The sequence below is a fragment of the Physcomitrium patens genome, chromosome 17 (assembly GCF_059467195.1).
Source record: "Physcomitrium patens ecotype Gransden chromosome 17, ASM5946719v1, whole genome shotgun sequence".
Lineage (NCBI taxonomy): Eukaryota > Viridiplantae > Streptophyta > Bryopsida > Funariales > Funariaceae > Physcomitrium > Physcomitrium patens.
Genome location: NC_143426.1, coordinates 15,338,047 through 15,410,135, shown reverse-complemented (window position 1 = coordinate 15,410,135; position 72,089 = coordinate 15,338,047). Strand labels below are relative to the sequence as shown.

General features: G+C 29.3%; 4 protein-coding genes across 9 annotated transcripts; 2 read left to right on the top strand and 2 right to left on the bottom strand.

Moving 5' to 3' along the window:
• The first annotated feature begins 32,567 nt into the window (after positions 1–32,567).
• On the top strand, positions 32,568–35,873 carry LOC112294606 (transcription factor bHLH62). 2 transcript variants are annotated; one of them, XM_024545257.3, is made up of 4 exons: positions 32,568–33,919; positions 34,040–34,185; positions 34,415–34,777; positions 34,913–35,873. In XM_024545257.3, exons 1-4 carry the CDS (start codon positions 33,202–33,204, stop codon positions 35,321–35,323), a joined length of 1,638 nt encoding a protein of 545 aa, XP_024401025.1. In that variant the 5' UTR covers positions 32,568–33,201; the 3' UTR covers positions 35,324–35,873. The 2 variants fall into 2 exon arrangements, with proteins under 2 accessions (XP_024401025.1, XP_024401024.1); XM_024545256.3 differs by having other exon boundaries at positions 32,568–34,185.
• An 8,176-nt stretch (positions 35,874–44,049) lies between these two features.
• LOC112294834 (derlin-2) lies at positions 44,050–48,040 on the bottom strand. Its single transcript, XM_024545727.3, has 6 exons — positions 47,155–48,040; positions 46,214–46,313; positions 45,635–45,846; positions 45,304–45,387; positions 45,063–45,116; positions 44,050–44,770 (listed from the first exon to the last, which is right to left on the bottom strand). Exons 1-6 carry the CDS (start codon positions 47,251–47,253, stop codon positions 44,609–44,611), a joined length of 711 nt encoding a protein of 236 aa, XP_024401495.1. The 5' UTR covers positions 47,254–48,040; the 3' UTR covers positions 44,050–44,608.
• Positions 48,041–51,835: 3,795 nt separating this feature from the next.
• Positions 51,836–53,572, top strand: LOC112294072 (uncharacterized). Of its 5 annotated transcripts, none has more exons than XM_073540449.2 (4): positions 51,836–51,956; positions 52,318–52,480; positions 52,818–52,923; positions 53,127–53,572. In XM_073540449.2, exons 2-4 carry the CDS (start codon positions 52,360–52,362, stop codon positions 53,203–53,205), a joined length of 306 nt encoding a protein of 101 aa, XP_073396550.1. In that variant the 5' UTR covers positions 51,836–51,956; positions 52,318–52,359; the 3' UTR covers positions 53,206–53,572. The 5 variants fall into 5 exon arrangements, with proteins under 5 accessions (XP_073396550.1, XP_024399976.1, XP_024399975.1 ...); XM_024544208.3 differs by lacking the exon at positions 51,836–51,956 and adding an exon at positions 51,987–52,096; XM_024544207.3 differs by lacking the exon at positions 51,836–51,956 and adding an exon at positions 51,987–52,100.
• Positions 53,573–60,408: 6,836 nt separating this feature from the next.
• LOC112294044 (protein STAY-GREEN homolog, chloroplastic) lies at positions 60,409–62,741 on the bottom strand. The gene is made up of 4 exons (XM_024544150.2): positions 62,040–62,741; positions 61,650–61,820; positions 61,128–61,442; positions 60,409–60,980 (listed from the first exon to the last, which is right to left on the bottom strand). Exons 1-4 carry the CDS (start codon positions 62,331–62,333, stop codon positions 60,777–60,779), a joined length of 984 nt encoding a protein of 327 aa, XP_024399918.1. The 5' UTR covers positions 62,334–62,741; the 3' UTR covers positions 60,409–60,776.
• Positions 62,742–72,089: the final 9,348 nt, after the last annotated feature.

Here is a 72,089-nt window from a genome sequence, read left to right as displayed (position 1 = left end):
CTTAAACTCAAACTTGGATATTGAAGTATCATGAGACTTAGAAGAATTATTCTTAATGTCATGGATAAGAGAATCAAAGGACATACTTGATTGAATTTGCTTGATAAAAGTTGAATCAATAGTTAATGTTGATTTTATTGCTCAAAGGTAAAAATGCTCTAGCTTCAAGAGAATTATTCTTTATTGATCAAAAGATACATCTCTTTCTTAAGGTATAAGATAAAAATATCAAAAAAAGATCTTAAACAAATCTTATTATTTTTTGGATCAATAAGTGACCTTAAAATCAAATCTTGATAAAGACATGCTCCAACAAGCTTGGTGACAATTCAAAATATGTATTAATATGAAATACTCAAGGTTCTTGTGATTTGTATATACAATGACTAGACTCAAGGTACTTTCTAAATAATGATGCCATTCTTGAAATGAATCCATAATTGCAAGGAGCTCTTTGTTGTGGATCTCATAGTTAATTTTGGCTGCTAAAAATATTTTAGAATGAAAAAGCTATTGGATGGAGTTTGTCATTTACTCCTATTTGTAATAATATTACAGCCAAGACAAAGTCTCATACATCTATTTCTATGAAAAATACCTTGAAAAAGTCAACACAATATAGAATTGGTGAAGAAATAAATTTCTTTTTTAAAACATCAAATGATGCTTTGACTTCTTTATTCTACTCAAATTTGTCTTTATAAGTCAAATGTGTAAGTAGAGTTGCAATTTAAAAAGAACTCTTCATGAAGATCTGATAGTAATTGGAAAAGCTCAAAAAGTATTACACATCTCTTATTATTCTTAAAATCTTCCAATCTATCATAGTCTAGACCTTCTTTTGATCCATCATTAATCCTTCATTGGAAATGATGTATCCTAGCAAGTTAACTTGACTAGTGTGAAATAATAATTTTTTTATCTTAGCATATAATCTTGCATCTCTAAATTTTTGTAACACACAACAAACATGAAATTCATATTCTTTTATATTTTTAGAGTAGATTAAGGTGTCCAAATAATAGATGACAAAATCACCAAGAAACTCACAAAAGACATCATTGATTAAATGTTGAAAAGTAGCTAGTGTATTTGTAAGTCCAAAAGGCATGACATTATATTCAAAATATCCATATCTAGTTCAAAATATAGTTTTCTATTCATCTCCTTCTTTAATTTATACCAAATTATATGCTCCTTGTAGATCTATTTTTATATAGATCTTTGCTTGACTTAATTGATCAAAAAAATTTGAAATCAAAAGTAGAGGATATTTATTTTTAATGGTGATCTTCTTGACTCTTCAATAGTCCACATACATCTATAGACATCTAAGTTTTTTTTTACAAATAAGATAGGAGCCTCGGTTGGAGATTTAGAATGATGTATGAAATTCTTAGCTAAATTTTCATCAATATAGTCCTTGAATGCAGCCAATTCATTTTGTGATAGACTATAGATTGATCCAAATAGTGGTTGAATTCATTCATAAAAAATGATGGAACAATCATAAGAATAATGCTTTAGAAGAATATTTACATTTTTTTTTTCAAAAACATCTTAGAAATCTTAATATTGACTAAAAATACTACTTAATTAATTTTTATCATTAAAAATAGACGTGGCATGTAAAGCAAAAGATAATTCTTTTTTTGTGGCATACATAAAAGCTCTTATACCTATCAATAAGGATTTGGATGTACTAGACTTACATATTTCTACTTGACTTATAAGATTTTAGATTAAACTATTAGAAAAATTAAGGTTACAAAAAATCCAATCTATATGAGGATCATACTTTTCTAATCAAGATAATCCTAAAATAACTAAATTAGAAGAAGATCTTATTACATAAAATATTATTATGCTATTATGATCTTTAATTATTACATCTAAAGAAACAATTTCATGCATGACATCTCCAAAAGATAACAAATGACTATCTATGACTTCTATATATATATATATATATATATATATATATGTTTAATCTTTTTAACTAATGATATATCTTATTTTTTGACAAAACCTTTGTCTATAAAATAAGTTGAGGCTCTTGAATTTAACAAAGCTAAGATTTGTGATTTTTTGGTCTTAAATAAATTTCTATTGTAAATTAAGGTAAGGGATCTAAATTGAGAGTAGGATCTTTACTAAGAGTTATATAAGATTTTAGCCACATGGTCTTTATTGTAACTAGAGAAACTCGTTTTTCAACACATTATCTTCTTTGGCAATTCATGCTTCTCATTTTGTAGTTGCATTGTTTCTTTGAATAATATTGAATAGTGCATTTAACTTTTTCACAATATAAGCATATCCATTTTCATTAAAGGTATAAATCAAGAGAGAGTACTTTCTGATAGAAGTGCACCTATGAATTCAACTTGAATAAATCCATCAAGATATTAAAAGAGATGCAACCTTAGTTAAATCTTAACTTATTGCAAAAATCCTTGAAATTTTGATCTTATTCCATCAAACTTTTGAAGCATACTAATCCTTGTCTCTATTTGTGAGTCATCAAATTGACTCACTTATTGTTTTAGAATAAAAATATACATTTAGAATGCTTTAAATCACAATATATAGTAAGTAGTATAGAAACCCTTTGAGAATTAGAAAATTAGGATGTTAGTGGTGGAGATGAAGTCTTAGTAAGTCTTGGAGGCAATTATCTTCGTTGATTTAGTATTTTTATTCATTGTTTAGTATTAAAGATTATTTATTAAGACCAATAATTATATTGGCTTTCTATCTATATGTACTATTTATAAAAACTATAAATTTTAGTAGTTAGAAGAAGCATGAGAAAGAACCTCATGTCATTTTAGTTATTGATATAAAAAGTAGGATTTATGGTGGAGTTAAATTGATGTTTATTATTATCAAAAATCACGAAGGTAGGAAAATGTAGCCTTACATGTATATTAGCATTATAAAAACATTACAATATTTTTCAGAATTTATTTATAATTTATTTATAATTTTTTAGGAATTTTTAGAGCAATGTTTAAGATCTTGGTAAAAATGAGTTTTATCACTTCGGAAGCCATTATGAAGAAAGGGAGTAAGATTTGAAGGCCATATGAAGTTCATAAGCCAATTGGGTAATTTTAAAGACCATAATGAAGTCAAAAATACAAAAAAATGAGTTTTACTAGTAGAAAATAGGAGGACCAGCAGCTAGTCTAGTCCTTGTAGGAAGGAAGGTGTACAAGTCCCATTTGGGTTGTAGCACCTTGGGTATAGGTAGGAAGATAAGACTAAGGCCTCAAGGCATCTTTAGACACTCGATATACACTATATATGAGCCTTGGTAAGGCTCGAACCCTTGACCTATAAGCAAGTTATTCTTCAGGTAAAACATTTTCACTTAACTTTTATTTATTTACTTGTTATTTTTAAACCTTCATAACTTATTCATAGTAATTCGGATTTACATGTTTCTTACATCATTGGAAAGCTTAAAAAATTAAATTACTAAAAATATACTTTTTATTTTATTTTTTACTTTTTACTAGATAAAAACTCCGTGAACAGACTATGATGGAGTTTTGGAGTGTGTATTTGCTTGTATACATTCCTTTCACTTGTTTGTATTGTTTCTTCTTTTGTTCTTGTTCATTGCATCTTCCACTTCATACTACCCATTACAAGTAATTCTTAATTGAGGCCATCTTGTAATTTGGATAAAGGGATGAAATTTACACTCACACCATTATATTTGTAGAAGCAAAACTTCCTAGATTTGGTTGTGAGGTGGATCTACTTGCTTCCTTCAACTGCACAATTTCTTGTCGCAGATTCAAAACTTCTTTCATAGGCATAGGAATAATACTTCTATGATTCACATTAATAATATGTGAGATTTCTACTCTTAGAATATTGACAAGCTCATGAAGATCTACAATAGTTTCAAATCTATTCTTACTTCCAATGAGAGTAGTATCTATAATCTTTCCTTCTATAAACAACTCAAAAAAATTCAAAAAATTAAATTAGAAGAGGATAATCTATAACCTCTAATATCAAATGAAAATTTCTACAAAGAAGGATAATCCACTCTCTTTAAGAAAAAGATTAGTGTTAAAAAATAAGATTATCTATTTAAAGGTGGATAGTCTATAACCTTCAAAATACAACAGTAGAAGTGGAATAATCTACTTCTAAAATAAGATAGAAAGAATAAGTTAGCACTCTTGTCAAATTTTCAAGGATATGAATTTTAAAGAAAGAAATCCTCAACACACTCTTGTGACACTAAAAAGAATTATAAAATCACTCAAAATTGATAAATTATTAAACTAAAATGGTTATTACCAAAAAATAAGGAAACTAGAAAGTCTTGAAACAGGACTAAAGACTAGAAAGGCATTGATAAGAGTGAAGAAGGCTTCACTCTTGCCTCCATATATATCCTTAACTAAGAGCTATGTGGCAATGTCCTATAGGATCTCCAAAACATGTTGACTTTGTAATATGTATCTTAACTTTTAAGACAAGTTTTCTATATGTATGCTACATATTTAGCTTGTTTCACAAGCTATCAATAGATAGTTAACTTATTGACCAAGTTTCTAGCTTATCAATTAATTATAAATACATGTTAAGTCAAAGGAGCATTTATGAGGCTTCTTGGAAGCTTTTTTAAAAGGTATTATCAAAATAACCTACTTTTGTTTACTTTTATCTACTTCTATATAATCATATAGGTATTTACAAGAATATATATGTATATTCATGGCATTTGGTTCTAATTGCTTTCAACATTATATCAATTAAGAATACCAAGAATTGGACATGCTTTTGTACAAAGGTGATGAAGTATTATCCTTTTTCAATTTACTTATATAAACAATGCTCAATGATTGTGAAAATAATATTAAAAATGGTATTGCATCTATACTTGCTTTGATAGTATATATAGCATATGTTTGATATATTAAAAAGAATATAAACATCTATAGCTATTTGTCATAGTCAACAGTACTTAAGCTTCAGAGAAAAGGTTAAGTAAGGTCAAACATGGCTAATGGGCTAGATTGACACCTATATTTTTGAAGTTTGTGGTAGTGGCAATCGCAATAGTGGTGGTATGTTCTGGGTTGTCAAATTTATTGGCGACACTTGTTCTTGTAGAAAGTTCCAAGAACATCAATTGTCATGCACCCATACATGTAATTAAGCAATGAAATTTGGAGAGCAAATTAAATATTTTTTATATCAAGCTTATCTGTTGAACGAGGTCCATCACGTAGATACTCCCATTATTGTGTCAATTTATATAGAAACTTTAGATGAGGACAACATAACTTGGCCATCTTTTGAGACCAAGCAAGCAAGCTGTCCCCACAAGATTCATCTTTGTAGCCATGGAAAAGTTGACCTTGAGTAGTAGGTCACTTGTGGTACTTGTCATGAAAAGAATTATAATACTTGTACATGTGATTATTGACACCAATATGGCTAATGTTTTTATAGAGGATAATGGTAGTTGGACTAAAATTATAATTATATTTTGTAAGGACTCATATCACTTTATATTGTGACTTTGTCTAAAAATTTATTAAGTTCAAATTTTTAGCAATTTATGAATATCGAGCTTGGCATCTAAACATGCTTGCACATCCCTTATTAAGAAGTAAGACCATATGCTTCCAAGAGTGGAGAAAAATCTATTGTTACAAAGGATTTTTTGAAATTTATGATTTGTTATTTAAGATTTTTTTGAAGTATTGTTATAAACCATAGTAATATGCATATTCCAATTCATTATGTGACTTACATCTCTTATTAGAAGCATCAGCTTATTATGTATGGTAAAGTAGCAATTAGTTATGGAGATATCATTCAAGCTTTGAATCATATCAATCAACCTGTCAACAACATTGAAAGGTAGTAGTAATTTATTTAGATGTTTCTAAAAGAAAAGATCAATATTATATCAATATTATATTAAGGATAGTTTTTCACATTCTTCAGTAAATTCATAATATTTATAAATTTCATGGCGTTAATATTGTAGATGAAGAAACTGTACTCGATGACATTGCTCACACTATGTATTGTGAATCCACCACTCTCAACAATGTGGACTTGCATGCCGTACATGTCAATGATTTTGAAACTTATGATTATGAACTCATTATTAAACTTTATGATTATATTAGTCACAAAAATAACCTACAAAGATTGTTTATGTGTGATAGTATAACACAATTGGGAGAATTTGATCACATAATGATTTGGCTTGTTGTAATTGTAATATTTTCTTTTGTACATTATATTTATATAGATAATATTGCTTAATTGTATATACATTAGCTTTTAAAATGTTAGATTTATCTAGTATCATTACAATATCCTGAGAAGTCTACTTCCCACACATTGTACATTTATCATCTATTAGCAAAGAAGTTTTTGCATTTTTTAAGATAAAAAAATAATTTGAATACACAGAGATATAGAAAAGAGAAATAATAAAGCATGGAAAATAATTAATATAACAATTTTCACAATTTATATGATCTTTGATAATTCTTCATTAATACTTTTTGCTAATAGATAATATGAGTATTTTTCTATATGTAATTATTTTCAAATCCTTCCTTGATTTGAAATTACTTTTGCATTTGTTTTCCTACATATAAATTTTCTAATATTAAAAACCATTTGATTACATAAGTAATTTTTTACAATAGAAAATAAAATTAGAAATAAATAGAAGATTAGATTCTTTAAAAATAATCTAGAAAAGTTTTAAGAAGTTCATTTATATATTTATAAAGATTTATTCTTCAAAAATCATAAAAATATTGTTAAAATAGGTAATAAAATTATAAAATATAAATTTTGTTATCACAAAAATATATTGTGATCATAAGAGTTTTAGAACATAAACCTTCCAACTTGCTTTTAAATGATGGTTTGTTCAACTACAACAAAAAGTTAAGAATACTTCACTATTAAAAATATAAAGAGATTATGGTTATCCAATCCATACTGATCTTATGTAGGAATATGCATAATTTAGGAATAGATCTTAGTTTTTAATCCCTCTTTTATATTCAAAATACAATACCAAATTAAGATCTTTCTATTATTTATTTTTAGAAATATAACAAATAAACTTGTGATTGTATTTTGAACCATAGTAATAATATTGGTGCACTTCTATTAGAATAAGATAGGAAAAAATTAGATAAGAAAAATTCTAAATCCTATATAATTCTTTGTCTAAGATAAAAAAAAATAAAAATAAAAATAAAAATAAATAATAATTATTTTTTTCATAATAAATATACTAATTTTCTTATTAATTAAAACTTCTTATGTACAAGATGACTATAACAACCTATGGAAAAAAAATTCAAATATGAAGTATAATAAAACTTTTTAGCATGTAGGAAGAATATAAAGTTTATATTACTAATATTTTAAAAAATAAATTATTTATAGATCTAGTAAAATTCTTTATATTTAGAAAAAATTAAAAATTAAAGATCAAAACATGCATAAAATAATTAGTACAAGTTTAAGAATCTAAAAATAAAAATAAAATAATAAAATAATGATAAATAATTTGACTAAGAATTAGAAAACTATCACATTCCAATAAGGATTGATGGCAAATAATACAATAATAAGATCTATAATATAAAAATAAATTAAGCATAATAGAGATTGGTATATAAAATAATAAACATTAGAAAAGATTACAACATATTTATATTAAAATAACTACAAGAAATCCAAATTTTTGTTTGTTGAAAATTTTATATTTAAAAGAGTTGATGAAATATATTATTAAAAAAAATTATACTATGATTATAGATAGAAAAAAATTGATAATAACTATATATCAATTAAAATAATACTAAAAAGATATTAAAATATTTAGAAGCTACAACCTTTGACATCATATATATAAATAGATTACATTATTTTGAATAAGATGGTTTTTCAAAGAGAGTTTTGGAATAGCCATCTTTAAAGTAGTAATTGATAAGTAAAATAGTTACAAATTAGATATATGAAAAAATAAGATTGGCTAAAGCAAAAAAAACTTTAAAACTAATCAATTTTTCTATTTCTAAGATACAAAAAGAAAGCTATATATTATGAAATATTTTAACTTGATGATAGTATTAAGAACATATATCACAATAAAAATTTATAGACTTATTAAATACTTATAATATTCAAAGAAATAAAGTAAATAAATCAAATATAATTAAAAGATAGATAAAAATTAAAATAACTATTTCTAAATATAAAGATATTAGAGAATCTTGAACTAAGACTAAAAATACAAAAAACATGTTAACAAGAGTGAGCATAGTCTTAGTCTTACTTCTATATAGATTAATTACAAAGAAGGTCTTATAAACACTTTTTAAGAATTGCAAGGCTTGTAGGCTAAGCATTAAGTTGTAAATTCCTTCAAATGTAACTTCTTAAAAATAAAAAAAAAAACTTATAATAAAAGCTTTAATAGTTATATGGCATATCTATAAATTTCTAAATATCTATTCTATATCTAGAAAATTTTCTTGAAATTTCTTAAAGAAGATATTATCTTTATAATATATTTCTTTATTCTTCTATTTAATTCTATTTACTTATATAATCTAGATTTCTACTATATTATTCACTCTTTTAGATGACAAGTTCTATGAAAAATAATCAAATCATATCATAAGTTGATGAAGTTTAAAATCTATCAAATGGTACTCGCAAAAATAATTTATCTATGCTTTATATAAAGGTGGTTGATATGTCTCTTTAACCATCAATAATGTGTCAAACTTGGATAAAAAGACCATCCAATAATTTGATCATTGTTAAAGCTTTTATAACTAACTTTAAATAAAAAAATTTATATGCCATCAAGCATAGTATCCACTCTTAATAGTATCATTATACATTGGGAGTTTCTTCTAAGATCATAATATTAAACAAGTTCTATCTTACCATATATATATATATATATATATATATATTAAGAATCTTCATTAAAATTACAATGTTGTCTAAATTGAGACAATATAAGTCCTATAGTAAGAAAATTTTTAATTCTTAAGATGAATGTATTGACTGTTGGTTTTCTATGTTACAAAGAGATTCTACAACTTAAATCTTTAATTTTTTATATTATGTTCTGTTTTTTTTTTGTTTTGTTTTGTTTTGTTTGTTTGTTTGTTTGTTTGTTTGTTTGTTTTTTCTTTATTATTCATATTATTATATTATTAATGTATGGTTTTTAGATTTGATGGACATTGTCAATAAAAAGTAACAATAAGCTTTGACACATTTATAAGATTTTTGAATAGATTCTGTATGCATTCACTAATATCACATCTACATGGATGTAAAAGATATTTTAATTTATTTTTACATTACCTTGAATCACAAACTTCTTCTACTTTAAACTTTTGGTTGTTATCTAATTCAAAAAGAGGTGGTAGTAATTGCTTTCTTCCTAGTACATTGATAGTAGTATAAGACTCAATATAAGATACATTATTTTGTTATGTAAAATTTAATTTAAAAAAGCATTGGGCATTTATTTATGGAAGGAATTTATCTGGATCTTAAAATTCTTTTTATAATCAACAAATGCATGAGATGTTTAGAAACACCTATCTTGACCATCTTAATCTTCTTAGAAATCCTCAAGTCCATCAATTCTAATTTCTATCAGTTCTAAATTACAAATATATATAATTATAAATAATTTAAACAAAAATCTAAGAAAATTCTAAGATATCTTGAATACATCTTATAAATCTTAATCAAGATCTAAATAATACTTAAATCCTAATTAAATCCTTATAAATCCTATCAAATCATTAAAAATTCTTAAAGTAATATTATTAAATACTAAAAAGAAATCTTAATCAAATCTTAATCAAATTATATAAAAATCTTTAAATAATCTTATTAGCTCTAGTATGTTCTAATAAAATCTTAATAAAATCTATAAAATCCTAATTAATTTTTAATCAAATTCCTACCAAATCCTAATTAAATCTAAATAGATTTAATAATAAATTCAAAATTCTATAATTTTTAATAAAATATTAGTTTTTCTTTAATTTTTTTATATCTTTTACCTTTTAATCAGTAACAAGTTCAAGAGTTTTAAAAATAATTATTCTTACATATTGAAAGAAGAGACAAAAAAAATTGCTTGAGCGTTAAATGATATCATTTTTTAACCTTGATATTGAATAAAAATATCCACATAAAATTTAATAAATATATATTTGACCAACTAATTAATTTTCAATTAAAATCACATATTTGACACAAATTTTTGCATAAATTTGAAAAACTTCACAAGTAGACTTTTTTTTTTTAAATTGATAAGATTGCTCGAAATTTTAACTCTAATTTATTTTTGGAAAAAAAACCCAACAAAATCAAACCTTTATTGTTATGTGATAAGATTATTGAATAAAAAGATTATATAATAGAAAATATATATTAAAATATGATAAAAAATATATATTAAAATATAATAGAAAATTATTTTAGAAATATAAATAAAAATTAGAGAGATATTAAAATAATTTTGGTGCTAATATTTTTTTTGGTAAAATCTATTTTTTTACTTTGAAAGATTATAAATAAGAGAAAATAAAATATGTTAGAAAAAATAACATTATAGGCATCTTTAAGTGAAAGTAAAGATTAGCTTTCAGCTAAAATTACATAAAAAAAATCTTAGATCGATATCCAAAGAAAACCAATTATGAACTTGAGTTGAAAATAATTCCTAAGGCACAAAATTACTCACCTACAACAAATTTGAGATTTTTTGTTGATTATACAATGGAATTTGTAAGAAAAATTAATAATATTTCTTTAAGAATTGATTTTGAGAGATTTGAGTTTATAATCAATTTTTAAAAACTTTACAAAGTTTAGATTGTTATAGGTGACTTTGTTGGTTGTAAAATAAAAAAAAAGTTACACTTTGGTGAATTGAATAAATTATCTAGAAAATATACAAATAAGGTTGAGTAGATTTGTAAATATCTAATTGTATTAAATGTGCATTTTGAAATGGAGTTTAATTGGACAATTTCATCAAATATAATTGAAATTCAAGTGAGTTAGAATCTGAAAAATTGGATTTCAAAGGTCAATGAGAATTTCTACAATTTTGAACAATCTATTATTTGAATTAATGTTTTTATGTAACTTAGTTTTTAATATTTGTGAAAATTTTAATATAAAGTAATAATTTGGAAAGCTAATTATGAATGCTAAAAAAAGAAGATATCTAATTCCAAAGTGGATTAAGAGAGTTTTTTGCAATAGGTTTTTTTAGGATTTATTTATGATTCAATTCATTTTTTATTAAGATTTATTTAAATTTTAATTAATATCCAATTAGGACTTTTTTAGAATTGGTTGAGGTTTGATTAAGGTCACTTATGATTATTTTACAAAGATTTGATCAATGTATCTTATGATTCTATACACATCTAATCTCAATTCTTAAGTAACAAATAAACCTTATGCTTGCTGTAGAATCTTGTTTTATGTATTTTTTAACCTAATTTCAATCCTTTTTCACAAATGGTGCTCCCAAGTGATATCAGTTTAAATTTTATTTTGGTAAATTTTATTGGAAATTATCTTTAAATTATATCTAAATATTTTTAAAATATTTTTATATTTAATATATCTTGTCTTATCTTATTTATGACATCTTAAAGTAAATAAAAGTTATTTTTAACAAAAAATAATAAAGCCTTAAATTTTATATTTCTTTCTTTCTTTTATCTTTAATTTTTAAAGAATTTTTTAATACGTTTTCTAAATCTCTAATTAGGTTATTCCAAAATATTGGTCTTCATTTATTCTTTTATCCAATAGTTGTATTCAATACAATAATATGGAATACAAGATAGATCTTTATTGATTGTAGTAATTATAATTTATATTTAACTAATTAAATTTATTTTTAGATAATAAATGAGATAAGATTTTAATAATTTATCTTTTTATAAAATCAATTAGTTTTGATATTATGACAAATTAATCATACTTAACTACCAAATTTGAATAAAGATTTTCTTTTTTAAGAATACCGGCATTAATTTTTTATTATTCTTAAGTCTCCTTTAGTTGTGTCTTTATTGTTGTATAAACTCTTCTATTCTACTTGCAAAATTCTTTGCTACTAGATTTTTAATTTTTAAAATATTATAAGCATCAAATTTTAGATGATAACCATAGTTGGCAAAAAATGATGTTTGTTAAGTAGAAAAATTTATTGTATTATTATATGAAAATTTTCTTAACGACAAGAGATTTATCTAATTGTCTTGATAATATTTAATAATACATTGCAAATACAACTCTAATACTTAAATCATACATTTTATTTTTCCATTGGTTTAAGGATAAATAACCAAAGATAAATTAATATCAATCTTTAATATGTTAAAGAATGTTTTTTAAAAATCTTTAAAAAAATCGGAATCCTTAATCAAACATAATATTATGTAGTTCAAAAGTCATATCGTGCTTATACTACATATAATAGTGCTTAGATTTTTGAAATACATAAACACTTTGTATAATAAAAAAAACTCTTTTAAACTCAAATATTCTAGGATTGTTCAGAAATTTATATTTCATATAAAAAATAAAAAGATTTATTAAATTATTTGCATAAATTTTATAAAAAAGAGTTGTATGAACTAAAATAATTGAATTAATGGCTCACAAATGTAGTTTCTTTAATTTAAGAAAATTAATTTGTTATTAAGTATACATTATATTTTTTGTATAATGATACAATAAATTAATATAAGATAAGAGCATGTAAAAAAGATATTTGACAAGACTTATTATTTTTCAATACCATGTATAACAATAAATATAAATCATGATAAATACATGCTCTAACAAACTTGTCAAGAACTAAAGATATACATTGATATGAAATAATGAAGATTCTTATGATTGATATATATATATATATATATATATATATATATTGTGATTGGATTAAAAAAATACCTTTTTAGTGGTGAGAAAAATCTTAGAATGATCCTACAATAGCAAAAAGTTCTTTGTTATGAATCTCTTAACTAATCTTAATTATTGAGATATTTTTTAAATAAAGAAAAAAAATGAAGTCTATCATTTACATCTATTTGTAATAAAATTGTACTTATTATAAAATTTGATGCATGTTTTTTAAAAAAATCTATTTACAAATCATTATTTGAAATAATATATTTCAAAATTTCTTCTTGAATTGTGTGAATTATACATTTTTTTCATCTTAGCATATAGTCTAGTATATCTTATTTTTTGTAATACAAGACAAATGTGTTATTTACACAACTTATTCATCCATAACTTCTAAAAGAAATAATTGAATCTTCTTTGTGAATATCAAATTTTGTTGTTATGCAAAGGCATTAGCCATAAAGCATATTGAGGCTCTAGGGTCAAAAAGTGCTTGAGTTGAAAATCCACAACTCAATATTTTAATAAGTATAAGAATTTTAAACGAAGGTATAGGATTTGGTAATAGTATGGGACGAATATTTGATGGTTTAAATATAAAATGGTCGAAATTTAAGTTCTCTAATACAATTAGAAGTCTTTATTTTTTTTATTTTTTTACATCTAATGTTTTAGTCATTACCTTGTATTTACTTAATTTTTTGTAATAATTTTATACTTTATGACATGTTAATCTATAAGATAAATATAAGTTTTACAAATATTTTTTGATTTATTTTTTATTTTTTATTTTTTTGTTTTTAAATTTAATTTTTTGAATTGAATTGTATTAATTTTCATAGGTTCTAATCTTGATAAATAGATTCTTAAGAATTTATGAATAGTTTTCATTACTTAATCTATTCCTTTTTAAACAAATTTTTGTTCTTGGTTCCTTTCAAAGAGTTGATTATTGCAAGCAACTACTTAAGTGATAAATTTTTCAATGAATTTTCTTTTAGATTTTTTAGCAATAGATTTTTAATAGTTTTTTAGAATAATATTTAAATTGGTTGATAAGAGCCTTATCATTATGATTCAGATTAAAAATAAGTTTTAGAATTTAATAGTACTAATAGAAATTAAATAAAATTAATCTTATAAAGATTGAAGTTTTATTATTCTTATTCATTGTTGATTGCTTATTTTTAAATCATCTATAAATATTTCTAAAAATAAGTTTGAATCATATAAAATTTATAAATCATTTTCTATAAAAGATAAAAATTAAAAATGAAAACTTTTAAATAGATACGTGCATATAAATCTTACTTGAATTATTTTTCAAAACAAAAAAGATATAATTTTAAAAAGAAATTAAGTTTTTGTAAAAATCTTCAAATTATTGATATTGTTCCATCAAACTTCTCTAACATAGTAATCTTTGACTTCTTTATATTTGTAGTAACAAGAATTTTTGGATTCACTTGTAAAGATAATCTACTTATACATGTATCTTTTAATTACAAAATATCTTATTGCAAATATTTGACCTTATTATTGACCTTCTATAATTTAATTTTCTAATTCAAATATTTTTACTCAATGAATATCAAAAAAATCTTATGAAGAACTATAAGAATTATAAATTTACATATACTTTTATCAAATATAATATCTATAGTTTTTTTTTTCTATTTCTATCATAGTCAATATTAAAAAATATATAAGTCAAATTTAAAAAGGATAATTTCTAATATTATATAATCTCTAATATTAAATAAAAATTTCTACAAAAAAGATAGTTTATTCTATTTTTAAAAAAATCAATGTCAAAACATAAAAACATTAGTTTAAAGGTAGATAGTCTCCAACCTTTTAAAATACAACAATATCTTAAAAAACTGAATAATTCACTTATTTTGTAAATAAAATAAATACAACAAGTTACTAGTATTGTCAAATTGTCAAAGAAAAGAATCAAAAAAAAACTTTGAGAAGACATTACATTCTTGTATTATTAAATGAAAAAATTAGATAAATCAAAGATAATTAAAAATTAGAAAGAAACTAAAAGGACAATTTTCAAATACAAAAAGATTTGAGAATCTTGAACCAAGAGTAGAAACATAAAAAATGTGTTGACAAGAATAGGCATAGCTTTAGCCTTACTTTTGTATATATATATATATATATATATATATAAATTACAAAGATATTATAGAAGCTTTTCAAGAATTGCAAGGCTTATAAACCAAGTGTCAAGTTGTAGGTTGTTTCTAATGCAAATTCCTAAAATTAAAAAACTTATAGTATATATTCTAAATATCTATTCTACGTCTAAATATAACTTTATAATTTTAATTTCTAAATATAAATATACATAGAATAGATATTCAGAATTCATATTTAATTTATCAAATAGCCCAATGACATATCTATAAAATTCTAGATACCTATTCTATGTCTAAAAAACTTACTTGAAGCTTCTTAACAAACACATTTCTACCTACTTCTATTTACTTCTTTTTCTTTAAGTTATCAAGATATCTGTTAAAAATAAACTATTAAATTCCTTTACTTATGTGCATTGATACAAAATTAACTATAGTAGCAATAAAAGATTTAAGCACAAGAAAAAACCACATAATACAAGGCCTTGACATAATAATAATCTTTCTATTTACAAAAGGCAAACAAAGTGAAGACTAGTCTAAGACATTTAATAAAAAATTCATTCTCAAAATCTTTCTATCTTTAATTAAAAAATTATGAAATAATGATATATAATATTTTTTATTATTTTAAATTTAAATAATATTTATTTAATAATCAAATATTTCATAAAATAAAGAATAAAAATTTATTTAGAAACTCCATTAGATTTTAAATCACTTCTTGTAGACTTCAATCTAAGCTTAAATAATAAAAGGGTGTTTCTTTTTATTCTTTTCATTTATCTTTGGATTATGAAAAATTATTAGTTTTAATTTAATCCTATGCCTATTAAATAAATTCTTATTTTTAGAAGAATTTATTCTTTTTAAATCAACCTTTATCCTTCATATGTATCTGTAATAACTAAAGATGTTTTTAAAATGAAATTAAAAATTCATTTGATCTATTTTGATTGCAAAGTATTATCTTCAATATGTACAAATAATTATTCTTTTTCCAATACTGAATAATTTATGCTCTACAATCCAATTGACTTTACAAAAAAATCAATTCATTACTAATAAATAAATAAATAAATAAGTGAAATAAATTTATCTTAATAGATGATTTTTTTTAAAATTAAAATTGGCATTCCAAGCACAATTCAACAAAATCCTCTACATTTTCATAAAATCCATTTTACTAGTATTTTTCTTTTATGTTTGTATAAGTAGTTTAGATTTCTCTATGGCCAATCCAATTTTAATTATAAAACTCCTTATATGACATCCTTGGTAATAAAATTCTAACTATTTTTTAAATATATATATAGATATATATATATTTCCTGACTTTCTCTCATAAAAATTTATTATTCAAGTAATATCTATCATATTAGTATCTTATTTTTTTTAAAACCTCTATTAATCTTATATTTTTATCTTTTTAATGTACTTAAATATAAGACAATATTCTTCATCTTACCTTCATATAAGTTCATCTTGAAGAACAATGTTTTTTTGTCTTTTATTTAGTAGCATTAATGTATACATACTTAAATTCTTCGTCTTCTTTATCATCTTTATTTTCTCATGCTACTATAATATCTTTACTCTTTAACCAAGTTTTATCGACATATCTGCCAACATGCTTTATTTTTCTTTATATGTACCAAAAATAAATTTAAAGTTTTAATATAAGCTATCTAATTTAACATGTTAATATTTAAAGTTGAATAGTTAGAAACAATTTCAAATAGAGGAAGATAATTTGTCTCTAAAATCTCATTTGTACCAATAAGTTAATTTTCTTTTATTTTTAGAGCTATTATAGCATGACAGTGCTCTTTTTTTCCTTGTGGATAAGTTTATTGTCTCTTTATTAAAATCTAAATATAATAACAAACTTATTTTTATTAGTATTAGCTTGTTCAAAAATTCAACTAATAGTAATTAGACATGTATATACTATCATTGGTTTATATTCTTATCTTAGTATAAAATATTATTGATAACTTAAAGGTCCTACTAACTACCTTTGTACAAAATATAAATTACAATATATTGCTAAGACCATTTGAGAAATTTTTGACTTTATCAAACTTTGAAGCAACTTAACTATTCTTATAAAAATTATTCATAGTAAGAGAGGTAATTGAATAAATGCCTATATTACTCTAGTAAATAGAAGAAACTTAAGTAGGTAGAACATGTTATGTAGATTATATCTTTCTAGACCTATTTCAGAATCTTTTCATATTTAGATTTTATATTTAGATTTTAAAATTAGATTTTTATAGATATGTTATATAAATAATAAAAATTATGTTATAATTCATCTAATTTTAGAAACATATATTTAAAAATATTACAAATTAATGCTTAGATCAAATACTTTATAATCCTTGAGAAGCTTCCATAAGACTTTCTTGGTAGCTTGTATATGTGAAGGCAAGGGTGAAGTCATTATTAGTCTTGTCAATGTCTTTCTTTTGTTCCAATCTTGGTTCATGCCTCTTTAATTCTTTTATCTTTTGTATTTGTAATTGAAATTCTTTTTTAATTTTTTTGTTTATTTAACTATACAATTAAAATTTTGGATCTTTAATAAAAATTATTACAACTTAAATCATATATATATAGATATATATAATTAAATTTTATTTTTAAACAAGATAATATATTAATCAACTTTATGTAATTATTTCGTAAATAAAAAATATATTAACTTTTGTTCCATAATTTTAAAAAATTGGATTTGTTTCATTAATAGATTTGAGAATCTTAAATAGGAATTTATATTCAAATTAAAAGTTTTTAATTTTTGGAAGTCCTTCACTAAATACAACTTAAAATTTTAAAAAATAAAATAAAATAAATTCAACTGTTATTTTTAATTTTGTAAATTTATGCTCTACATGCTTTACCAAATTTATTAGTTATTCATTTCCAATAAAATCTTTATTTTACCATATAAAATTTTGGTCAAAAAATAAAATTAAATATGCACATATATTTAAGTTTATATATATATATATATATATATATATATATATCTTACATTAAGTATGAAAAAAAATTAAGTTTTCAATTGATATAGGAATTTGTAAACCTTGCATCTATATTTCAAAAATTATGGTATATGTCACCTAAATTTTTTTATTAATTATATAACATGATAAATGATATTTCATTTTAACTATCTTAATTATTTTTAAATTGTAAATATTAAAATCCAAATAATTCCTTTTAAAAACTTAAATAAAGTCCATACTTATTTAAGACTACACAACAACACTACTTGTTCACATCTTGACCATTCCAAATATAATTTGTGTTTTGATTTCATTAAAATCTTAAAATATTGTTTCTACATAATTCATCTAAATTCTATTCAAAACTCGTTTTTATAATATTTCAAAAATATTATTAGTGTAACAAAAGATCTCTTTTTAATACTCTAAAGTCAGCTAGAAATCCTTCCAAAATTACATTCAAAATTCACTCCTAAAAATACCAGAAGATTTTTTTTTTTTTTTTTTTTTTTTTTCTATGTGACTTATAAAGATCCTAGAATGCAACCATATTGGACAAAGTGCCCACAAAATAAAACCATGGAGGTGCACCAAGTCTTTTAGAAATAAATAAATAAATCAAAATAAGACAAGGTTGAGTTGAAACCTTTGAATGGGTAATTAGAAGCATTCCAAGAACAATGGGGCTAGCTACATACAAATATAACCAATCATATTGTGTGCCCTAAAACGCACGACATTCAATAATACATAAATAAATAAGTAGAATTGAGGTGGGTCAAGATTTTAGGGTTGGTGGTGAGTCTGGTTAGGCCTGGTCAAGCGTGTGGCGCCTTCAAAGGTCCTGCAGAAGCGGGCACTGCAAGACCCGAGCAGAAGAGCAGGACTGGCAACAAGAGGCATCCTGACACTCACTAGTGCCGCATTGACAATTCTACCCCAAGGTTTCATTCAATTCCACACACACCTGCAATTGCTTAGCCCACGTACGAAATGATGCAAGGCAAGGCAAGGCAAGGCATCGCAGGTTGTGTGCGAGGCCTGATTGTGAACCATCGCCGTGGATGGCTACAGGAAACGTCGGCTTTTGAACTCCCTGAATCGAGAGCATTCGTATCGGGAAGTGCAACCCATGACTTGGGCAACACTGGAGTACGCACGGCGCTGCAGTACACGCTAGAACCAGATTACCAGCCCATCAGTGCCTTCTCCAGCACAATCTCTCACCAGCTTCCGTGCAAAGTCTCTGCAATTCATCTGAGCTCTGGCTTCTAGAGCATGCCCAGTGTCGCCAGCTACTCAGCTCTGGCCGTTGCCACTGGCGAACCCATCGGTCGTGTCTTACAGATGTGGCAACCCCCAAAAAATCTCCCTCAGTTTTGAAGAATTGACTGATAGGCAGTCACAGAGATTGGAAAGATGTGCTGTCGACTCGCAGCCAAATATAACAGTGGAATGGCCTTCGGAGGGAGCGTCTCATGGTGTAGAATACTTGTCTGTGATGCATGAAACTACTCATACAGTGGTGATCGTGCAGAATTCATGATTCTACACATAAAATGAAAAACCACCAGTGAACGTGGTATTGATATAAGAAACTATTTGACGAAAATTCCCCAGAAGGCATTGATGGTTGCCCACTATCCCTTACGGTTTGGAAGTCTCCGCAACAGACTCGACTAATAGTCTACATGAGAAGTTTGTGCCAGAGATTTGTTGGCATGTTTTACTCTCTCGCTCTCGTGACTTCGTGGGCACAAAAGAAATGCAATCTTGTAAATCTGGACGACAATCCAATTCAATACATGTTGAAATGCAATTGTGATGTGTGCGTATATATATATATATATATATATGTATGCCTAATCTGGAGGTGATAGAGGATTCACGAGGCTGTTTTCGGTGCAAATCGAGTGATGTGTATCGAGCATTTGCGTCGTCTCGAATATGCATCGCACAGAGTTTCAACAGATTTCAAGTCCATCTCTCAATTATGGAACATATTTAGGTTTGTTGGATAAAAAGACATGCTTGATACTCTCGTTATTCTGATATCGGATCTGGATCCATCAAGGTTGGTTTCAGCAGACCTTGACTGGAGGAGCTGCAGATGAACAGAAACAGCTGACAGTTTATTGGCACCGAAAAATGGTTGCACTCCTTCGCAAGCAGAAGAGAAACAGTGCAGGGAAGATGTCTAACGCTTCACAAAAGTAGGTGCGCTAATCAAGATTGTGAACATGCCTCGCCGTCGAGTAAATCCTCTACACTTATGTCCACTCCGTGATCATCGGCAGGCAGTGTTATCGGAAGAAACTTAGCCAAGTGAACAGGTCAGAATCTTAGTCCTAAGAAAGAAAGTCGAAGTGTTCTTTTAATTTCATGAGGAGAATGAATTCAAATTCAATCTTATTTTTAAAGTCACCATTTATAAAATATGAAAGTCATCACACTATTAATATATCTTAATTTATAAATAATCAAAACTTATAAGTATAGCGACACTGATTATCGTTGTCTAGGACTCGGTGCGACATTCAAAGAGCTCTCTTGAATACGGCCTCGGAGCTGTTTCAGGTGGTTGATGAAATCGTCAAACATCACTGCATATCCGCTGACCTGCTATCAACATCGGACGCAATCCCATCAACAGTGTTTACTACTCCAGGATCTTAAATTTTTAAATCGTATTAAACCACAGATCTAAAAAAAATTGTATGTAGCCTTGCTTTGAGTGTTGCTGAATCTGCAGCTTGCAGATCGATTTTTTCAAAGCCGACCTAGGACTCATGTCATTATTTTGGTCGCTCGGGCTGTGCTCCTGCCTTGGGCCTAACGATAATCAGTGTCGCTTGCTGATGATTACACTACGGTGAAACAAATCAATCCAGGGGGTAATTGAAGCAGCGGACGCTCTCAGAGAATGGGAAAGAGTGCGTGAATAAAAAATGTAGCACAGGGCAATCATTGCAAGAAGCAATGGTTTAACATGAAGCTAAAAAAACTATGGGAGAGAGATTCATGTTATATCATTGAATTATCAGTAAACCGATCATCTCTGACATTGTAGCCGTCTCGACTGGTGATGGATTCCCAGCTTCTCCTGCTGCAGAATTCCACCTCCGTCACTAATATCGCATCCTTGTCGAATCCTAATTGTGCTAATTTGTGGCAGCCTCTTCAATCGTCCGCGATCTTGTATCCACTGGCCCCTATTTGAAGCAACGATTCACTTGCCCGCCCAAGCCAGATTCGTGCAACTGGGTCAAGCGACATGAGAGCCGATTTTGCGTACTAAATCAAATCCACCACTCCCAGGGATCTGTGACAATGTCCAGTCAGAGCATGTCCTGGTTCCGTCAACGATGCGCCATGTTCCCCATGTCTAAGAATGGCAGTGGTGAAGACCAGATCACGTGCACACAAATTCTTCTGGTAGTATCAATCCTCCTCTAAGGCAACGCTGAGTAGACACTGGCCTCATAATACCCGCATTTGCTCCCTTGCGGCGGCGCCGCGCCGGTCGGTTCCACTGCCCAGTGCACGAGCCATCAACATAGTTGCCCCCTTCTTCTTCGTCGTCGTCTTCGTCCCTTGTTGTCTTGGTTTGCCATACTTGAGGGATTAGGGTGTAGCTTCGATTCGTATACAGACTAATCCCCTTTGAATTTTTCCGATTTTTTATTATTTCATTGTTGAATTCTGCAGGATAAACAATAATTGGTCATTGCCCACACACTCACAATCAATAACTATAACTGTTGATATATATATATATATATATATATATATTGTAACATACTGAAATGGTTATGATTAGGTGAGTGAAGATTCACCATTCACAGAACTGTTTAAACGCTAACCACATTAAAGAATAAATCTATAGTTATTTAAGAAAATACTAAACGTTTTTAAAAAACCACTTTGAACTTTGAGGACATGAAATTGATAAAATAATAATAATAATAACAATAAATTATTGTAAGATGTGACTATGATGTGGTTTCAAGCAATGGTGTTTGAAAAAGCTAAAAAAAGGTAATGTTCACTGATAAACCTAAGTCTTCTTTGAGTTTCATCAACATTTGGACTTGGTCATTAGTGATTTATTGATGTATTCCTAATAAGTGTACAATCTTTAACTATCAACTTTACATCCTGCTACTTCAAATACATCAACCAGGGCATCAACAATTTTTATGTATGTGCAAATATTAAAGAGTTTGAGACATCCAGCTCAAACCATGTGAACCATATGTTTCTTTCATTTCGTTTACAAGCATATATGACTTATCTCTGAAACAACATTGGTAAATACAATGAGACGATAAACAATCATAATCATAATAATAAGCCTTTTAATTAAACCATGTGTGACTGTCATGCCTAGTTTGATATTGGTCACATGAGTGCAAAGCAACCAACACGTCTTCACACAACTGTGTGTTTACGCAGACTAAATCAATTTCTGAATGTCTTGTTTCCATGTAGTTTTCAAAATACATCAAAAGCAAATTCTCAGCGTCACAAAATACCCACATACGCTTGGTCCACGCCTAGTCACAAGCTCTGACACCCACCGCTCAAGAGATGGAAGAATTTAGGAAGACATACATTACATACACGCAAGCACATTCTGAGCAGTGACCTCAGCACCGAGAAAGCTTCGGCGGTGTGCGCACGTCATAAGCAGAGCTCATCAAAGAGCGAGGACGGAGCGAAAAAGAAAGCGAGAGTGGGGAGAACATGGAGGCGAACAGCTCGGAAGGGAAGGGGAAGCAGTAAAGGGGGCGGATAAATGTATGGGAGGGCAAACAAACAACCACGCCCGCCTGACAGAGCACAGTTCGGACAGTTGCTATTGTAGCCCGTAGTCGTCCACTATAGAGAGCGGGGCCCGCCGGGCACCCAAGCCCACGCCAAGCTCGAGTCCCGCGGTGCCATACCCCGTGGCCACCACCTGGCGGCCAATCGAAGCTATCCCTGAGGATCTTTATCCTCTCTCCCATTGGCTTCCACTCCCACTGGTCACATGAAGGTTCGGAATGGGTTCTGGCAGAGTGGCGTTCCACCCGGGGAACTGGGGGGTTCGACCCCCCCTACCTGCCCATCAAGCGAGTGCCCCGCCCAGCTGGATGCTGCAGGTACTGCTCTCCCCAACCAGGTAGGTGGGAGTGATGATCTAGTTGCAGGTGTTGTCCGACGTGGCGTGCTCTGGAATGCCAGCCTGGATCGGGTGGGGTCGGAGATGAATGACGGGTGTGGAAATAGGCGACTGATTGTGGCTGAACTGCCGTGTTTGGTTGTGTTGAGTATCCTGAGGTTCTTCTATTCTATTGCCATTGATGAATTATCACAACTGTTGTGAATGATGGTGTGTATAATAATAATATCATTCTTTACAAATGAGGATGTTTCGAAAGAATATTGTTTCCATTTTTAGTCATTCTCAATGTTGCAAGGAAAAAAAAAAATTATTTGCATATAATGTTTGCCAAAACAGGGGGGGGGGAGGATGAGGAGAGGATGGGGAGGAGCCATTGCAACATATACTCTGGCGGTTGGCACCAGTATGGCCAGGCCACACCCCATGCAAGGACTTGCCTGCCCTTGTTGCATTTTTGGTTTAAATTAAATCCGCCAGTCCTATGAAGTATTGACATTGCTTCAGCCTACACATAGTGTGCCACACTGTTCACCCTACTTGCAGGGTTTCTGGCAGTTCTGAAAGGAATCCATTCTCATCCAACTCAGCAAGAGCATGTTATAGAACTAGGTTCTTAAGGTGCCCTTCATGGGAACCAGTCAATGGAACAAGAATGTAAGAAAGCAATCCACTAAAAGGAAAGTATAAAATATGTGTGTGGAGGAATGTAGTTTTTGGGAAGAGTTCTAAAATAGCCTCTCCCTATTTGGGAACTAAGCAAATTTTTATTTTTAGGTTGCCCACACAGCCTTTACGACCCTAAAACCATAACCCACATATCTTTCTTGTCTATTCCTATTCTTAACCATATGACTGATAAATGGAGGAGGGACTGTGTGAGTTTAAAACCAGGGGTTAAGAAAACTAATGAGAGATCCCTTCTTCAAGCTGCTGGGACACACTCCTCCGATTTGGCTCGCATCTTCATTCATTGACCCATTCATCTATTTAGGTAGATAGATGGATAAGTATATAGATAGCAAGAGAAGATAGCTTCCTTGTCCTGTGCTTTTGGACTGTGCTGCAGCCTTTATGTGAGATGGGACTGGGATAGGGTGAAAGAGTAGAAAGATAACAAAAAATAAATTACCACTTTGACCCACTCTGATCCCCTTTAAATTAATTCCAGAGTAGCCAAAAGTGACTCCAAACAACAGAACTAAACCCTCATCCAAACCCTGATCCTTCCTGCCCTACATTTTCTCTTTTTCTTCATAATAATTGTAGAGCATTCCAGAAAGCAACAGTAAAAAGCAAAAGCAAACTTGTTGCTGAAGGTATTGTTCACTTCTGGAGCTTTATTTGTGTATATGTATATTGGATTACATGTGTGAACCACCATCATGACCTTTGTTTGTATGTATGATTTCTTTTTATCTTCTGTATGACAATAAAGTTTTGAAATCATAATAATAAGTCTGTATGGATTCTCTTAAAATATTTGATGTTGAGAAAAATAGGGCTTGTAGGAAAGAATGCTACAGAGGCAGATCCTCTTTTCTTTTTTCCTCATTTTTCTTTCCTCCTTCATTCACTTTTATATTCAAAGTTAATAAGAGATATGTATATTATTTAATTCTCTTCTCTTTAGTCCCCTCCTCCTTCTCCTCCCCTTATTTTCTTTCTTTCTTCCAGTTATCCTTTACTTCTCAATCATTTTTTCTGTTATTAGTATTATTGTTGTTGTTGCTTTTGATTAAAAAACATTCTTTTACATGTGCACTAGTGTCAAGTTTTAAAGGTTTAATTAGATTTGTAGAAATTCTTGCCATGCTTTAATTTTTTTACACACACAATAATTAAATTGCAACATATGTATATTTGTTGATTTATGTGCTAACAAGCACATGACTTCATATAAGTATTTATTTGACATTTGTGAAGAGATTCTAGCAATAAAACTTTGGTTGAGAGACAATAGTATGGAGTAAGCCATTGGAATTGGTTCCATTGTGGTAGAGATTATTGTGAAGAATAAAACCAAGAAGATCAGATTGAAAAAAGTTTTACATATATCCATATCAATAAGAACCTTCTTTTGGTGATAAGACTTGTTTCACATGGTTGTAAGGTTTAATTTAATATGAATAGATGGTTTGTAAAGACATTAGGTAGAGATGATATTACTAAAGGCTTTAGACATGGCAACATTTACTTCATCAATTGTAAAAAGATCAATAGAGTTGAAATAGTTGCATTTGTTGAATTTTCATAAGATTAAGACAAGTTTGGCATTTGGTATTGATACCTTGGTTATTTGAATGCCAAATGTATGAAGGAGCTCTAATCCATTACAAGTAGCTTCAACCTTAATCAATCATGCAACAATATCATGACTATTGCTTATGAAGGTTGTATTTAAGGTAAACAATAAAACTCTTCATTTTCAAGTAGAATTACAACATGTGCAAGTAAGTTATTAGAGATTGTATATTTGGATGTTTGTCAACATATGAAGATAGCATAAATAAAAAGATCAAGATACTTTATAATATTTATTAATAATTTATCAAGAAAATTATAGATTTTTATCTATAAAGCCAAGAGTGAGTATATGTGAAGATTTAAGGAATTTAAGAGACTTGTGGAGAAGTAATGTGAGTACAAGATCAAGTTGTTGCACATAGATAATAGAAATGAATATTTTTTAAATCATTTTAATGAGTTCTTAAAGATTCAAGATATTACAAGATAAATCTCAATTCTATATATTCTAAAACATTATAGAATTACTAAAAGTACAGATCAAACCTTTGTAGGGATATCAAAGAATATACTTCTTGCTCAAAACCTTAGACATGAATTTTGAATAAAAGTTGTAGTGAATACAAAGTATATAAAAAATAAATACCTTATAAATACATTCATATCAATGACTCTACAAAAAGCTTGAAATGAGAAAAAACCTTGTATCTCACATATGAAGACTTTTCAATGTATTGCTTATATAAAAGTACAAAATTATACGAGGTCCAAAATTGATGCAAAAGATATACAATGTTTGTTTTTTGAATATTATGAAGATATCAAAGCATATATATATTAATAAATTTACATGCTGAGATCATCATTGAAAGTCATAATGTTCAATTTTTAGAATATGAAAGTGCTTGTGAGCACTTGGAAATGTGTCTAAGTACAAGTAATAATGTATTTGTAGATGCATCTTTACTTTCAACCAAAAAAAAAGAAAAAAATAAAGAAAATAAAGAATATAAAGATAGTAGAGATGTGAATCAATGTTAAGAGCCAAAAAAGATGGAAAAAAAGTCTCTAAAATTTTGAAAACTAAAGATGAAAATAATAAAAATGATAATGATGGTAATGATGATAAATACCAACCATTGGATGAGAAGAGATAAGCTTTAAAAAAATAAAAAGAATAAAAACTTAAAAGAGACCATCAAGCATATCAAAGAAAATCTTCTTCAAATAAAAAAATGTTCTATAAGAGAAAGAAGATTACTTATTAAATAATAGAAAAATCACATCTTTCCTAAAATAAGTGAATTTTTTTAATATTAAATTTTTTGTTGATTCATTAATTTTATATCATACAATAAAATTCAATAATGCTATAAAATTATATAAAAAAAATGACCATAGAAAAGGAATAAAAATCACTCATAGATAATGAAATATGGAAATTAATTCAACTTTCACTAAATCGATCTTTAATTGATTGTAAGTAAGTGCTTAGAACTAAGAAAGATGGAATGGTCAATATTGTAAGATATGAGGCAAGTTTGATTATCAAAGGCTAGTTCTTAGTTGTTGATATTGATTTCAATAAGACATATGTTTCTATGGCTAAGTTCACCACCATTAAAATCATTGTAGTAATTATAGTATTAATAGATTTAGAGATGCATTAAATGTATATAATGATAGCTTTCTTGAATATAAAATTGAAAGATATTTATATGAATGAACCTAAAAGATTTGTTTAAGAAGATAAATAACTCATTATTTGTAAGTTGAAGAAATCTTAGTATAGCTTGAAGCAATTTCCAAAGCAATGATATTATGTCACAAACATACACATGTAAGATAATAATTATCTACATAAATAGATAGAAGTAAGTAAAAGTAAATAAAAATAAGTTAAATTCTATAATATTTTCTATAGAAGCTTCCTTGAAGCTTCATAGACGATACTTTGACTTTATAGGTGTCTATAATTGATTTTTTGAGTTAGAAAAGTAGTCAACAAATTGGCCATGTGCCACACATATTGTTAGCTTGAAGACCAAGCTAACTATATGGCCTACACGTAGAAAAACTTGCCTTGTAAGTCAAGGCATGTGTCCTACAAAGTCAACACATATTAGAGGTTCTATAGAACATCGCCATGTAACCCCTACTTAGATAGTATATATAGAGACAAGAGTGAAGCCGTCTTCACTCTTGTCAACTCCTTTCTTGCTTCTAGTCTAGTTTCAAGAGTCTCAAGTTTTCTTGTCTTTTAGTAATAAGCCATTCTAGTTTCTTTTAAATATATGTATATCTTTATTTCTATTTTGTCATTCTTTCTTTGACAAAGATTTCATTGCTTTATGCATCATCTTTTAGTTCATGTCCTTGACATATCAATATATTGATATATTCTTTATAAATGAAAGATTTGTATAGAATGAAGTTAATTATTTTATCTATGTAATATAATTAAATAAATTTTTGTTAATTTTTATAATATATATTGATGATTTAATTATCTTAACAATTATCTTTTAGATGTGAGATTAATTTTTTTAAAAAATTAAAAATAGAATATGAGATGAATAATTTAAAAGAACTTTATTATTATTTAAAAGTGGAGTTTATATTAGATTGTACTAAAAAGAATATTATAATAAGCCAAAATAAGTATATTGAAGAAGTACTAAAATAATTCAATATAAAGGAGTACAAGTCCATTAGAACATCTTTCAAGGCCAAATTGAAGTTGATGAAGTTTATAAATGAGGAATTTGATAAAGTTGAAGGTCAAATGCAAAGTATTCTATTTAAAGTAATAATAAACTTACTTATGTATGCAATGGTTGACATAAGGATATGTCTTATATATGCAATAAGTGTTGTGAGTCATTACATGTCAAAGGCTAAATCAATCTATTATACAATCATTAAAATAATCATGAGATATTTAAAAGATACTTTATTCTTTGAATTATAGCTTAGAAGTGATAACATTGCTTTGCATGGTTATTTTGATGTAGATTGGATTGAAAATATAAATAATAAAATATCAATAATGGGATATGTATTCTTTGTTTGAGTAGAAGTAATCTTATAGAATTACTAGAAACAACTAACAATTACAAGGTCCACAATGGAAGTAGAATACATGGTAGCAAGCTATGATTTAATGGATATAATTTAGCTAAGATAAGTTTTGGAAGACATTAGACTTGTGTAATTGGAAGCAGTTCAAATGAAGTGTAATAATTAAATATGCCTTACTTTTGCAAAGAATTGAAAGCATTATTTAAAAACCAAACACATTGATGTTGAATATCACTTTATGAGGAAGAAGATTAAAATGGAAGTAATTGACATAACATATTATCCATTAGAAGACATGCTTACTAATTTGCTCACAAAGATATTAGTGAAAGATAGACATCACATTTTAATAAAAGTATTAGTTTTAATAGCCTTTGATTAATAGTTGAGCAAAAGTCTTAAAATAAATCATAGGATATTTTTGTGGCAAGTGAAATACCAAAAGATATATTAAGTATATTTGTTGCTAAATGTAAAAGTCAAAAGATGGAAGTTATTTATTATGTGTCATAGACATGTATGTTTATCTAAATAAGAAGTATTAGGTAAAAAATAAATGCATGTAGATTTGATATTATCTTATGGCAAAGCTTTCTAAAAGCTTCATAAATAAGTATTTGACTTTATACATATTTATAGTTGATTGATAGGTTAAAAACTTGGCAAAGAACTTAGTCATGTGTTGGATATATGGATAGCTTATGGTACAAGCTAATAATGTAGCATGCATATATGAAACTTCTTTTATAAGTTAAGATATGTATTTCATAAATCAGACATGTATTAGAGGTCTTATAGAATGTTGCCACATAGCTCTTGGTTAGATAATATATATGGAAAGAAGAATGAAGCCTTCTTCACTCTTGTCAATGCCTTATTAGTCCTTAGTCTTGTTTCAAGACTTTCTAGTCTTTTTATCTTTGGCATTAGCCATTCTAGTTTAATCTTATACCATTTTTGAATAATTTTCTAGTCTATTTGAATGACATAAGAATTTATTAATCTTTTAATTCTTTAAAATTCTTATCCTTGATTTTATGATAGTAATCACCACCTATAAATAAAGGATGTTAGAAATAAAAATCATCTTATTTCATACTTATCTTTATATGCAACCTTGTTGATGCTAAGTATTAGAACTTCTAACTTATGTTTCTTCAATAATATAAACATATAGTAGTGTATTTGATTATTTAAAATAATAATAATAATAATAATAATAAAAGATAAAAAGAATAAAATTTTAAAAAATAACATTAAAAGATAAAACAACATTGAATATATATTTCTTTCATAGAGGTGTTGGTCACTTTGAGATTAGTTAATGAGACTGTAAAATTAATTGCAAGGCTAGCAAAAAAATTATTAATTTATTATATCTAAGATAAAAATATATTCATAATAGTTATACATACATGTGACTATGTATGTATTTCTTTCTTTACATGGTGATATAAAGAATCAACATAAATCTTTTATGATATATTATAAAAGGTTAAAATCCATGCCACTCTCAATACTATATATATATATATATATATATATTCTTTAAAAAGGTCAATACTATTTTTATATATTTCTTAAAAAAAGTTAGTATATAAAATATAAAATTTTCAATGGAATATAAAATTTTAAAATTTTAATTCAACTTTGCAACCATAGCCACGCATTCAACACACACAACTACATGTGTGCATGTTTTTGCACATACACAGACATAATCAACGTAATTGCTTTGTCAAAAAAAATAATAATAATATATATGCAAAATAATAATAATAATAATAATACAGAATAAGAACTGTAGTCATACATTATACAAAACTGCCCATAAAATATTGGAAACCAAAATTTTCACAATCTCATAAGTATATTTTAAACAACAGGTGCATATATATATATATATATATATATATATATATATATAAGCAGTGAATTTATTTTATGTTCAAACTATATCACAGAAATCAAATAACCAGAATATATTATAACGATAAATTATATATAATAACATAAAAAAACGTCGGAGAGAGAAATCTGCCACAATCTGGACAAAGGTTCGGCAAAAATGTCATGAGAAAAAGCTTGTTTTTTCTTTTCTTTTTTCTCTCTTTTTATTTGTGGATGAATGGAAGCAATTCAGTAAAGAGTGATGAGTAATGAGGAGGTTAGACTGGGATCATGACCCATGGCCATGGACAACGCATGGTCTTGCGGAGGAAGGATCGTGAATGGACATGGGGCTTGCGTGGGAATACCCCCCCCCAATCCCACCCTGCCTTGAAAAGAAAAGCATCCCTCCATGCCTTCCTCGCCCCCCCTCCACAAGCATCTCGGGCCTGATACTGTGCCGACTTATTTACCCCTCCCTTGCCCACATGATTTACCCTGCCCGCTTTCTTTTCGCACCCAGCCGCCCCTTTTCACCTACTCCTCAATCAACGAACTCATTCATTCACTATGTCTCTTTTCCGTTTTATGAACGGATGAATGGTTGTCAACTCGTGCACATACGCACATATTGCAGACTCCTTATTCGTGTAAATATTTTTCAAATGATTGGCATATTGGATATGGATTTTACTTGAGTTTTAATTTTATTAAAAATGATTGTTTTCTTTCCCTTCTTCTCCCCCCCCCCTTTTTTCTTATTTTAAGTATCATTTTATTTTGATTGTATGCATTTATATGTGTTTAATTCATGTAATAACGATGCATGGGGGCACTCAGATGTTTGTTCCACATATGGCATCAACAAAGCAAGTACCCTTGTAGATGATACATGTAAATACAAATAAAATCTTTTCAATTTGAGAATGCATAATGTGAGCATTGTTGAGTTTTTCTTTGTTTCTTTACTATATTTTGCACGATTAATAAAATCCACTCTATTTACAACCGTTTGATTGATTTGTTTATTTATATTTTAGGTTACTATTACGCACACAAAACTTAAGAATCACAATGTTATTTGTGAACTGGTATCATCATTTTACTTTTCTAGTCTACTTACAATTTTACATTGCAACCCCAACAAAAGTTTTTTTATTTGTATTTGTAGTTTTTTTAAGACATTTTCTTTAGAAAATCTGACACTGCAGGGAAGGAACCGGTTCAATAAAACGAACCATAGTTTCCAGTAGATTAATAGATTTAAATTGTTATCGTTATTTATTTAATGATCCAAATGTTATTGTTTTTGTTTTTCTTTTTTTTTCTTTTCTAAAGTCTGACCTGTGCCCCCAAATCACGGCTTCCCAATCATGAGAGCCTATAACCGTACCCGTGATGAGGGGCGCAGGTGTGAATATGGACCTTGCCAGAGAGCGGCGTCGTGGGTGTGGACCCGAGGGGGGCCATTCGCAGCAGCGCCCGTCGGGGGACAGTCGCGAAGAACGCACAGTCTGACATTGTAAGGGTGTTGATGGGTCCCACTCGCATCTTTGACTGGAACTTGCTAACTAGATGAGTTGATTAGAAAGAGAGCTAGATGTGCGATTAGGCCCTAATCACATGCTGATTAGAGCGAGGTTACGAGGGGGGCTGGCTGGGTGCGCAGAGGAATCAGATGCGGGTGTGGCTCCTTCTCGACAGGCGGTCAGGTAAAAAGGGCTTAAATCATGGGTGGCATTCAATGCGGACTCGCAATGACTGCCGCAAGAAGAAATATAATAATGTTGGATGCGGTCACAGCGCTGTATGTATGTATGCAGCTAGGCCTGCGGATGAGCTCGGCAGGATGATGATCCTAGCAATCGCTGACGCCTGATCCACATAACAATTTGCCTACTAGCTGCTGCGGCCTACTTGCTGTGGCCTAGTAGCCGATAGTCTACCAGTTGGAAGCAGTTCACAGAGCTCTAGTATAATATACTACTATCCTTCCCATCTTGCGCTCTACTGCTCTGTGCACTTCAACATCTCACTGCCCTGCGTGTGTCGCAACGGTATCAGTAGCGGTGTCAGCAGCAGCAGCTAGTTTCTCTTTTTTATGTAAGCGGCTCAGTCTCTCACTTCGGAATGTGGTAGCGTCACTGCCCAATGAAGGTTCAAGTCTCGCCTGTGTACTGAAATAATCTGGCATGGGCGCAGAGAGGTGTAGTGGAGAGGAGTAAATGTTGAGAGAGTGAGAGTGCGTTCGGAACGGCTCGGAAGGCGATCCAGAAATTCAGTAAACAGGTGTGGTTGGCTGCAAGTAGGGGTTTGCAGAAACCCCGAGTTCGATTTTGAATCTTGCTGAGATTGTGGTTAAAGCAAAGCTTTAGTAGGTTCGGGAGCTGTGAGATGTAAGGTGATTGCCCCTTACATTTAAATTCTCCCCGTCTCAAGTATCTGTTTAGGGTGGCTAGTAATCTAAGCGTCAACACTGCATTGAACGGAAGCGTGTTTGATAGTTGAATTTCGTGCGTGTTTTACTCAAAAGAAACGCTAGAAGAAACGCTAGAAGAAACGCTAGGTACAAATTTCTGGCTGCAGTTCTGTGCGCTTCGTATGAGTTCTGTTACAAGGGAATTGTCAACTTTTATAAGGTTTGATTACCATGGCAATTATGGCACCCGCGCCGGATCAAGCGTTTATGAACTTGTACAGCAACATGAGTGGCGCGGTCCCCATTTTGCACCCTTCTTCGGATTCCAATGAGCTTTCCTCAAACCTGGAGAAGATCGTCGAGCATTCAGCCTGCGGCATATACCCTTACTCCGGACCATCCACTGCAAGCGCTTTGCAGTACCCTTCATGGCACCCCATACAGGAGATGCCAATCACGTCTAACTCCAATTTCGGTTACGGCGTGCCGGAAATCCAACGATCCACCCTAAGCAACGACAGACCCAACCCTAGTCATAGCAGGTTTTCCAGCACTTTGCCGCCTTCGTCAAGGGGGCTAAGTGCGAGCCGTGGCATCATGGAGGAAGTCAGAATGAGGGATGTGATTGGCAAGCCGGGGAGGAATTTGGGCGCACAGAGGCCAAGCTTATGGAGCTCGATGGAAACTGGGGGCATTACCGTGGACCCTTTCAGAGGTGGTCTGGCGTTGCATGGAGTACCGTCGGAAGTCGACAACTTGGCGCAGATCACTTCGGACTCTGCGTTTGTGGAGCGCGCTGCAAAATTTTCAACCTTCGGCACAAGAACTGGAGAATACGTCCCAGAAATGCTGCAAAGACCAGCTGCTGGTTTCGTCGCCGCAACAACCAAGTCGGTACCAGGAGACGTTAGGGAGGAATCGAAATGCATTGCGATAGATACCATTCCAGGTAAGCAGTCGGTGTTGGAAGCCGTTGAGGGAGCATCTAAAGTAACTGTGGATGCAATTTCAAATATCAAGGTCGAAGCAGCGGCGTTTCACGAGAACACCAACATTTCTTCCTGCGCAGAGCTGCAACCAGGTAGCCAGGGCGAGATCTCGCCGGACACAATCTCACCTGCTCGGTCTACACCTCCCCAGGATGAACCCGCTTCTCGCAACAAACGGAAGAAGCCATCGACTATTGACAATGATCTTGCGTCTCCCGACCCCAAGGTAACCGACTCCCCTAGGTTTCTAGTTGGTGTCTCATCAAGCAAGGATTCTGTTAAACTGAATCTTTTGGGATTAAATCTTATACATCGCACTAAGTTAAAGCGGCAAAATGCTTGTGTTATCCGTGCATCTCAGTATAATCACACTAGGTTTTCCAGGGGGTGATTATAAGATGCTTTCTTCTAAGGATTTGTTTCTGATATACGCATGTTATATTTTGGCGATTTAGGTTGGAGACGTAGAGAACTCCAAAGCCAAGCGGTGCAAAGGTGAGGACACGAAGTCAGATTGCAAGGGGGAGCGATCATCTAGTGAAATATCATCCGAGTCGGCCGGAAGTCCTAAAGTCCCACAGAAGGAAAACAACCAGAAGGCCAAGGAGTTCTCCAAGCAGGATTATATCCATGTGCGTGCTCGCAGGGGTCAAGCCACCGACAGCCACAGCCTGGCTGAGCGGGTGCGCCGCGAGAAGATTAGCGAGCGGATGAAGTACCTGCAGGACCTCGTACCCGGCTGCCGCAAAGTCACCGGCAAGGCAGTCATGCTTGACGAGATCATCAACTATGTTCAATCCCTCCAACGACAAGTTGAAGTATGTCTCTTACCCATTTTCAACGCACTGCTAATGCTATTCCATTCATGTCTTAGGCACCCTTCTTGTTATCGCTAGTGATGAATTGTAGTCTAGTATTGAGTTGTATCGTACACTTTGTTATCTTTTTTACAGAGTCTTTCCATGAAAGTGGCGTCAGTAAACCCGACTCATTCAGGCCGCTTGACGCTTGAAAGCCGCCTCAGCAACGAGGATATCATCCAGTCGCAGTTGTCTAGCATTCACGGCAGCTCAGACTCGTCAATCAACGCTGCGGCATTTGGGTCGCACCATCTTCAGCAGCAGTCGGAGCTGCTCCTAAACGTTTACTGCGGCTTTGATCACTTGCAAGCGAACTTGGGCAATTGCTTCGATATCAGTTCGCACCACACCACCAACCCTCCTATAGGTAGGCTTGCCGAGATGCAGAGTATGGTGCGCTCTTTCGACAACAATCTCGTCTCGCAGTCTTCTGGATGGGATGGCTCGCCTCAAAGCGTCAATGTGCACATGGGACAGCTGTATCAACAATCTGGCCACCTCTGATCATACTAAACTCCCTGTGGGTCGCATGGAGGTGGAGTTTAATAGATGGCAAAAATTTCCGACGCTGTGTCTGAACCAAGATCTGGGCTGCAGATAACAATTTTGAAGAGTCGTGTACAAAAATTACTAGCTGGTTGCACAAATGTTCAAAGCGATGATGCTCTGCTGAACATCATAATCGATCATATGGATGACAGCCTTTCAAGACCACGCAACTATTTTTTCGTTGCCGCAGAATTTCCAGGGCTCTGGCTTTTGTGTAGTCGATTAGGTTCCGTTTTAACCTAGATACCCGCTCATGTGTGACTCGAGCCTCCTCCAGTAACGGATGAGTCTTCTCCGGAGCCTTGTACAAACAATTACCATCTCTATGGCATTGATCTCGATCTTTTTAGGGCATATACCAAGCTTGTTGCCGGAGTGTGAATATAAACAACAGCCTCTTCTAAAAAACTCCTAATTCCTATTCGGCCGAGGGCATTCACAATATTATAACCTACTTTTTTTTCTCTCCTTAAAGCATGTTAATATCAACATGCACTTATTTGCACACGCCTCTGTCACTGATTGTGTTTGTGAATCCTTTGAGGTACATGAACTCTTTGAGGTACATGAACAGTTTGAAACCTGTCTAGAAATTGGACGCCTTGCCCCTCAGGATAGTCTTCAGGTAGTTTGACTTGGCGTGCGACTAAATAGATGTGATGTACAAATCCATTGAATTCTGATTAATTTAATATAATTCAATCTGTTAGAGAAAAAGACGCATGTCAATGTCATTGATGATCGCGCTTACCGATGAAGATATGAAGCCCTCGTCTACTCGGGGGTACCGATCTGTGGTCTCAAGTCGCAGCGAGATTCCCCAGAAGCGAAACTTCAATGCAAACCAAGTTTCAAATTAATCACGGTAGAAATCTTTGATGAGACTAATTGTTTCGATCGACGAGGGCCCTTCGATGAGCAAGGAAGCGTCACTCTACAGTCGGTCTTTCGGAAATGTGGGTTGGGATGAAAGTAGAGCATCTCTGCAAGGACGAGCCGCATTGAAGTAAACATTTACTATAAGCAGGCGAGCAAAAGCAACTTGATGGATAGAAACTAGGTGTCCGAGAAAGTTGATGGAAGTAAGAATAACAAGATTAAGAAACATGTCATGGAAAATGAGACAAGAATTAAAATCAACCAAATCTTAGTGCTGATTGATCTTTGCAGATGGGTTAAAACTTTAATAGCTAGAAAAATATTAGGGTTTAGGAACAAAAGTGTAATTAAATAGAACTTGAATATTCTTTTAAGTGGAATTATATGATCCTCTAGATCCTTGATACACAAACAGTAAGTAATAACTTATATACAAAACAACTCCAATGTCTGCTCAAATAATACAGTGTTAAGACATTAGCAGCTTATGATCCCTATCTTTATTACCATAAGACGACACAATTTTCTCCGAAAAAGTGACCTTTTTACTAAGAAAACTAAACCAGTGCACTTGATAGACCCCGATGAGCGTCTTCTGGAATCTTCATGAAACTTAATTTAGGTAGATTCGAGTGGAGATTGGCCAGCATAGGAATTAGCAAAGAGGGCTACCAATAATCCTTAATGTGGCTTGCCTTGAGGCATCAGCACTTGAACCAATCTGGCAGAATCTACAAATCAATTTCTGAAAGGAATTATTCCCAATTTATCAGATCAAAAAACGAGCCATTCAGTGCTTCATTCTATGAGACACAGTTATCGAGGTACTAGTACTTCAAATGCTGCTTCTAGGAATAGCCGCTCCGTTTTTTAGTGTTTCTATTCTGAAAGAGGCCACGAGGTAACATTCGGCTGTTGATAAATATACATTTTAGAAAGTGATGGTGGCTGCGCAAACCAAGACTGAATGCGCAGGAGGTATTTCTCTTTAGAGACCCTTGCTCATTAACTGGGTGGCTCTTGTGAGAGCGGTTCATGAAATTAATCAGCTTCCTATGTTTACCTCTATGGCCTTCACCATGCATAGCGAGAGGCACCGTCGGATGAGGCATTTGAGCCGTTACTTTGCAATCTAACGGCGACACTTGAGTTCTAAATACTTGAGCTGGTTTAAACTTTTAAGAACCGCATATAGACCCCAGAGGGACTGAAGCCATGGTAACTCAGCAAAAGTCTGAAGAAGCAAGCTTGCTCTCAACAGAAAAAAATTCGAAACTGTGTGTGTGTGTGTGTGTTTAAAGATATATATATATATATATATATATATATACATAATCAGAATCTGCACCTGAATATAGTACTCTGGATTTATCAGAGTGACTAGACGCTTAACAACTTCTCTCCATGGAAGTAGAACCCAATATTCTAATCCCTCGCCAAAGCACAATCTCCAACATAGCTCAAGCGGCTTAAACCTGTGCTGCTCAGATAATAGTTTATCTCCGCCTGCACAGATTGTACTTAGTTGCGGCTTTTTCAAGGTAGATCGCGATTCCTTACAATCAGGGCTGTTCACAATAAAATACTAGTATTATTGCACAATTAGCACACATCCGCAGCCTCCACAGGTCTACATGTTGTATGATTCCGATGTTTGTAACTAACATTCGGACTCCCCATCGCCGCAGCAGCTGCAGCAACAGCCAGCTAGCAGAGGCGGAGCGTGCGCTGTGATCCCCTCATATCCACCTCGTAGCCTGGACTACGAGATCTAAACCTCTCACAGCTGCAGCAGCAACAGCCTCCCTCCCATACACACACACACATACACTCATATCATCGCTCCCTTCCTGCCTCCCTTGCTCGACCATCACCACCGTAGTCTAGCCATGCCGTAACAAATCCTATGATATAAATTTTATTTTAAATTTAAATTTATTTATTTTTAAAAAATGTCTTGATGTTTTAAGATTGCATTATTTTATAATCTTGTAATTCAGTATGATAGATATAAGTGAGTGTTTAATGTATGTATGTATGTATATATATATATATATATATATATATAGTTCAAATTTAAGTTTTTATTGGAGAGGCTTTGTTTAACTAAGTGCCATGAGATTTAACTTCTAATATTAGATTTTATTTTCTTATCTATAAAAGCTTTGTAAATAATCACTAAATATGTTTTTATAGCTTTGAAGAAGCTATTTTATACCAAAAAATATATAAAATATATATTTTGTTGTGTGTGAATATAAATATATATATATATATATATATATATATATATATACACATAAATATATGTATAAAATTTAAATTAAAAAGAACCATTACTTTATTTGTCACCATGTTGATAAAAATATGATCAAATTTGAAAACTACATACATAATTTAGAAGAAATACCTAATAAGTTTTAATAAAAGTTAGCTTAAAATATTTAATTTAGTTTTGAAATTGTAAAAAGTCTAAGAAATTTATGTATTATTTAAACCTTATATGAATATATATTAGTAAAATTTGAAGATTATTCTTCAACTTTTTTTGTAATATTTTAGAGTATACTATCATTCAACTTTGATTTAGAAGTAGAATAATATAAATTATACTCCATAGATTTTATCTATTATTGAACTATTTATTTGTTATACTTTATTATTCTAAAAACCAATTGATATATGTTTTTACATAAACTTATAAAATCCTATTGCCTAAATGTGATTCTATTAACAAAAGTAAGTACTTGATAAAAAAAAATACAAAGGTACAACCCTCATCTAATTTTGTGCTACTTTTATTATTTTTATGATCAAATATGGTCTTCAAGTTATGATATTATATCTTCTTTAAACATAACATTTTTTATTTCTTTTATTAATCTTGTCTACTAGATGCTTTAGAAGGGGAAATAAAATCATTACAAACAACTTGAAAAATTTAATATGATTTTAAAATTAATGAATTCTTATAGAATTTTTAATCTTTGTAATTTTATGTAATAAGATGTAAAGTTATGTGGCTATTCAATTAGAATAAAACACATTATTTGTTAATAGGTATAAATTATTAATAATACTGGTTTATTATATATTTTGCATCAAATATCTTTTTAATTAGTCCAATCATCTCTAAGTATTATATTTTATTTTTATTACTTTATTTTTTTATGCATTAATTAAAGATAAATTATTTTAAATATTAAAAAATATATATAATTTCTTAATATAGGTGGTTAATATCTCTTATTTATAATTTAATTTTTATCTAAGCTATCATGTGCCATTAAGTATATAACAAATATTCATTATCTTTTATAATTAATTAGTAATCTAAGTTATAAAGTAAAAAAATGGGAGTAAAGAGAGGCAAACATAAAAAATTAACAAATCTAATCTATTTATAATAATATTGAAATTTTTATTTTTATTCATGTAGTTTTTTCAAAAAAAGCTCTATATTTTATCAATCTTAGATCACCTACTAAATAAGTGTCTTTTTTTTTTCTTTTTTTTTTTTTTTTAAGTCATTTTTGGATTTCAAGGAGTAAATTTAGTATACAATAAGTATTAGACAAGATGTTCACAAGTGCCAAGGAAGATTATTCTTGTATACCATGAAAGATTTCATAAGTAAATTTTATTAAATTGTAGATTAATGCAGATGTTGCAACATAAATACTTTTAATAAAAACCTCTAGTATCAATGTAATGTGTTGCAATTTTGATATTAAGTGCATAATCTTTGTTGGCCTTTATAAATTCTAAGTGTTTTTTTGGTAGTTTTTAAACTTAATTCTGTTTAAGGTAATAAATTAAATTAATGTATAAATTGTTCTTGAAATAAGCAAAAAACTTGTTTATTTTTCATTTTCTTTGAGGCACTTCAAAAAAATTTAATAAAAATGAATATCTTTTTTATTTTAATTTTAGTATACTTGATTTTTGAAGGAAAAGAAGGAATTAATCAAAGTCCAACCTTGTGCCTTTTACCAAACAAGCAACATGCTTTGTTCTATTATAGATACACATGTGGCCATGAAGGGGGTTTGGGCCATGGGCTTTAATTTACATGACCTTTTGGGCTTTAATTTCATTAGAGTATCATTTGTTGTTTAAAAAGTCAAAAGAAACATACCATTTGGAGGGAATAAGAGCAAATGAGTGTTGGAGTGCCAAAGAAAGCATTATTTCATCATTTTCATATTTGAATAAACAAAGAAATAATGATCTTTTGTAAGATTTTAGATTTTCAAATATAAAAAACTGATTTATTTTTCTCAATTATCTTTTCATATTCTTTACTTTTTAAAAGGAAAAAGAAATATATATATATATATATATATATACGCAACAAGTTAAGTAAGAATAGGGTAAATAAAATGGTGGGTATAACTTTATGTGGTAAAATTTGTGATGGAAAACAAATTCTAAATCATCTCTATCCTTTTCAGCTTAAGTATTTAAGATTTATAAAATGAGTGACCTTATTAATTTATTCGAAAGACAAAATTTTAGTTTTTAATTTTGCAAAATAATCACTAAAATTTATTAAATAATTATTTATTTTAAATTTTATAATATATACATGAATATGTAACAAAATATAATGTACAAAAATAATGATAATTTTTTTTATTTTCACATTACTAATATTTAAGTTATCCATGTTCCATTTTTAATACTAAATTCAAAATTTTAAAATTTTAAAATTTAATTACTCTATGATAAAAAATTCACTAATTTTAATCAATAATTTTTATTTTTTATTAAATTAACTAACTAATAGAGATTTTAAAGTGAATCATTTTATAAATTAAATTGAATGTATATACAACTTTAAAAATATGTTCATACATATTCTTTATTTATATAAAGTAGATTCCTATTATTTTTTATGTTTATTTAAAGCACTTACATGTTATTTATACTAATAGTAGATGCTAGAAATTATATTGAATTAATTAATTATTAATCAATTTAGAGTCCATATTTATAATATATATATTTATAATATATATATATATATATATTAGAAAATCCATAATTCTGTATATATTAGAAATTTCAATTACAATTGTAAAGCCAAATATTTTGGTACAAAACTTATAAAGATCAACTTAAATAATATTTAAAAATATAATAAGTAAAAAACATATATAATATATACATATAAATTTTAAATTTAATTAATTAAACAACCAAATCAATAAAATATTTAAAAAAAAATTAAGAATCTCATTTATTCTATATATATTGTATTATTTTAAAATTAAATTTACTAAATACATAAACTTAATTTAATAAAATCTATTATTATCACCTGTATTTAAAAATACTAATTTATTAATTTACTTATTTACTTATAGTTATATATATTTGGATTAAAAATAATTAATATGCATAGATATTTAAATATAAAATAAATGAATCTTATACACTTAATTTTATTTTTGTTTGTAGTTTATTTTGTTTTATTTTATTTTTCAATTAATTTATTTTTTTGATAGTTGCTAAATAAAAAAAATTATAACCATGTATTTTACAAAAGACTAAACTACACACAATTACAAATAATTACATCAAAATAAATAAATTAATTAATTTTTAAAATCATATTTGAAAAAACTAAATAATTTTATATATATATATATATATATATATATATATATCTTCTTTGAATTGTGTAATACGTTAATAAATTTTATTATAACACACATGTTATTTTTGTACAATTTAATTACAACTTGTAACAATTATCAGCAAAAGTTATTTTTTAGTACTTTAAACTCCATTATTCAACATGCAATCCAATAATTTAAAAAACATGTATATAAATACATCAATCAAAGTATAAAATATATGTTTTTAGTTTTTTATGTATATTTACTTGTAGAAGAAGAATGCATACATATTATTAAATAGAAATTTTTATGATTTAAATAACTATAAAATAATCATTTGTACAAGATTCTACTACATAAATTTTAAAATGATTTAACTAAGTTAGTGATTATTTATTTTATTTTATTTTATTTGTGGCAAGTTTAATAAACAATTTAGCTTTATTTGTAATCTATTAAACCATAATGTAGAATAGAAGATACTTGTAGATGTGACCAGGTTTAATATCATATTTATAAGTATAAATGTTATTTTACTTTTTAAAAAAATTATATTAGCTAAATCATGATTTGAAATCTGAACATTAAAAAATGTATATTTTTATGCAAAGAAAATTAAAGAATAAAAACATAATTTTTATATATTAAAAAACTAAAAAGACTTCTAAATGGCATCTCCAAAATACAATAAGACTTGGAAGCCACAAAATCATTAGATTTAATTAAAATTAAGGATTAGATTTTAAAATAATATTTTGTTATTAATATTATTATTATTATTATCACTGTTATGATAGTATCGATGTAACAATCTTAATACTAAACTAGTCTTGTAAGTTTTTTAATCAAATTCAATTCCTAGCATTTCAATCAATGACAATAATAATTTATCTTCTAAAATTAATAAAATTTAAAGACCTATGTTAGAAAAGTAATACAATTATTACCATGATTAAATTATCTGTACCAAAACACATTAATTCGTATTTTAAAAAAATTAGAGATTAGAATTTATGTAAGAAAATATTTTTTTATTTTAAATTTAAATTTAAATTTATTTACTTATTTTTGTATAAAATGTGCATTTTGAAAAAAAATTATAAAAAATATGATGCATGTAAAAAACCTAATTAGAACTTGTTCACCTTTCATGCTTTGTCTTTTAAATATGTCTATTTTTTAGATGTTTTAGATCTTTGTTGCAATCAATATAAAAGATTTTCTAATGAACAATAATTTTTAATTTTGTAACTATTATTTATATTTTATTTTAAATAATTGAATTAATACCTATAACATCGAATTAGCTCTAAATTAGTTGAACTCTTGTGATAATTCTTTTTAAAAATAAAATAAAATAAGAATCATAATTCATATTATAAGAATGATAAGTAATTCATTAATATACTAAAAAAATAACTTCTAATTATGAAGATATGCAATTAGCTTTCATCATTTTAATAGAACTTATTTCTGATGACATTTTAGAGTCACAAACACCTTAAAATGTGGTTATTGTTTTTGATATGATGAATTTAAGAAATAAAAACTCAGTATGTAATTTTTTTAACCAATATCACAAGTAAACCTGAGTCTATGTGTACACAATTGTATAATTCTGTACATATATACTATGCTACATTATTCAACTTACATAAATATAATTTTGCAAACCAGGTATCAATCTTACCTTTTCACTACATTGTTTAACATATATAAACACAATTTTACAAAACGGGTCTCCAACTTGTATTCTAACCTTTTTACTTCATTTATCAATCGTCTGTGCATATCTTCAGATTTTGTGAATAGGTTAGTGATGGGCAACCAATTGTTGGAAATCCCTAATAGATTGGTAGGAAGAGTACTAAGGTTGGATTTTTTTTTAAATATAACAAAATCAATTTTAAGCAATTACACAGGGTTAAGGGTTTATTAAAATGTTCTGTTACTATGAACCATTAGCATTTTCTGCTAATCCAGTGCCAAGTACCAGCTGGGCACCTATGCTATCACGGCCGTATGAAGATATTTCTCCAGAAATGGTTTCTTTACGAAACCAACTATGTCTCATGTAGTTATTCCACAAAATTCTAAATCAGAGGGTCAGATTAAATAAGAAATTACTTACACTGATTATATTACTTACTACATTATCAACTATTATACTCAGAGATAGTCTTCGAAGGTAACTTATTATATATTAAATTTGTGAAAATCTGTTGCAATTACAACGGATGGACCATACATTAAAGCCCCTAATGAACTTCCAACAAACGTCCTATAAACTGGGCGCCCACAGTCAAAACATAACAGAAACGCTCAACAAAGGTTTCATGCTATTATCCTTTACTTCTTGGTATCCCCTACTTCTAAGGAACATAGTCTCATCACAAATGGAGGTTCTGTGTTAAGTAATAAGATATTCCAATTCATGCAAAGCTCCAGTGTAGAGATACACACCCTGTCAAAGGCGAGAATAGTAATTTACAGGCAAATTATCCCGTGCATACATTTGAAGGTGGTGCTTGTCACTACTGGGTCGTCGAACCTGGCCAAGGATGGATTCTTTCATCCACGTGGATAAAGAGAGAGTAACTATAGGAGGCAAAAACAGGGTCGGCACTTTTGATTGGAAAAACAAAGGCCATCATTGGAACTCTTAGTTAGCTCCATTAGTGTGCAAGGATTGGAAATGTGACAAAGAATGATCCTTGACGAAAGGATGATGTCAAATCTAGTCCCTGTGAGGTGCTCCTGCTGGGGCTGGCCTTGCTACCAAAACTGTGTCTTCAGGGAAGAGCGCTTTTATGATGCCGGGGGTCTTCAAAATACGACGCCCGGTCATCAAAGGGTACACATCCTCCAAAAAGTAATACGCATGCCCTGCAGCCATTCCCTGAAATAACCAAAACAGATCTCAGAGTATTACTAGGTTATTCAAATCTATGCCGTGGTCTTCTGTTTGTTACGGGAAGTATAGACACAAACAAGCAAATAAGAAGAGTCGACTGGGTGGTTAAGGTAAATGGTGACATAGTGAACATAAATAATCTTTAAGATGCAAACACTTCCTTTTGGCCTGACTGTCTAGATTTTTAGGTGCATACCATGTACTATGAGATATTAACATACTCAACCAGCAAAACTAGGTAAGAAATTATAGAACCGATGATGGTATGTGAACGTACCAAAAGGTCTACCCATGGACTGCTTCCAACCATAACCGAAAAGCCCAAAAGAACCTGCAGATTCCATCGTAACCATCAACTATAATCAGACAATGAACTACAAACGAAATAGTAATTGAATTTGTTCCGAGTTCTCATATCCAATTTCGCTCCATTTTGCCTTCCTTTATTTTCAACACTTACCATTAAAAAACAACAGACGCTAATTAATAATCTCTACAAGCACAAAAACATAGCTTACCCAAGGTAGGTAAGGAGCTGTGAAGCTGAAGAGACCAAGAAAACTCATTTGTACATGAGGGTTGCGCTTACTCCATACATACACCTGCCGAGTCCAGCCATATCATGAACAGGATAAGTATGATATCAACCAGGTTTAACAGGACAATTAACATTTTAAAACGTTCTAATCAAGGCAATCGAAGTTCATTCACTTATTCGATAGAAAGCCAATTTAGTTTAATACTACCCCCAAGACAACTATGCTGCAAGGTGTTCTGCGGAAAGGGAATTTTAAAAAATAAACCAAAGATAAAATTCAAAATAGAAACTTGTAGGTTGAGAACACGCACCATCATGAAAGTAAGGGAGTTGCTAAGGAAGAGTATATCCGCAAATGGAGCCGCAAACATTAACAGGCCACCACCTACGACAATGATGGTGAGTATAGTTCCACCAAATAGGAGCATAAAGAAGAAGTCTGCTGTGCGGCCACGAAACGATGTATCTTCCAACAGTTTGCAGTACCTTGCCAAAAAGAACATATGAAAGAGGAAATCCAAATCTGCAATTATACCAACTCATTCCCATCAGAAGCAGCAATTAGTGCACGGAAGGGCATAGACACATCACACCACGTCCCCAGTCCCAAATTCTTGAAGCCCAGAATCCTAATTACACAGGTCGTAAAAGGTTTTGATGCAAAATGAATAGAGACTTTGCTGGGTCCATAGTGTTTGTGGCAAAAGTGTCATTTCCAGGTAGATCAGGCCTTGGGACTCGGACACGAAAAGATAACATTAGTCCCAATCTGACACGGAGCTCTAGGATGAGCCGGCACTTTCGTAGTGTGATGCGGCATTTTAGAAGCCTTATGTGAATGAAGGATTAACCACAAAGAACTGCATGAGCATCTGGATGCAGATAATTACCGAGTTTGCCAAAGTAAAAGAAATTGGTAATGAGTCTCCAAACTTCATAGTTGTGTATGATCAATTTAGAATTTAAGTACACGTCAAATGGTGAAATCACCTGCAGGCACAATCCAGACAATAATCGTTAGATTACTAACATCCCTTCGCAATCCGCAACGCCGTACAAAGCTATTTAATAAAGATCAAACGAAAAAAATTAGAGTATAAGAACGTGGAAAATACGATAAATTAGCCACAGGGTGAACAACATACACTAAAGACATTAAATATAAAAAAATACACAGTTCAACTACGACGCCATAGAATAAGGCCAAAAGTGTTATGACGACGACTTAAACATCAAAACACTTAATAACAATGCTCGAAAAAATAGCCGAAATTCCGTATGATTGCGCGAAGTGGAACAAATCCTTCACCACACAAGCAAAATAAGACTCGACTGGTCGGAGCTTACAGAGAGACCTAAGCAGGGTCGAAAAGTGGCTTCTAGAATTAATTCAATGAAACAACGAAACATTACGTTCTGCTTGTACGACGGGCGGCACAGAATAGCGGCGATAACAGCGGCACATGCCTTTACCGTAATTAACCACATTTTCTAAATTCCTCTACTAGACGATATCACTAATTCTGTGTAGTAATTTATTCGATCAATACTTCACAAGCAAGCGTGAGCTAAGGGGATCCTGGTCATAATATGCTTTTAGACAAAAACGGTCCACAAAACGGGCAATGCAAGAGGACTGCACCACTTGTCCAACATAGAAGAACTCACATAGACATGGAGAAACACACAAGATCTGAGACATAACTGGCACACATCCTGCATGAGTGAACATGAACAAAGAACCATAACTGTGGCAGAGACCCAATACAAACAGTGTAGACTTCAACCCTCGAAACACACAACTACGTAAAGGAATGGAAAGGAGAAATACCTCAAGAGCACATCCAGCAGTGGTAAGCACAGACAAAGTGAGATAAGTGCGCGTGATGATGGGCATTTGCTTGTACCAGTCCTCCACCAGTTGCGCCATCCTTAACACCTCAACGGCGAGCCAAACCTAGCTTTGATATTCACACTTGCCTTCTTGATCCCCAGCCCGAATTCCGCCTCTCCAGATCTCCACCCCCTCCAGGTTCACCTTCTATTTACCCGCATAAACTCTTACCCTCACTGAAACCCCATAGCTCTAACACTTAAAAACCACTACACCACACCCTCTCACCCAAATTGCTCCCACCCCGCCTCAGGAACGATTTCCAGCCAAACCTCCCGTTATCCTAACCATCCCTCGACCACGCCAATGCCGCCAATTCTCTCTGCCACCAAGTTCCTAATTCCTCTAAAACTATTAACACCTGCTAATGTGCCCAAACGACCACCACCATGAATCCGAAGCCCCTAGAATCAATTCATCCGCGTAACCCTCGAACCCTAACCATCAGAAAGGTGATAAACACAAACATATATACCCAGTCTCGCTGGAGAATGAATTTCTCTCCACATGAATTGCAACCACTATTGCCCGATGGAAGTCCAGCAATCAATTTACCAACCTCGTCTCCCGGATCAACGAAACCTCACCGAAATGGCAATCGATCGAGCACTGCTCATCGGAAGCAACACCACTAGAATGACGAAATTCCGCGAAACTGCAAGATGGGTTCCGCGATTAGGAGCGACGCGAGCTGGTGGCCGTGGGAACAATCCCTCCCCGCTGCCTCCGATGCGTCCCGGAAGACCAGGATCGACGAGCCCGAAATGGGGTGTAAACGACGACACCGACGACGCCGACGCAGAGCTCTCGCTTCCGCCCCTACCCATTTCGCTGAGGCTCCGCTGATGGATAGATGCAATATATATCTCTCTGTTGCGAGTCGTAATACATTCATCCATGTATCCGCGTGGAAAGATGTGACGTGGACGATTCTGCTCAATACACGTGGAGAATAGCCAGTGGCGAGGTGACTTGGCTAGCGGCGGTCGGGTTGAGAACTTGGGAGCAGAGTTTGGAATAAATTCTTCTTACATACCGTAATTATTATTATTATTATATTTAATATATATATAAATATATATATATAAACATATATATATATATATATATATATATAGTTCCAAAGTATATGATTTTTTATTTGAAAAATATATATGTTCTAATTTATGATTCTTTTAAGTTACATCAACATAATTCTTAGTAAAGACATACATATCTTGAGTTAATAATAATATTTTGTTCCACTATTACAGCATTAAATAACTTGATCAGAAAAAATTGCTGGAACTTTCAAGGAAAAGCATTAAATTAAAAAGACAAGATAGTTTTATTTTTAGATCATGTAATCTAATTATATCATTTTTTAAAATTCAAATAACTTCTTTTTATGTTTTCTTTTATTCATTAAGAACTTTAGAGGATTTTTATTTATTTTATTTATTTTTTGTATTGAATTTTAAACTATACACCATAGGAAGTTTTATTAATTCGATTGAAACTCATAATATAATTAAATATAATCAAGAATTATATATTTGCAAGTTTATTTTCTTTTTAACTTTTGATTAAATTGATTATTTTTAATGTTTTAATTCTTAAGCATGCAAATTTGGTTTTTAAAAATAAATTTAGAGTTTTTACTTACTATAAATTTTAGGAAACTAATTACATATGTATAAATCTGTAAAAAAGAATATAAATTTAATTTTTAATTGTTAAATATATATATAGATATATATATATATATATATAGATATATATATATAGATATATATATATATATATATATATATATAGTTATGCTATTAAGTATCAAAATGGTTAAATCTGAAAATATCCTTTTATGTTTCTGAATTAATAAATTTTATTTTATGTGATTATTCTCATCTTGTTTTTTATGTGTGTGAATAAATATATATATATATATATATATATAGACACACACACAGAGAAAGAGAAAGAAGTAAATTATTTCAAAGTTTAATGTTTAGATTTTTGTGCATCAAATAACATTCTTTTACACACTACAACAAATAAATTCCAGTATTTTTATCAAGAATATATAATAATGTTAAGACAAACCAATTGTTAAAGTAAAACCAGATTTGATTGGAGATATTGGCGTTCAATTTATTTCATTTACATTTTTTATTTTTATAATTTTTAATTTTAAAGAGTTTTTTTGGATTAATATAAAAAATGAAGTTATTTATTTAGTTATTAATTTAGACATGCTCGTAAGTTTTAGATTTCTTAAAAGAAAATAATTGCTAAGAATAAAAATATGTGTTAAAATAACACTATTTTTTTTTAAAAAATGTTCATATAATAAGCTGTTGCAAGTTAATATATTACTAGTAAAATACATATTGATATTTCATATATATATATATATATATATATATATATACACACACATATATTTATGGATGTATATTGAAATTATTTTATTGTCTTCAAGCCATACTAACTTGAAAGACCAAAATTGTTGTCAAAAATTAATATTTGAGGTATGATCTGTTAATATATATTACATTATTTTCTTTTGTGAATCTTTTCAAAATTTATAACAATCTAGCATGTAAAAAAATAAAAAAATTTAAATTTGTATATGTATTCTTCTTTTTTCTCTCTTTCTTTCTTTTTCATAAATATTTAACTTTTGAACATAAATAGAATAGTTGACACCTTTTACCTTAAGTGTTATTTTATTTTTTGTTATAACTTATAATTTTTTCAAACTATTGATTTAATTATGCTTAAAATGATTGACTCTTAAATTTATAAACATATTTTTTTATTTTTTACCTTGTAAAAGTGCATGATTTAAGTAAGCCAAAAAATTAAGTAGTTAAGATTAGATCATAATAGTTTAATAGATAGTTGCTAAAATATGCATTTATAAAATTAAATCAAATAAAAAAATTAATAATATTGTTGATATTAACTTCAATTATTATTTTTGAATGCTTCAAATATTAGTAATTTTGTAATATCAATGTTATATTCTACAAATATTAAATTTAAGAAATGGGTATTTAATATTTTTAACAAACAATTTTTAATTTTATAATAAATAGTTTAGACATGTTAGCACAACATCGTCCTTGTCTAAAGGGGATATCATCTCCCAATGTGTGAATGTGGCACAAAATGTTTAAAAAATTGTTGTTATATTTTATAATAATAATTGTTTTTGACCATTGGCATGCTTGGTCATGCATCTAGTCTTGGATATTTTTAGGATATTTAATTCTGTGCATTTACAAATATAATTAGAACTTGATTTTTAAGACAAAAGTGCTTGGGACTTAAGAATTATGTAGAAGAATGTGAAATTTACATAGTAAGACATTTTGAACTTGTTATAAGTCATTTTACAAAAGCATACTATTGTATTGTTATTGAAGATTCCTTATTAAGAGCACTAGTGTTATTATTTGAACAACTCTTTTTTGGACATGTGCTAGCTTTGTGCACAAGGTTTAAGAAAGATGAGTATTTAATTCATATTTATTCAAATTATCAAAAGTTAACACAATGAAACATAAATATATTAATTTTAATAATTGCATTAGAAAAAACTATGCATTACTAAGAATTGGTCTTTAAATCTGTTTATAGTCATCAAATTTGCAAGTATGTTTGTAAATTATATTGGTTGAAATTTCAAAAGATTTATTTTGAGGAAGAATGCCAATTTTTCTTATACCTTTATATTAGTAATCTTGTCTTACCTACCTAATCTATAAAATTTGTAACAACCAAAAAATATCTATTACAAAGTCCTTAATGCATAACAATTTTTACAAGCAACATAACTAGACATTTTAGTTTAAGTCAAGATTTTTATGAAATAAGTTTATTTGGATTTTAAATAATCAAATATGTCGTTTCATTTACATTTATATTTTATTTAGTAGATCTTCAAAGGCAACTATTTTTATTCCAAAAAAATTATGTAAACCTTAGAAAAAGAAAAAGGCTATAAAATTATACATTAATAAAAACAGTTTATTAATAATATTAATTAAATTAAATAATTAAATTAATGAATTCAACTTTAGTTTCAAATTATTATCTATTAAACTTCTTATTTAAAATAAACATGTTTAATCAATGAATATAAAATGATTTTTGTATTAGTATATAACTATTTTTAATTTCCAAAATTTCCAAAACCCTGTTCAATTAATTTTCAAATCCAATGAATTTATTGCAGATACAAGTAGGATTAACTTTACCAGAAGCTTTTATAGTTTATCATTAAAGTACTATGTTAGAAGAATTCAAAAATACAAATGAAAAGTGGAAACAGTGTAAAAGATATTAATTGTTAATGTTCTAGTATTCTTAAAAAAGATTATTAAGAATTGTACTATAAGATTTTACTAAAATCACTACATTGCAACAGTGGTTTACAAAAAATAATATAATCAAATGAAAACGGTGAAAGACTCAATTTTTGAATACCTTTAAACTCATTTATGTACAGAAAGACGTCTTTATATACTAAGCTTTGAATATTGTAATTTTGAATTTTTATTTGCTTCTGTATTTCACCCACATGATAAAGATGCTGCACTTTTCTTCACAATGTTCTATCATCAAAGACTCTCATAATAAATTCAACCGCGTATTTCATCGTAAAATTAAATTCTGAAGATTAATAATAAATTTTCACATTCAAAAGAGCCCAAAAAATAAAACCCTCCCCATTGCGAGAGCTATCAATCGAGGTATTACACGCTCAAGCTGCATTTCGTGTCGTATCGTCACATGTAGCTGGCGCTTCGGGGGTTTGTTGCGTTTCTCGGGATTCTGCGGGATATCGTTGCGGTTTGGTGGGCTCTGGTGATTTGCGCAGCTTGGAGCTGCTGTGGGTGTGGTGAAGTTCTTCATAATGTTTTGGCAATTACCTGTGTTTGATGCGTTTTTGACTTGTTTTCCTGGGGCGGCGACTGAGTGTAATGGAGAATTTTAGGTCTTAGCTTCTGGATTGGTTCGTGAGTATCTGTATCGCGATGTGTGAGATGTGAGGATTGGGGATTGATCCAGGGGTTCTTATTTGGGGATTCCTGGACTTTTTCCTGAGATTAGGTCAAAGAGAAGCAGAGGATTTGAATAAGGAGAGAGGAAAACATGGCTTTTCCGCGCAAGAATGAGACTGTGAAGCTGGTGAGCGCAGAGGGTTTTGAGTTTATCATTGACCGGAAGGCAGCTGTTATCTCCAATACGCTGAGGAACATGCTTTCGTCGGCTGGTTTGTGCTCCTGTGTCTCATTTCCAAACTTTGCAGCTTTTCCTTTGTTTGTTTGTGTGTGTGTGTGTGTGTGTACGCATTTCAAATTTCATGATCTTTCCATTCCTACGTGTTTTTCGGTTCTCCTTGCAATTGTGTAGGTTTCTGATCAAGCAATTTGTTATGCCATGCTATTTTGTCGTTACCTTAACTCATAATCCTCATCTCGGTGCTCGTTTCCTATCGGTGATGTGTTGTGGCTTTGTTACTCCACTATGTCACTTTCGTATCACTGAAGTCTCGTCTTTCGAAAATCAGTTTTCCCCTAAGTAATAAGATGTTGGGGGTTCTTGGACAGGAAATTTTTCGGAAACAGAGTTGGGAGTAGTGAATTTCCCGGAAATCAGTACTCCTATTCTGGAGAAAGTGTGCCAGTACTTCTACTGGTTTTTGCAATGTTCCAAGTGAGAATCTTTGCTTTTTCATCATGCCCTACAGTCAGCTCATCTTGTGTAGGAAACGCTTCTTTCAGTTCTTAATCAACATCACCTGCTTGGTTTTTTTTTAGGTGTAGTACTAATGCTGTTGTGTCTATCGTGATTCACATATCAGGCAAATGCAAATGTATGTACAAATTTCAATTGATGTACTTGTTGTTATTATGTAGTGGAAAGAAGACGGACTTTCACATTGAGCCTGAAATGACGTTGGAGCTCATGATGGCAGCCAATTATCTGCATACCTGAGAGATTCGACCGCTACACCACTATATCCTTGTCTTGTGAATACGGTTGATTAGGGTCATGTTAAGGTTGACTGTAGCACTCATTGTTAATTGGATGGTGTTGTTGGCTGGAAATGGAGGGGATTGTAGGATTTGGGGCATTGAGCATGCTCAATCCTTCTAACCATTAGTTACACTGTATATTTTGCCTGATTATTTATACCTTAGTTTCATTGCACTGTGATAGAAAGGATTATAATGGAATGGTCGAATTTTGAGCTAACTGGATGTCCACACTAGGGGGTTTTATTCAAGACTCACACAGAGATGTGAGTGCAAGTTCTGTCATTTCATCTCATATTGACCATATAGAAGTTTCTTAAACTGTACACTCATGTATGCATACTTCGTAAAAAGATGGACACGAATTATCTCAGTCTCAGCGTTGAACATATTGTGCGTCAACGCGAGAGTGGATATACTGTCGTGTTCTTTTTCCTCCCTGTTCGAAGGTTGAACCTCAAGTCTTCGCCTCTTCCATCACTTTTTTCAGCAGGCAAGAAACGATTTTCTCTTCCTTTTATACAGCGCAGTAATGTACCTTAAACGGGAGCAAACCGTTAAGTTCTATTTGATTTCTCATCTTGCTTTTGAGTTAGAAGACCAGGTTATTGCTTTAGTATTGCCTCGACTGTGCGTTGCCAGCAAGATGAGCAATCCGAAATCCAAACCCAATCTCGTTATGTATAATTTTCTAATGCATTACTTTCCCTACTGCGATTCCCTTGGTTTGTTTTCAGGATGCTATCATGTGTTATTTTATGGACTTCATGCACAATCACGTAAGAGTTATCACCGTTAAGCTGACAAAGAAAATTACGACGTGAGCACTTCGAAGATGTTGCATGCTAACAGTAATTGGAATATTTGCTAAGGCACTCTATTCCCATGCCATGATTGATTGCAGAAGTCAACATTGTGTCTCATTCTGAGAGTAAACACGATTAGTGAATTGTTTGAAAATTGATTCCTTCTTGTTGCAATAATAGTTATTGTATACACTATATCAAAAACTGAGTCGAACGGATATTCATCATGCACTGGTTAAAAAATAGAAAGCATACCAAAGAGATAGTGGGTAATGCGAATTAAGACCCTGAAGAATGCAGCTCCTGCGTCTCTTCACGCAAGGTCAGCAACTAGTAACGTACAAATCACTCGCTAACTTTATGGAACTTTCAGACACAATATATTTGGTTCATGGTGTCACCACCGTCTAAGGTTCGTTGTGAATGGCGTTCATGCAAATTGTGAAACCCTTATCAGTGCCAGAAAGTCTCAATATCTTGCGGCATACAATTATGGTTTGCAAGATCTTAACATATGCTATGAAGTCATAGGTGAAACTTTGAAGAGAAAAATAAGAGTAACAAGCTGATGGTCCAAGCGTGGATGTGAAACACCTCATGCTTTGAATCAGCAGTTGTTTTCAGAGATGACCACATTCTCACTTCAAGTCACAACATGCGTGACTTGAACTTGAGTTAATGCAGTTGTTTTCAGAGATAACTCAAGTTCTTTGATTTGAAATTTCTTTGTATAAAATTTTATTAACAATGATTTTTTTCTGATAAATTTTAGCTATGATCTTTAGTCTTTATTTTTTAATCTTATAAATATATATATTTTTATATTAATATTATGGCACTTAATAACTCTAAATTTTAATTAATATTAGTAATAATAATAGAAAATATATGTATATATATAGGCCTTAATACAAACAATTATTTTATATATTTAAAAAATATTTCAATTTTCTTAAACAACTAGTTTAAAATTAATTAATTGCATAATTTAGAAAAAAAATTTACTATTAAGATATTATCAAGTAAAAGAGTTTAGATGATAAGAATATCTCTATTTATTCTAAGTAAGTTTCTATCATCTACTTCAAGAGTGTATTGTGTATTTCGATTACATCCAATTACATTGTAACTTTCTTCATAGTGTACCTTTTCTTATAATTTAGTGTTATGTACAGTACAAAAAGTATTATTTTAAACTTTTTGTAATAGTGTTTTAATCAAAAAGGTAATAATCATCAAGTATTATTTTAAACTTTTTATAATAGTGTTTTAATCAAAAAGGTAATAATCATCAAACATAGATTTTTAATCACATAATAATGTCAAAACCATGTTATATTGATAAACATAAAACTACATCTTCTATCCATTCTAATAAAAAGTAAATACTTATCATATAATTATGTAGAAATTAATGATTTTTTTTTAAGATAGTATTTACCAGAGATTAGTCTAGAAATAATAACAAATTATATTTAAACTTGTAATACATTTAAGATTATTACTTTGTCCAATCTATAAAGTATTAAAATAAACTGAATAATTAGAATTTGGTTCTAATATTATTGGCATTATAGATAGTTATAAACTTGTATATATGCCTATTTAGGAAACTTCTATTTTTTCTATATAAAAATAACTCATATATAATAAGATCTATTATTCTTGATTTTGGTCTTATAGAAATTACTAAATGTCCTACTAATGATTTTAAACGGGATAATAAAAACATCTATAATGACCATCTTATAGATTTTTTAATAAAATGAATAATTATTTTTTATTAGATAAATTTTCTTGTACAATTGTTGATTTTTTTGAACGTCCTAATTCTTCAATGCATTTTTCCTTGTATCTATTCATGTATTGTAACATTTTATTATTGCCAAGTGAGTAATTGCTAAAATCAAAGTAGATTATTGATGCATTTTTCTTGAAATAGATCTTTAGCTTGCACTTAATGAACCTTGTCTTGTAATTTTCTACTTACTTTGTAAGTCCATGGCCTTGGCTCTAAAGATTCTTCAATCTAAAGTTGAAAAACTTAAAGTTCTTTGTAAATCTTTTATTGAGTCTTTCTATGACTTAAAAATAAGTTGTATATAGAATTTCAATTGTAATCTATTATTATAATATATACAACATAACTTTATGGCTATTTATAGATTTTAAATAATAAATTTCTTTTATTACTATTTAGACTTAGTAAATCTATTTTATTTCAGACTACCGTAACTACCTTATCTTTTCTAAACATGGGTGGCTACTCACCTTGTCTTTTTATACTAATTATCTCCAAATTCTATCTTTCTAATCATTTTCATACTAACTCTTATTCTTCTTCTTTTAACTCTTTTTATACCAAGTCTTTTCTTCTTATTTTAACTCTTTTTTGAACCAAGTCTATTTCTTATATTTTAACAATTTATTTTAAAAATTATTTCTCATATATGGTATAAAATTTATTATTTTGTTTTTTTTAATTAGATTAAATAGTTTTAGAGTTAAAATTATTTTAAAAGATAATTCTAGGATTGATTGATGTTTAATTTTTCATAAGATTTGGAAGTCATGTAGTTTTTTTATTATAATAGATTAAATTTAGAAAATAAATAGTTGCTAACAAAAATATAAGTAGTTGCTAGAAATTAATTTAAGTAGCATAAATAACTACTAAGACCAATAATTTTAAAAATTATGTAGTACCAAGTATCAAGTATAAGGTAAGATTTTTATTCATGTTATTGATTACATAGTTTTATTTGAACTGATTGTAAATGTAAACCTTTTTTCATATGACTACTCTATTTCTTTTATTTACATGATTTAGTTTAGTCCTTATGATATCTAATAAAATTATGTTATATGAAATTCAAATTGAATTAGTAGCTGAGACAAAATTTCTTTTAATGTGAATTTCAACTATATTTTCTATTTTTAATACGAGATAAAATATTTTTGAATTGGTATGTGCTAATTAATATTCAATAAAAAATACAACCATCTAATAATGATTTTAGATAAACAACAATATATATTTTTTGAATTAAAGCTGAGTCTGGAGAGAATTTTCTAACTTATCAGGTTTTTTACCTATTTATGTCTAAAATACTAAAATTTGAAGTTATTTGTATTATATTAAATCTTCATTGAAATAAAACAAACCATTTGACTAGAAAAGTATTTTTTTTAAATCTAAATACTAAAGTTCTTTTCTTAATCCAAAAATAAATGACATATTTGAAACACCCATCTTGAAAATATTAATTTATTTATAATACTAAATCTAATTAATTCTATATTTTATCAATTTTAAATCAAAATCTCAAAAAATCATAATTAATCCAAAAAAATTCCTTAAAAAGTCTCAATAAATCCTAAATACATCCTATCAAATCTTACAAAAGTCCTAGATAAATTCTACTAAATCTTCGTCAAGTTCTAAAAACATCCCAAGTAATCCTAAGTAATTCTATATAATTGTGAAAAAATCCTTAAAAAATCTTGATTAAATTCTAATAAATTCTAAAATAAATTATAAAGAAATTATAAAATAATAATATTAAATACTAAAAAAATTCCAAGAAATTACTATAAAATTCTAAAAAATCTTTAATAAAATCAAATAAAATTCTAAATAATTTTGAAAGAAAGTTATAGTAAATTCCAATTAAATCCTATCAAACCAATATAAACTCCTAAGTACCAAACATCAAATTCAAAATCCTATACTATTTTAATCAATTACTAATTTTACATCAAATTTTCTTGATTTTTAATTAATTTATTTATATTAAGCTCAAGAAATTCGAAAAGAATCATATTTGTAGTTAAAAAAAAAAGTTTAAAATGATTTTCTTCTTCAATTCTATATCAAACTCTTTGTAGTAAGATTTCTTTCTTTTTTCATCAATTTATGCTCAAAATTAGTATAAATTTTAGATTTTAAATGAACTTCTATTTTATAAAATTTATTTAAATATTTTTTGAAAATAGATGATATCTTTATTGACTTTTAACTTATCAATTAATAATATCCTAATACGCTTAATTTGAATAACCTTAAATCTAACCAATAAATTAAGTTCAAATCTAAGATGCACACTTAGTACAAGTATATGTACAAACCTACAAAAATTCTACTGAGTATCTATTACAAAGTTTATAATATTGTTCAAAAGATAGATTTCAATTCATTGATTAAAAAAATATTCTTAAAATAAATTCTTAATTTTTTTATTTCATAAAAAATCATTAGAAAATCTCTTTGTACAATTCTAATATATGTAAAACCTTTCTAGAGTTTTATTTCTAATATGAATTTTTGATCAAAAAGGAATGATGGATTTGCCAAATAATTATATTACAAAAGAACTTGATGGAAACTATAGTAGAAAATTACTTTAAAAAATATACATAAAAGTTAGAGAGGTAGTAAAAATAATTTTGTATTGATATTATTTTATTATATTAAAAAAGGCTTCTAATTATTTTGTAGGGTTATGAATAAGACAAAAAAATAGTAGAATAGCAAAAATAATATTATAGATATTTTAAAGTAAAAAATAAAGAATATTATTTTACAAAAATTAGAATTTGATTTGAATTAAATTAAAATATATTTAGGATTTTTTAAAGATTTTTTAAATTTTTTAATAAATTCTTATCAACTCTTATTAGAATTTTTAAAGATTTATTTGGAGTTAATTTGAGTGATATAATTTTTTTTTAATTTTTAAAGATTAATAAGATTTTCTTATCATAATTAGAAGTTTACTCAAATTCATCAAGATTGTTGAAAAAGTGTTTCTAAATACCTTGTTCACTGTTTTTGGGTAGTAAAACAATTTCAAGATAAGATCAAATCCTTCCATAGCTAAATGCCTCGTGCATTTTCAAGTTGATTTTTAGATACTGTGATATCATTATGTCCATTAAATAATAAATTTTTATTCTTTTTTAAATCTTGTATATTATTAATCTAAATACTTCTACTCATTGATTGGCTCTTAAATCAATTTAATATCGAACTTTTAAATGTTTAACTAATAAAAAATTACTAGTTTTTAGAAAGTGTACTTTGCAAAAATAATAATAAAGTATTACTATAGTTCTTATTATAATTTTTGTTAGTCAAAAGAAAATACAACGTAAATATTTTGATTCTTAAATATATATATTTTTTCTCAATCTAATTATTCTTGCTAATTTGTCTTTAGATCTTCTATCAATCAAGAATAACTTCAAGTTCTTTTAAATATTATTTTAGATACTACTATTATTATTTTTAGTTATAGTCTTTATTGTTAAAAAAATTGAGGTAAACACACACACACACACACACACACACAAATTAATGATTTCATTCTACAAATACATCATCAAATCAATATAATTCAAATTATGTTCATTTATACTTTCATATACATACATACATACACACACACATACATACTAGTTCTAGCTACAATAGGGATTGATAACCTAGACCCTTAATACAGGCAGATCCTCAACTTGGACATTATCTAAAAGCAACCCCTTGTTGAAAGAGGGCCTGCCGTTAATTCCCACCCACAATAGCAAAAGATTCTCATCCCTTCTGTTTAAAGAGGAAAAAAGAAGCAAAAAAACAAAATTTGCAAAACCATTCACCTACAACTTCCCACCAGCATCGATAAACGTGGCACTCTTCATATCAATCACATGAAGATTGGTATGAACACACTGCACCAGCTGCTACGTCGGCAATATATAGCTTGTCTTGCGCATATTTTATTTATTTTATTTGTTTATTTTTTTATTAAATACATACACAAAGATCTGGCTTTGGGTTCGGATGTACACCGATTGACACGATCCGATTGAGTACACGTCAAGCAGGCGGTAGAACATTTCAGAAGCGCTCTCATCCTTGTCGCTGGTGCAAGCTCTCAATTGTATGATTATCCTTGTGCAAGGAAACAATGGGCACTTTGCTTACTTGTAAGGATCTCTATCTCCTGTTTTCTCTTCGAAACTTCAGTTGTAGCGTGTATCAAGCATCTCTTTCGACACTCTGCTGATCCTGACATGTTCTGTGCACACTCACTGTATGAAGCGTACATCCAAAGCGTGAGGAACTATTTGATCCAGTTGATGTAATTGAAGTAGGTATGGACATCCAAGATTTTCCGAGAATTTCTGCTTGCGTTAGACCTGTGAGTCATTAGGTTGTTTAAAATGTAGGATTACGCATACTCAAGAATAACCAATCACTCTACTCAACTTGTCTGCGATGGAGTCGGCATTCAACACACCGCTTACCGCGGCAAGCAGGCGATGCAACATAAAACACAGACACAGTTTAATACTGATCGTACAGAAAACCATGATAAGTAATATATTACAAATCTTATGTACACTAACAATGGAGGACTTTCATCTCCAAATCCTGAATATAGTATCTCATGTATTGCACACGCTGGAGTTAACTTGGATATACGGGAAAACCTGCTGAATGGAATCAGATGTGTATGAAGTCTTTGAAATTATGTACAGTTTACTAGGTTCAATTCCTCACTTTGCTGCCTGTTGGATGGAACATGTTGCTCCGCGCTGAAACTATACCTTGTATATATGCAGTTGACGGTCCTGCATGTGTAAGAATCGACAAATCTTTTTGAAGGGCTAAACACCCAGAGTATATGAGTAAAAAATTTGTGATGGAACCTTATGTGTGGTGCCTTCATGAAGGTGAGCCTTCTTGCTGCCGTTTTTGCTCTTCCTGTAACAGGTCAAAGCTCTTGGGCAACGGAATCACGGTCCCATGGCGTGAACAACATTCACACGGCTCATCGCACACTTTTCCTGGCCACAACTGCTTGGGCCATTGCCTCTCCATTTCTTCCATGGCGTGGTGGATGGCTTCCTTGGCTTCCTCACTGGCGCTCTGTAGGACATCATCATAATTTGCGTTAATTGTTAATGCTCTGAATGAGAACTCGCAGTGGAATTGTCCTTCCTACCTAGAACAACGAATTGCTGCAACGAATTATGCATGACAATAGAGAGGCAATAAGCGGTTTAAAATGAATACCTTGGCAGCTTCTACCAGAGGACCCCAGCATTCCACACGGTTGTATTCCTTGACATTGGAATGGAAGTAAACCCACACCATGGCGTTGTCTAAATCAGGGTAAGTTTTGAGTAGCTCCTCATCGCCATGTCTGAAAGCCTCTAACACTACCGGCAACTCTTTCCGGAAGATGTAGAACCGGAGATTCGCGATCAAGTTGTGCAGAAAGTTACCGCCACTGATGTGGCAATGAACATGGAGCGACATCTTGCCCTGCACTCGCTTCCACTCCGCCACCACTTCATCCCGCTGGAGCTTGCTGTACCAGCCCTTCAACTACATCAACCAAATCAGAGATCAGGATCTTGATCCGTGTCCCACTCTCAATTAGCTCCAAAACCGAAGCGCGCACACACACGCTCAGACACCAACTCCAAAACATGTGTCCATAAAAATTTGACTTCCAAGAACCAGACAATCGCTCAACTGGTTTCCATAAATAGATCATTCCAATTGAATATTCGTCGGCAGTTAAGTTGATACCTGTGCTTTGTTGATCTCGCTGGAAATGGCCAAGGTGATCTTGGACGTTATGTCACTATGTGTTAAGGTGTAGATGCGAGGGAGCTCGTCTGGGTGCTCCTTGTCAGCACCCAGAAAAAGGGTCTTCAGTTTAGCAGCTTCGAAGAGAGCGGGCCCAAACAGCCTCGCCTCCTGCAATTCATCGCCCCCAACCAAAGCAAAACAGTCAGACAAATGGCTGAAACCACTTCAGTTTCACACCGTGGCGTACCATAGCTTTCCTTATCCTGCACTTCATGATACAACAAAATTTCCTACAAAAGTAGTGAGAGCTGTGTTTTCAATCTAACCAACATGAAGGAATTCATGAACAGCGGGATGGCTGCCGAAGTGAGAACCCTGGCTTCTTACCACAACGAGACGGGACCCAAGCCGGGGCATGGCCACAGAAGGACAATTCATCTTCACCAAGAGCCCGCGCCGGCTGCCCACGCTCCAGAACTGGGACACCAAATTGTCCGCCTGCGTCTTCAGGCCAGCTTTGGAGCAAAGCCTCTCAGATTCATGCTTCATGTGGGCACAAGACACCATAGCCGAAACTGGGTGCGTACCGCGGGAGCTCAAATCTCTCCCCCGAATCACAACCAAACCATTACTCGCGCTACCCACCGAAGCCAACGGCTGGCACAACCAGTTTACGGCCATGGCTGCGGAACCGCGACTACTTCACGAAATCCTCCCGCAAAGCTCCGGCAATTCAACCAAAAAATCTGTACTCACGTACCTAACAGGACACAAATTCGCCAGCACGACTCAACCGGACTTCAACTCGACTCAAATGCAATGAAATGCAATCTGGCAATCTGTTGCACTGGGTGGAGGATGGATGTTTCCGTGGATTCTAATGCTTTCGACGCACGTAAGCAAAGCAAGAAAGAAAGAGGATTCTGGTTGGGGTGCGGGGGGGTTGTTGCTCCTCCTTCCTTGTTGCGTGCGAGTGAGTGTGACTGAGCGAGGCACCCGGTGTCGTGGAGCCACGGCAATCAATGCAAGTAATGCAATCAGGAAAGAGAGAAAGAGAGTGGAATGGGGGCGAGAAACATGTCAAATTCTGGAAGTAGTGGACTCAACCGAAAAAGTTCCCCTTACAATACAAAAGTGTCCCCCCTCCTTCCCTCCCTCCCTCCGGAGACGTACCCACGAAGCAACGCCCCCTTCGTCTATATTACTATCAAACCTCTACTATTCTACTACTCTATTCCTCTATTGTGGGGAGATTCACTTCCAACATGGTGTTAAGCTGCATGTTGCATGTTCACACTGTATATTAGAACTTGTTTTTGAGAGATATGTTGCTTGGAATAAATAATCGTGAAACAGTTCATTTGTATTCAAATTATTAAATTTATATTTGTGTTTTTGTGTTGTTACTTATTATACGATCATTGTATCTTAGATTGTGATGTATACTTACACTATAGTTTTATATGTTAGGTTGAGAAGTTTTTCCTTGTTGTAGACAAGGAGGGTGGCATGAAAACACTATTTTAATTAAATTAATTGCAACAAGAATCCATAAATCCTTATACATAATAATGTAATAGATTTCAAGATTTAATTATATCTTGGTCTTATTTTTGGAATTTTTATTATGAAGTCATTTTTATTTTTATTTTGTTAAAAATAATATAATTAAAAATATATATTAAAATAGATTAGTTTATGTTTTCTTAGGATGTCAAGTAGTGCTCCATTTATATGAAAGATCTAGCATCTATTGACAAGAAATCCTTAATGCCAACAAATAACTGCAATTAATGTGGGACTTAGGTTCAATTGCCCCAAATATGCAAAATTTAATAATTTTTTTAAAAAATAACCAAAAAAATAAAATTTTAAATATTTATAAATGTATGCATTTAATCAAATTATCATAAAAAATAAATTAAAAAATATTTCAATAAGTTTTACAAAAGATACTAGATAATTTTATAAAATAATATTAAAGCATTAAAAAAGAGAATATTAAAATAAATTATTTATTAAATTGATCCATCCTATCATAATCAATATTAGAAAATAGATTGTCTCCAAAAACTATCATTATGATCATGGCCTTCATGTCAACCTCCCTTATTCCTAGCCTACACTCCTTCTATTCCTAGCCTTCTTCATCTCAATCTCCTTCTCCCCTTCCAATTCTCTCCCCTTCTTCCCAACTCTCATTCTGATTCCTCTCATTCTCTATAATAGGGTGGATTAATTTAGTAAATACATAGATCATTTTAACATTTATTTTAAAAGAGGATGATTCTAAAATATTATATAATATAAAAGATTTTTTATTATTATATTAATAAAAATAGTATTTTAAAAAAAATCTTGTTTAAACCTCTTGCTTTAAAAATCTTCTAAAAAAAATATACATAAGACTAATATATCTAGATCTTAAAATTTTTAACATTATTTACATATTCTTACTTATTGATAAAAAAAAATAATTTTTTTACTAATCACTTTATTAGTCTATAAATAAATTTATATTATTACATAAATGACTATGATAATTAATTTAATATAATCCACAAATAATAATTAATCTCAAAAATAAGACTTAATATAATTTAAGATATTATATATTATAGAATAAATAAATAATAATATTTTGGATTAATTATTCATATAAATATAAAAAAATTAAGATTCTAATTTTAAAAAATAAATTCTTAAATAAAGACATAATAACCATATTTATTTTCCATATTAAGACTACAATTATAAAAACTTTTTTTTTTAATAAAACTCATTTTAAATATTTTTTAATTATATAATAGTCAAAGATTGTTTATTTTAAATTATATATATATATATATATATATATATACATATACATAAGTTATTAAAGCCATATCTAATGTTGTTAAAAACCACACCTTACATTACCATCTCACGATCAATTCCATCTATTGTTCCCAATCTCCATCCCTTATTCCCTATTTCCTAAACTAAATTATCACATGATTTGAGGGTGTGGCTTTAACAACTCCCTATATACATTATATTAAGATAAATTTATGATATCATCAAATTTTTTATATTTTTAAATCTCTGCACTATTAATATTTTTATTTTTCTACAAGATTATATATATATATATATATATATATATATATATACACATTCATATATCAAAATATATATATATATATATATATTTTTTATAAAAATGATTTATAATATTTAATGACTTAGAAAGTTGTAGCAAAATAGTCTAAACAAACTTAAGTTTTGGACGTATAAAAAATAAATGAACAATCAAAAAAATATATGTATATATTTATCAAATTAATTAGAAAATTTTTAATTAATAAAATATTTTAATACAAAAGAACCAAAATAAAATGATTTGATTTTGTTATGATATTTTATAAGATATATTGTGATGTTGCAAAATAAATTTACACAAAAATTATTTTTAAAATTAATTGATATCTAATAATCAATTTTACCTCTCTTTTTACTATTATATGTGATTTTAGAATATATTAATAATATTTTAAAATTAGAATAATGTTATAATATACTATTATCATATTATAAAATATAAATATAGATTTATTACTTTGTATATCTATTTATTTTTTATTAAATATTAATATCTATTTACTATTTATTACATATTGAATTATGAATCAATAACCAATATTACAATAAAATACAATATACAATACTGAATTATAACTAATAACGGAGTTAGTATTCAACAAACCATATTGTTTTATATGTCTATTTATTAAAATCCCAACTCCAATAATTCAGAATTATACTACAATTTTGATTAATTAGTCCAATAAATCTTAATTGATTTGCTACTAAAAACTTTAACCAATATAACAATTAATTTCAATAAGCTAATTTTTTTAATACCAAATTTATACTTATATATTAAAATAACACTAACCAATATTTTGTATCAATTATATTTTAGTATAGTTTTTGATTCAAAGTAATTGTAATACAAAATTAATGTATGCATATTTCAAATTGGTTCATGGTTTTTTTATTATATTAGCTTTTATTCTATATTAAAACATGTAAGATTTTAAATATTTTGGAGTATATATATATATATAAAAATTCTTTTAAAATAATAGCTTAAACAAATAAATGATTAGATGAATTTAGATCTTTGAAAACATTTAAAAAAATATCTTTAATCAAAAGAGGTTCATTATCTACTTAAATGGCTTCATTATAATAATAAAAAATTATTAATACTTTAATATAGACAAACTTAGATATTGATCTTAAAAAAATAAAAAAATAAAAATCATATATATAATAATAATATATTTATTATAACTATTATGACTATATTAGATGTTGATATTTTAGATTAAAAGTCTAATTTTTTAAAAATCCAAATTATCTTAAAAATCGACATTTAAAATATTTTAAAATAAAGTTAATATGTACAAAATTACAAAAACTATCAAATTATTAAAAAATATATAGTAAAAATTAATATATTACTAAATAAAAACTATCTATATATATATATATATACGTACATATATATAAAATAATATAATTCATATCATGATTATATTATTTTTAATAATATATAAAAATATAATTAAATAAATATAATTTTATTTTTTTTCTTACATTTTTTTAATTATGATAATATTATATTATTTGTTTATGATTTGACTAAAACTATCTAAATATTCTAAATATATAATAATATTTAAAATACTATAAGATTTTTTATAATATATAATATATATTTATTACTATTTCTAAGGATTTTTCAAAGACATAAACATCAAAGAACTAAAATGTCAATATACTCTTGTGTTACTTGAAAAGATTAGAAAATCACTAAAAGTTGATATAATATTATTAATAGAATGGCTATTGTTAAAGAAAAAAAGACTAGAAAGTCTTAAAACAAGACTAAGAACTAGAAAGGCATTAACAAGAGCAAAGAAGGCTTCACTCTTGCCTCTATTTATACTCTTAACTAGAATCTAAGTGACAATGTCCTATAGGACTTCCAAAATGTGTTGACTTTGCAAGATACATATCTTAACTTACAAGTTAAATTTTCTATACGTATGCCACATAGTTAGCTTGTTTTGCAATCTATTAATATGTGGTTAACTTGTTGACTAAGTTTCTAACCTACCAATCAATTACAAACATATATAAAGTCAAAGCAGCATCTATGAAGCTTCTCTAGAAATTATTATGAAATAAATTTATTTTTATCTACTTTTATTTAATTATATAGGTAAATGTTAGAATAAATATGTATGTCCATGACATTACTCCCCCTTCTAGAAACAAGTTTCATAAGGAGCAATGAGCATATGTTGAAGAAATTCAAGATGCCACTAGTTGTGTTTGCCACATATTTTGAACTTTGTTTTCTTCAAAGATGGCTGATGGGTCCTTTCAATCATTGATAGTAATCCATATTAGGGCAGAAAGACCATCTTGTTATTTGAGTGTTGTTGAAACTTTTGTAACTTCCTTCAAATAAAACATTTGGAACTTTGTTAAGAGTCATTTCCATCTCTAATAAAATCACCAAATATTGAAAGTCTCTTCCAAGGTCATAATACCAAACATGTTATATCTTACCATCTATTTGAAAAAAGATATGATATTTTTTAGATTTTTTATCTCAATTATGTCATCTTCAAGATTATAAAAATTATAATGTTTCTTTTGATAAAACAACAAATGATAACTCTTGAATTAAATTTGCTTATTGTTGATTTTTCATCTTCTTAGCATCACAAATATACAAATGTTACAAATAAGAGTAGAAGGTAGAATGCTATCTTTCCTAGTCTTATTTTTTTTATAGCAAAGATTTGTTATTCTTCATCTTAGTTTTGATAGATATCGTTAATAAATAGCCTCAAACTTCTTTAATGTGTTTACAAGATTCTTTTTTGGCAATTATGTGTATTCATTAATATCATATCAATACTAATGAAACAAGGTATTTTAACCTATTTTTGCACTGCTTTGAATCTAAGACTTCTTCTACCTTAAACTTTTGATTCTTATCTACTTCTATAAGAAGAGGTGGCATTTATCTTCTTTTTAAAATATTTGCTATCTTATATGGCTCAATAAGAGATATATGGAATATAGAATGGATCTTCATAGACTCCAATAGATATAATCAATAAGCAACAAGATTAACTTATTGACTAATAAAAAAAGACCCAAGCCTATGATAGTCCAATTTTTCACAAAGATGAATAGTCTTGATATTGCTATGACGTAGCCATATCTTAATATCCACGTTGAATGGTGGTTATTTTTTGCAATAGACATCTGCATTGATCTTTTGTCATTCTTGAACTTCTTTGAATTGTGCCTTCATTATTGTATGTAGCTCTAATAAATAATTTGCCAAATCTTTTGCTACAAGATTATCAAATTTTGAAAAGTTAACAAGAATTATTTTCCTTATATTATTATTTTAAAGATATTTATCTTATTATACCATATATTTTAAAGATATTTATCTTATTGGTAAAATAAGAGAATCAAAAGACATACTTAATTGAATTTGTTTGACAAAAGTTGAATCAACAATCAATGTTGATTTTATTTCTGAAAAATGAAAAATGCCCCAGCTTCAAGAAATTTTTTCTTTATTGATGAAAAGCTTCATTTCTTTCTTTTTATACAAAATAAGAATGTCAAGAAAAAACATCTAATAAACCTTTTTATTTTTTAGGTCTATAGGTGATCTTCAAATCAAATCTTGATAAAGACATACTCCAACAAGCTTGGCAATAATTCAAAATATATATTGATATGAAGTACTCGAGGTTCTTGTGACTATATACATAGTAATTCGACTAAAAGAACCTTCTAAATAATGATGCCATTATTGAAATGAATCTAAAATTATAAACAATTCTTTATTATAGATCTCATAGTCAATCTTTGCTCTTAAAAATTTCTTGGAAAAATAAGCTATTAGATGAAATTTATCATCTACTCCCATTTCTGATAAAATAACAACCATAGCAAAGTTTGATGCATTTATTTCCATAAAAAATGCCTTAGAAAAATTAACGCAATACAAAATTGATGCTGAAATAATTGTTGTCTTTAAGGCTTGAAAAGATGTTTCAAATTCTTTGTTCCATTCAAATTTGACTTCATATATTAGACATATAAGATGAGCCACAACTTAAAAAAAGTTCTTAATGAAGATTCCATAGTAATTTGCAAATCTCAAAAAACATTGCACATTTCTAATTGTTTTTAGAACCCTTCAATCTATGATAGTCTAGATCTTCTAAGAATCTATTATTAATCCTTCATTGAAAATGATGTATATAAGAAATTAACTTAAGTAGTATGAAATATACACTTTTTTCATCTTTGGATATATTCTTTTATCTCTAAATTTTTGTAATACACAACAAATATGAAGTTCATATTTTTTTGTATTCTTAGAATAAATTAAAATATTATCTTAATAATAAACAATAAAATCATCAAGAAATTCACAAAAGACATTATTCATGAAATGTTAAAAAGAAATTGATGCATTTATGAATGCAAAAGGCATGAAGTTATATTTGATATATTTATACATAGTTTGAAAAATAATCTTCTACTTCTTTGATACTGACCAAATTATATGCTCCTCATAGATCTATTTTAGTATAGATCTTTGCTTGATTTAGTTGGTTAAAAAGTCCAAAAAATAAAAGTAAGAAATACTTATTCTTAATGGTGATCATGTTAAGTCCTTAATTATCTTTGCACATCCATAGAGATCTATTTTTTTTTTTTTCTTTACAAATAAGATAGGAGCTCCTATTAGGATTTTTGAATGGCATATGAAGTTTTTAGTAAGTTCTTGTCAAATTATTCTTTTAATGTAGCCAATTCATTTTACAATAAGCTATAGATTGGTCTAAATAATGGTTAAATTTCTTTTTATAGATCAATTGAACAATCATAGATTCAATATTCTAAAAGAATATTTAGATTCTTTTTTTCAAAAAAAATCTAGAAATCTTAATACTAGTTAGGAATATCACTTAATATCTTTCTACCATCAAAAATAGGTGTGGCTTACATAAAAAAAACATGATCCTTCTTTTGTGGCATATATGGAAGCTCTTGTACCTACTAATAAGAATTTGGATGTATTAGGCTTATCTATTTCTATTTCACTATCAAAATTTTAGATTAAATTATAAAAAAACTTAAGGTTACAAGAAATCCAATCTATTTAAGAATTATATATTTTTAATTACAATAATCCTAAAATAATTAGATTAAAGGAAGATCAAATAATATTATATATTAATATACTATTGTGATCTTTTATTACTATATCTAAAGGAATAGTCTCATGAGTAACATCTCCAAAAGATAACAAACGACCATATATGACTTCTACATATACGGATTTAGTTTTCTTGGCTAAAGATATTTCTTGTTTTATTCTAGTCCACGTCATAAGTAAGTTTTTAAAATTTAGTAGCATATATGATAGCAAATCGTGATCAATCTGCAAATTTATATTGAAAGATATTTTCAGCAGATATGATAGCATTGAAAAGATGAGAGCTGATAGAGGAGAATTGGATGTTGTTGAAGGAAGAAATTTTTTCAATAGATATGGAGTTCAATTGAAGTTAATAACTTCTTATAATCTTGAAGCTAATAAGAAGAGTAATAGGAGTCATGCTCCTATTATTTATGCATTGATTAAGGCATATAAGGATAAGCCAATTGAATGGCCTAAATCGCTTTCATTTGTTTCATGGGCTGATAAGACTATTCATAGTACTCTCATTGATTATATGCCTATGGAGTTAATGTTAAGACAAAAATCTATAATGCCAGCTCAAGAAACCTATCATAAATGGATGTTTTTATCTTAGAAAGAAAATATTAATAAAAAAATATTATTGGAGCTTTGAATCTAATAATTAAGAAAATTACTTGAAGACCTACAAATTATAGGTGAGAGGTTAAAGAAAGCAAGATTGAAAAATTAAAAAAAAAAAATTAAAAAAACTCATAGATTAAGGCGTAAGTCTATAAAGATTGGATATTGGATTTTAGCCTATGATAGTAACCTTGAATAACAGCATAGCACTACAAAGAAATTTGTAAAAAAATAGTTTGGATCATATCTGGAAGTTATAGTCTATGATAATGCTACATATAATTTATGTGAGTTATATGGAGCTATCATTAGAATTTCAATAGCAAGAAAGAAGATGAAGGCTTTCAAAAGAAGAGATAGGTGGTTCAAAATAGAAGACCTTGAAGAATTCTTACCTCAATATTTGAACCAAGTATATAAAGTAAAAGAACCTATGAATGATTCAAAGACATCTCAAGAAGAGGAGGAGGAAGAGTAGCACATGGCACATACTAGAGAGTATGCAAGTTAAGAGGAGGTAGATATTACATTATAATTATTTATGGTATGTAAAAATTAACTAAAACATATAATATATTTATAAGTTTTGATGTACATTAGAATAATTAGTAGGTTAATTTAAAGAAAGTGATATAAGAAATTTTATTTTAAGATTTACCTACATTAATTATAGTATTTAAATTATATAAGATTTAGATATTTAGTATAAAATTTAAAGAGAAGATTGGAACTCAAAGATAAAGATCCAAACCTCTAAGAAACTTATTTGGAAGGATGAAAGCAAAGTATGGATAGATGAAAGAAAAAGATAAAGGTCTTCATCAATATTGGTCAAAGGCCATGCCCAATAGGTATTCAACAGGCTATCCAAAACCGTAATAAGGATTTTGGCAACTTTAGAAGAGGTATTTGATTATCAAAAGAAAGGATTATAAAGTTTAAAATTTAGGATATAATTTGTGCACAAATTTTAGAGGATTTGGAGTTAGAGTGATGAAGTTATAGCCGTTTGAAGTTAAGGTATCTTTTTAAGACATATTATTGCTATTTTGAAGATACAAGGAGTTTTATGATAAGTTTTGGAAATCAAGAGGTATAACTGTAAGGATGATTTCAAGATCTATATCTTTTATGAAAGAATTTCTACATTTAGAATTTATATGAGAAACTTATAGAGCATTGAAGACAACACATGTAATTCAAAGGCAGTAATTATTAAAAGCACATCAGTATTTCATATAAAATTTTAATTTTTTTGGATAGTCCAATCGTAAGAAATGCACTATTAAAAATTAGAAAAAAATCACCTTAAGAATATATAAGGTTTTATAATATTTTTATCATATTTTTTATTATCTTTGATACTTAAGACTTGTGTATTGATGTAATTGCCCCTATAGGAATAATTTTATATATAAAAACTTGATACTTTTTTTTGAACTTGAGGCTTAATTAAGCAATTAATGACAGTTAGAAGCCCAATACTTTTTTAAGGCAAACTCTCTCTATCC

Coding starts and splice junctions, on each gene's coding strand:
- LOC112294606 (XM_024545256.3), top strand. CDS start 33,202: ATGGCAATTATGGCACCCGCGCCGGATCAAGCGTTTATGAACTTGTAC. Junction 34,186..34,414: donor TTGCGTCTCCCGACCCCAAG/GTAACCGACTCC, acceptor TTGGCGATTTAG/GTTGGAGACGTAGAGAACTC. Junction 34,778..34,912: donor CCCTCCAACGACAAGTTGAA/GTATGTCTCTTA, acceptor TCTTTTTTACAG/AGTCTTTCCATGAAAGTGGC.
- LOC112294834 (XM_024545727.3), bottom strand. CDS start 47,253: ATGGCGCAACTGGTGGAGGACTGGTACAAGCAAATGCCCATCATCACG. Junction 45,388..45,634: donor ACTCCCTTACTTTCATGATG/GTGCGTGTTCTC, acceptor TGGACTCGGCAG/GTGTATGTATGGAGTAAGCG. Junction 45,117..45,303: donor CAGCTCCTTACCTACCTTGG/GTAAGCTATGTT, acceptor TGGAATCTGCAG/GTTCTTTTGGGCTTTTCGGT.
- LOC112294072 (XM_073540449.2), top strand. CDS start 52,360: ATGGCTTTTCCGCGCAAGAATGAGACTGTGAAGCTGGTGAGCGCAGAG. Junction 52,481..52,817: donor GAACATGCTTTCGTCGGCTG/GTTTGTGCTCCT, acceptor GTTCTTGGACAG/GAAATTTTTCGGAAACAGAG. Junction 52,924..53,126: donor TGGTTTTTGCAATGTTCCAA/GTGAGAATCTTT, acceptor GTTATTATGTAG/TGGAAAGAAGACGGACTTTC.
- LOC112294044 (XM_024544150.2), bottom strand. CDS start 62,333: ATGGCCGTAAACTGGTTGTGCCAGCCGTTGGCTTCGGTGGGTAGCGCG. Junction 61,443..61,649: donor GCGAGATCAACAAAGCACAG/GTATCAACTTAA, acceptor TGGTTGATGTAG/TTGAAGGGCTGGTACAGCAA. Junction 60,981..61,127: donor CTCTGGTAGAAGCTGCCAAG/GTATTCATTTTA, acceptor GATGTCCTACAG/AGCGCCAGTGAGGAAGCCAA.